The sequence below is a fragment of the Coregonus lavaretus genome (assembly GCF_964263955.1).
Source record: "Coregonus lavaretus genome assembly, chromosome: 10".
Lineage (NCBI taxonomy): Eukaryota > Metazoa > Chordata > Actinopteri > Salmoniformes > Salmonidae > Coregonus > Coregonus lavaretus.
The window spans coordinates 12,382,260-12,454,348 of record NC_139997.1 but is presented as its reverse complement, the minus strand read 5'-3'; the positions used below and the strand labels follow the sequence as shown (position 1 = coordinate 12,454,348).

The following is a 72,089-nucleotide window of genomic DNA, read 5'->3' as shown; positions in this document are numbered from 1 at the left end:
GAACAGAATCAGAATCGAGAACAAAAGTGATCTATACTGTTCCGGAACAGAGCTGTTATTTTAGATGCGTGGGAACCGGTTAATAACGTTATTTTACATTCTGGGCATTTATTTCCAGTCCCACAAAAAACGCAACAAAGTACCTATGCAAAGCCCTCACTCTGTCACTCAGAAACTTACTCCAGTGTCTGCCTGTCTGCCAACTGAAAATATTTTCCAGCTTGTGTGCGTAGGCTACCAGCCCCTCCCCCACCAAAGCATATGACATGTTCAAAACAACTCGGAACTCTGAAATCTCCAACTTCCGACTTCAGTGTTTCAAGACAACTGGGTACTCTGGGAAAAAACAAGCTCTGACTGCGAAAAATCTTTTTGAACAGTTATCCAACTCAGAATTCCAAGTCGTAAACTCTGGCATCGTTCTAGAGCTCCGACTTTCCGACCTGAAGATCACTGACATCATAATTTGACCTCATTATTTTCCTAGTTCCCAGTTGTCTTGAAAGCACTATTAGTTTACTGTAGCCTACTGACGTTATAAGTGTGATTCAGAAATTAGGGAGAGAGATATTTCATTAGAGAAAAATGGATGAACCTTTCAATGCTAGTTAAGGATACTATAGCTATCACATTTCACATTGGATATATTAACTACAAAAAGGTAAGACGTGTTTTTATTTGAATTATGTTGCCGTTCTGCACACACAAGCTTGTTACAGTGAGGGAAAAAAGTATTTGATCCCCTGCTGATTTTGTACGTTTGCCCACTGACAAAGACATGATCAGTCTATAATTGTAATGGTAGGTTTATTTGAACAAAAAAATCCAGAAAAACACTTGTCAAAAATGTTAAAAATTGATTTGCATTTTAATGAGGGAAATAAGTATTTGACCCCTCTGCAAAACATGACTTAGTACTTGGTGGCAAAACCCTTGTTGGCAATCACAGAGGTCAGACGTTTCTTGTAGTTGGCCACCAGGTTTGCACACATCTCAGGAGGGATTTTGTCCCACTCCTCTTTGCAGATCTTCTCCAAGTCATTTAGGTTTCGAGGCTGACGTTTGGCAACTCGAACCTTCAGCTCCCTCCACAGATTTTCCATGGGATTAAGGTCTGGAGACTGGCTAGGCCACTCCAGGACCTTAATGTGCTTCTTCTTGAGCCACTCCTTTGTTGCCTTGGCCGTGTGTTTTGGGTCATTGTCATGCTGGAATACCCATCTACGACCCATTTTCAATGCCCTGGCTGAGGGAAGGAGGTTCTCACCCAAGATTTGATGGTACATGGCCCCGTCCATCGTCCCTTTGATGCGGTGAAGTTGTCCTGTGCCCTTAGCAGAAAAACACCCCCAAAGCATGGTGTTTCCACCTCCATGTTTGACGGTGGGGATGGTGTTCTTGGAGTCATAGGCAGCATTCCTCCTCCTCCAAACACAAGTTGATGCCAAAGAGCTCCATTTTGGTCTCATCTGACCACAACACTTTCACCCAGTTCTCCTCTGAATCATTCAGATGTTCATTGGCAAACTTCAGACGGGCATGTATATGTGCTTTCTTGAGCAGGGGGACCTTGCGGGCGCTGCAGGATTTCAGTCCTTCACGGCGTAGTGTGTTACCAATTGTTTTCTTGGTGACTATGGTCCCAGCTGCCTTGAGATCATTGACAAGATCCTCCCATGTAGTTCTGGGCTGATTCCTCACCGTTCTCATGATCATTGCAACTCCACGAGGTGAGATCTTGCATGGAGCCCCAAGCCGAGGGAGATTGACAGTTATTTTGTGTTTCTTCCATTTGCGAATAATCGCACCAACTGTTGTCACCTTCTCACCAAGCTGCTTGGCGATGGTCTTGTAGCCCATTCCAGCCTTGTGTAGGTCTACAATCTTGTCCCTGACATCCTTGGAGAGCTCTTTGGTCTTGGCCATGGTGGAGAGTTTGGAATCTGATTGATTGATTGCTTCTGTGGAGAGGTGTCTTTTATACAGGTAACAAACTGAGATTAGGAGCACTCCCTTTAAGAGTGTGCTCCTAATCTCAGCTCGTTACCTGTATAAAAGACACCTGGGAGCCAGAAATCTTTCTGATTGAGAGGGGGTCAAATACTTATTTCCCTCATTACATTTACATTTACGTCATTTAGCAGACGCTCTTATCCAGAGCGACTTATAAATTGGTGCATTCAACTTATGATAGCCAGTGGGACAACCACTTTTTTAGAAGGATTAGTTTTATACTATTCCAGGTATTCCTTTTAAAATGCAAATCAATTTATAACATTTTTGACATGCGTTTTTCTGGATTTTTTTGTTGTTATTCTGTCTCTCACTGTTCAAATAAACCTACCATTAAAATTGTAGACTGATCACTTCTTTGTCAGTGGGCAAACGTACAAAATCAGCAGGGGATAAAATACTTTTTTCCCTCACTGTAGCTAGCTAGCTCTGGTCCAACGTTAGTTAAGCCAACTCTCTGAAGTTCAAAGACATTAAAAGTCCCTCCATAGAAGTCGCTCCTCCATAGATAATTCTGTGGGCCTAATTCAGATAATGCATGTCATAACAACAAGATGCCCAACGCTTCAAGCCAAACCTCCTCCTCCTCCACCCTCTTTTGCTCTCCCCCCACCCACAAATTGTCGGTCGCATCTCGTGCCCTACACTCGTCTGCCCAATGCCTGTAAATAGCTTGCCCGCTCCATAGCAAGCTGCTCCATCTGCACTGATTGGTGAAGTCATTTAATGTTGACCTAAATATATATAAAAATACATATTTCAGAGGTTTAAAAAGGAACAGAAAGGAACAATATAAACTTTTTTTTTTTTTTTTTTTACCGGTTCAGAACTTTATTTTGCTGATCGGAACAGTGGAACGGAACAACAAAAAAGAATGGTTCTGTTCAGAACAAAACAATTGGAAAATAATTTCGGTTTTACACCCTGGACGGTTGACAGCCCAAGTAGAACCTAGTCTGATGTAATCCATATCTTGCCATCTGCCCAAGATTGTTGAACAACTTTATGGAAGCCCATTTTCACTAGAGTAGCTATTTCCTGAGCATGGGCAAGTACTAACCAAACTTTTCTTGTCTGGGGTGCCATCACGTGTTACAGTTTTTCTCAATTGTTTACACACTGGTACTTGAGACACAATGACCACAACATGTAACTCATGCACCAACCCCCTGAACCAATTCTGCTAAACTACAAGCACAATTCCTGCTTTACACTCAAATTGCAGTTCTACAACACACTTTTTTCAAAACACTACACACAAATCTTTGCATTTGGCACAATTTTCATGCAGAAAATCTCTTGTTTTCACAATGAACACACTTCCATTCAAATATGCACACTGACTCATCACATGGGCAAACACCCATCACACAGTTTTACAATTAGCAATCAGAGCTAATCGCTGCACACATTGTGATGTTCCCTCCGCGCTGGCCAGGGACTTGAACAATGGCACGCTGGCCGATGATATTCCTTCCCCTCTTTCGTCTTTTTGTGAGGTTGAATCCAACCTCATCAATGAAGATGAACTGGTGCTCCACTGCAGCCACCTCTAGCTCAAGGACTCTCTGAAACACACATGACAATATCAGAAATAGACATGGAGTGGTCACTATTGTGAAGCACAATCATTATGATTACAATACTGAAATATGTATAATTTATACAGTGTTGAGAGTATGCATCAATTGTGGGATTGTATAGGACTCACTTGCCCATAGTTATATCGCAATTCTTTGACTCTTTCTGAATTGCGTTCAAATGGCGCCCTGCAGACCTGCTTCATCCTGAGATTATTTCTGCGCAAGACACGGTCCAGTGTTGATAAGCTTACCCTATCAATATTTTGAAATATCTCATTGTTTTCTATTATTTTTCTTTGTATTTGCCGTAATGTTATGCCGTTATTTTCTAGGACCATGTTCATGACTTCAGTTTCCTGTTCAGGAGACAGAACACATTCCCGACCACCTTGTGTTGGTAATCTTTCAGTTCTGCCAAACAAATAGTAAAATGCTGTAAATACAAAGTAGAAATACATTACCCAAATACTTGAAACATACTTTATTTTTACAGTCCTACAGAACAGTCCACAGGCAATACTGTACTACTGTACTCATTGAGTACTGTATTGATATGCAGTACTGAAATGTTCTAGTGAGAGTAGATTTCTTACCTATTCTCATTTCGGAATGTCCGGATGATGGATGCTACAGTGTACCTGCTCAAATTTGGCTGTACTCTTTGCCCAGCCTCCCTCATTGTTAGACCATGGTTGACCACATGATCAACCAAAGTGGCTCGGATCTCATCAGAGATTACGGTCCTTGGCCTTCCTCGTCCTCGTCCTTGTCCTCCCCGTCCTCCTCCTCTTACTCTCACTCCTCTGGCTCTGCCTCTATTTCCAATGTTGGCATCCATTGCTCCAAAACAAAAGAGCTCACCTGTTGCCCTTTTATGCTAAAGCTCTGATTGCTAATTGTAAAACTGTGTGATGGGTGTTTGCCCATGTGATGAGTCAGTGTGCATATTTGAATGGCAGTGTGTTCATTGTGAAAACAATATATTTTCTGCATGAAAATTGTGCCAAATGCAAAGATTTGTGTGTAGTGTTTTGAAAAAAGTGTGTTGAACTGCAGGAATTGTGCTTGTAGTTTAGCAGAATTGGTTCAGGGAGTTGGTGCATGAGTTACATGTTGTGGTCATTGTGTCTCAAGTACCAGTATTTGTGTGTAAACAATTGAGAAAAACTGTAAATTCTTCTGTTTTGTATGTAGACCACTGTATGTGCAACTTTGTGTTGGTTGGGAATGGGATGTACACTGTGTACATTGTTTTTGTGGGAAAAATGAAATATATTTGTTACCGTGTATTTGTGTGTTCTGAGTATAAAAACAATATTCTCAAATATTTTACAACACACTTATGTATGTACTGTCTGTAGTAATGGCAACACTGAACCAAAAAAAGGACTAAGTCATTATGATGAATGGAGAAGAAGTGTTTTCCATTCATCATAGTGTTTTACATTGAGCACATCAGTGTTCAACTGGTTCTTATAAATGTCTATTCATATGATGGTTTGTGTGTGTCATTTGAAAACAAAATACCATTTTGATAAGAAATAACATTGTTTTGAATGTAAAGTTTCATTTTGCTGTAGAATTGAGGGGTTTTGCCCATTGTGTGTGTTTTTTTATTTGTGTGTAGAGTTCTGAGAATATGAGGTATGCTTTCAGAAAATGTGTGTAAACAATTGAGAAAAACTGTAATAGGAAAAAGGGAGCATGAATTGTTGAAACAACTGTAATACAAATGCAGCCTTCATTTATTTACCTGTTGTGATGGACTCAGATTCCAAACACTGTTTTGGAAGAGACTGACTTTATGACCAAAATTATCCTTATTGATTTTGACACGAGAATAAATGTTTCTGACTCAAATCGATGCCACCTAGGCCGTTTCAAACTGATTAGTTGGGTTTTAGGGTTAGTCGCTCTTTAACCCTTACCTTTTAAATTTCAACTTCAAAGGGGTGAAGTCAGAGTTGGGACATCCCAAGGATCACGTTTAGACTTTCCCCATCCCTGAGGTCCTCCTCCCTACTCCCTCCAATGAAAGCCCCGGACATACAGGCCTACATGGGGTTTACAAGGGCACCCCATAGGCATGGACTGTGTATGTGCCTGAGTGTGTGTGTGTGTGTGTGTGCATGCGTGCGTGCTGGGGGAGCCATGCAGGCTGGCAGGTCCATTATAAATGCAGTGCTGGGGAGCAGGCCAGGGATTCACAGTAATTAGATGACAAAACGGTGTCGGCTGGAGATGAGAGAGAGAGGGTCACACACACAAACACACACACACACAAACACACACACACACACACTGCCTCCAACGCAGGGCAATCTGTAAGTGTCAATCACCAGACTACCATGGGGAAAAGAGAGGGAGGGAGGGCAAGAGATGGGGGAGGGAGGGAGGTCAAGAGAGGGGGGAGGGAGGCAGAGAAAAAGAAAGAAAGCGAGAAGGAGGGAAGAGAGCAGGGGTGAAAGAGAGGGAAAGAGGGGGAGGGAGGGAGGGAAGAGAGCAAGGGTGAAAGAGAGGGAAAGAGGGGGAGGGAGGGAAGAGAGCAGGGGTGAAAGAAAGGGAAAGAGGGGGAGGGAGGGAGGGAGGGAGGGAAGAGAGCAGGGGTGAAAGAGAGGGAGGGAGGGAGGGTTACTTATTGGTTACTTGCTCAACTTATCTAACAGTTCTAGGCAAATTTTAGATCATGTGATTAACTTTTTCCAAATATATATATAAAAATATTTAAAGATAAATGTTCGATCAGGTGAGTGAGTCTTCTCCTCAATAACACAGAAAAACAAACTCAATAACACAGAAAAACAACCACATGGAATGGGCCTACCAAATGTATAGTTTGTGATCTGAACTTGACCCTGACCCAACAAAGTTCACCTACATGTCCATCCAGCACTAACACCAGATGATTGAATGAAGAGATTCCTTGTTGCCATAGAAGGAGAGGCCCAGAAGTTGTAGTCTGTCTTCTAGCACAGCTAGACGTTGTAGTCCGTCCACTAGGGCAGCTAGACGTTGTAGGAGGTCAAGAGGTCTTAGCATGTTCTTTGAGCATCAGCTGCCCTGCCAGTCTCAGACCATGGATGGTGGCCCATTTTTGCTTGATGGTATGCTCTTCTGGGGGGGAAGGCAATCACTGTGCATAGGAGCAATAATGAGCAAAGCCAAGCTGGCTGGGGAAGGCCTTCCTGTGAATATTGAAATGCTGATAGAGGAACGTTTCCACAGTTTTTAATACATTTTACATTTTAGCAGACGCTCTTATCCCTGTGGAAAACGAACCCACAACCCTGGCGTTGCAAGCGCCATGCTCCACCAACTGAGCTACAGGGGACTGGAGATGAATGGCAATACCCACAGGGCAGCCGGCTAGGGCCATTATTGTTTTCTGTTTTTACTAATGACCTTCCACTGACCTTGAATAAAGCCTGTGTGTCTATGTAAGCTGACGACTCAACAGTATACACGTCGGCTATGATAGTAAAATAAATAACTGACACCCTTAACATAGAGCTCCAGTCAATTTTAGAATGGGTAACTAGCAATAGGCTGGTGCTAAATATAAAAAAAACTAAAAGCATACCTTTTGGGACAAATCACTCGCTCAACCCTAAACTTCATCTGGATTTATTATTGAATAATGTGGCAATTGCGCAAGTTGAGGAGACTAAACTGCTGGGTGTAACCCTAGATAGCAAGCTGTCATGGTCAAAACATATAGACTCAATGGTTGATAAAATGGCAAGATGTCTATCTATAATAGGGCGTTGCTCTGCTTTCTTGACATCTCAGTCGCCCAGACAGGTCCTACAGGCCCTAGTTTTGTCGCACCTGGACTACTGTCCAGTTGTGTGATCATGTGCGGCAAAGAGGGACATAGGTAAATTGCAGTTGGTCCAGAACAAAGAAGCACGTATTGGACTTAGAAAGTTGAGGAGAGATTGACTGCATCACTGTTGGTCTTTGTGAGAGGTGTTGATGTGTTGAAGGTACCGAACTGTCTGTTCAAGCAGTTGGCACACAGTTCGGACATTCATCAGTACCACACAAGACATGCAATCAGAAGTCTCTTCACAGTCCCAGGTCCAGAATAGAGGCTGGGAAACGCACTGTATTAAATAAAGCCATGAGTACATGGAACTCTCTGCCACCCCAGGTAACTCAAGATAGCAGTAAAACCAGATTTAAAAACCAGATAAAAGAACAACTTATGGTACAATGGGGACTGTGAAGAGACACAGCCATTTTTATATATTCTGTATTGTATTTTGCATTGTATTATGTATTGTATTATGTGGGTAAGTGGCCTTGCACGAGTCTTGGCTTGTGCGAGCCGGAACGGCTCATAGGGCAGGAGCCATCTCCTGTTTTCCTAAGCGTGAGGCAGAAACAGGAGATTATGTAGTATTATGTAGTATTATGTATATAACGTACACTGAGTGTACAAAACACTCCTAATATTGAGTTGCACCCTCTTTTGTCTTCAGAATTGCCTCAATTCATTGGGGCATGGACTCTACAAGGTGTCGAACACGTTCCACAAGGATGCTGGCCCATATTGACTAATGCTTCCCACAGTGGTGTCAATTTGGCTGGATGTCCTTTGGGTGGTGGACCATTCTTGATACACATGGGAAACTGTTAAGCGTGAAAAACCCAGCAGCTTTGCAGTTCTTGACACACTGAAACCGGTGTGCCTGGCACCTACTACCATACCCCATTCAAAGGCACTTAAATATTTTGTCTTGCCCATTCACCCTATGAATGGCACACATACACAATCCCTGTCTCAATTGTCTCAAGGCTTAAAAATTATTGTTTAATTGGATTTAACAGCTGACATCAATAAGAGATCATAGCTTTCACCTGGATTCACCTGGTCAGTCTGTCATTGAAAGAGCAGGTGTTCTTAATGTTTTGTATATATGATATTATATACAGTGGGGAGAACAAGTATTTGATACACTGCCGATTTTGCAGGTTTTCCTACTTACAAAGCATGTAGAGGTCTGTAATTTTTATCATAGGTACACTACAAAAAAATCCAGAAAATCACATTGTATGATTTTTAAGTAATTAATTTGCATTTTATTGCATGACATAAGTATTTGATACATCAGAAAAACAGAAGTTAACATTTGGTACAGAAACCTTTGTTTGCAATTACAAAGATCATACGTTTCCTGTAGGTCTTGACCAGGTTTGCACACACTGCAGCAGGGATTTTGGCCCACTCCTCCATACAGACCATCTCCAGATCCTTCAGGTTTCGGGGCTGTCGCTGGGCAATACAGACTTTCAGCTCCCTCCAAAGATGTTCTATTGGGTTCAGGTCTGGAGACTGGCTAGGCCACTCCAGGACCTTGAGATGCTTCTTACGGAGCCACTCCTTAGTTGCCCTGGCTGTGTGTTTCAGGTCGTTGTCATGCTGGAAGACCCAGCCACGACCCATCTTCAATGCTCTTACTGAGGGAAGGAGGTTGTTGGCCAAGATCTCGCGATACATGGCCCCATCCATCCTCCCCTCAATACGGTACAGTCGTCCTGTCCCCTTTGCAGAATAGCATCCACAAAGAATGATGTTTCCACCTCCATGCTTCACGGTTGGGATGGTGTTCTTGGGGTTGTACTCATCCTTCTTCTTCCTCCAAACACGGCTAGTGGAGTTTAGACCAAAAAGCTATATTTTTGTCTCATCAGACCACATGACCTTCTCCCATTCCTCCTCTGGATCATCCAGATGGTCATTGGCAAACTTCAGACGGGCCTGGACATGTGCTGGCTTGAGCAGGGGGATCTTGCGTGCGCTGCAGGATTTTAATCCATGACGGCGTAGTGTGTTACTAATGGTTTTCTTTGAGACTGTGGTCCCAGTTCTCTTCAGGTCATTGACCAGGTCCTGCCGTGTAGTTCTGGGCTGATCCCTCACCTTCCTCATGATCATTGATGCCCCACGAGGTGAGATCTTGCATGGAGCCCCAGACCGAGGGTGATTGACCGTCATCTTGAACTTCTTCCATTTTCTAATAATTGCGCCAACAGTTGTTGCCTTCTCACCAAGCTGCTTGCCTATTGTCCTGTAGCCCATCCCAGCCTTGTGCAGGTCTACAATTGTATCCCTAATGTCCTTACACAGCTCTCTGGTCTTGGCCATTGTGGAGAGGTTGGTGTCTGTTTGATTGAGTGTGTAGACAGGTGTCTTTTATACAGGTAACAAATTCAAACAGGTGCAGTTAATACAGGTAATGAGTGGAGAACAGGAGGGCTTCTTAAAGAAAAACAGGTCTGTGAGAGCCGGAATTCTTACTGGTTGGTAGGTGATCAAATACATGTCATGCAATAAAATGCAAATAAATTAATTACTTAAAAATCATACAATGTGATTTTCTGGATTTTTGTTTTAGATTCCGTCTCTCACAGTTGAAGTGTACCTATGATAAAAATTACAGACCTCTACATGCTTTGTAAGTAGGAAAACCTGCAAAATCGGCAGTGTATCAAATATTTGTTCTCCCCACTGTATATTATATATTTTAGTTGTTATGTTTTGTTTCCTGTTTGGATCCCAGGAAGTGTAGCCGCTGCCTTGGCAGAGGATAATTGTTGATCTTAATAAAATACTAAATACCAATTAGACTTATGTGAAATAAATCAGCAGGAATGTGCAAACAGTCTGAGTCTATTGGCTATTCAGTATCCACACAGAGTGTAGACTGTAGAACCTGTATCTAGGCTTGTGGTCTGGGGCTGCGTCTGAACTTTAGGGCGGCAGGTAGCCTAGCGGTTAAAGCATTGAGCCAATAACCGAAAGGTCGCTGGTTCAAATACCCGAGCTGATAAGGTGCAAAATCTATAGATGTGCCCTTGAGCAAGGCACTTAACCCTAATTTGTTCCAGGGACACCGTACTACTATGGCTGACCCTGTAAAACAATACATTTCACTACACCTATCCGGTGTAGTTAATAATAATGGCACCCCTACATAGTGCCCCATAGGATCTGATCCAAGTAGTGCATTATATAGGGGATAGCATGCCATTGACACAGTCTGGGTCTTAGTACTACATTACCACCTGTTGAAAATTTGTCTTAACTGGAAGTTAGGATTTTCCCCAGAGTGATGTACCATGGGAGGAGGCTGATACTGTAGGGGGCCTGATGGGTGGACCAACCCCATCTCTAACAGTTTCAGTTTATTATTCTGTGTTTGTGAGGAAAACAGTTACCTGATCTACTGTTTGTCTTCAACATTTTAATTTGCTGAAAATGTGAAATAATCAAAAGACATATAGTGTATATTGATTCCCAAAGCAGCGACTCTGTGTTGGTCTGGGTGTGTTTCTGCATGTCTGTCTCTGTATCTCTCTCTGGTAGATCGGACTGACAGGCAGGCAGGCTTGTGTGTGTGTGTGTGTGTGTGTCTCCTCTGTCCTATTCAGAGTGGGCACAATGGGGAGCTCTGTTGGCATATCTCCAGCAAGCAGTGTGTGTGTGTGTGTAGGGACATGAGTCCAGACAATGGGTGAGCAGAGCTGCCCTGTGTGTAGAGCACAGACCAACACACACATAACATAACCCTCTTCATGTACTGTTATACACACTGACATAACATAACCCTCTTCATGTACTGTTATACACACTGACAGGAGCTCAGGACAGGGACATAATGCACACTGTATTCTGCAAGAGGATATGATCCTGACAGAACACACACACACACACACAGTGGTGGTTAATTTGTGTGTCATAAAGAAGAAAGCGGATTATAGAAATGAACCATGAAACCAAGGAATTTAAAGGGTCCACAAGTTGACCCTCTACTGCAGGTGTAGTCATTTAAAAAAACGTAACTTAAAGTGTGTCTGTGTCTGTCTGTGGATGTGTGTCTGTATGTCTGTGGGTGTGTGTCTGTGGATGTGTGTGTGTCTGTGGATGTGTGTGTGTGTGTGTGTGTGTGTGTAGCTGAAAGTAATTAAAGCTCACACAAGGCCTGTTTTCTGAAAAAGGTGAATTGATACAATCACACTCACGTAATTGAAGTGAAACATGGAGAAAACATGCGCGCACACAACCATCTTTTGAAACATTTTAATTGGCAGATGATAAAATTCTACTCACTATTCCACCTTCCACATACAGAGTAATCCACAAAGAAACAGCTCATAAACCTTCATTGAGGTGTGTGTGTGTGTGTGTGTGTGTGTGTGTGTGTGTGTAAGTTAACAGCCCGCCACGCAGCAGGGGTCTCAGTACATGTGAACTCTGTTTATACCACAGCTGCCGACAGCAGACGGAACCAACAGCTTCCTGCTAATAAAGAGAATAAATAAATAACGTGTAAAATGGCGTGCTTACCACGCCAGACGCCGTTTATCCTCGCTCATCGATCCAAAGCTGCAAATGAGCTCCAATTTAGCTGACGAGGATACAGAGTGAGTCACCCCAAAATCACACAAGGGTCATTCGAGGCTCAGTACTGCATTAGCCCAAGGTTTCCGGATTAGCAGTAGTTTATTCATTACTATCATATTATCCATAAATAATTGATAGTTATCAATAAGTCTATAGACTCTAAAAAGCATTCTCTCATTAGATCATGTATGGGGGTGGGGGGGGTTAGAGGCGAAGATGAGAAATCAGAGAGAGAGAGAGGAGGATGAGGGATGGGTGGTGGGTTTGGATGAGAGCGGGCCAGAGAGGGTAAGAGAGAGAGAGAGAGAGAGAGAGAGAGAGAGAGTGAAGATAGAGACATGGAGATGTGTGGTGGGGGGAGGGGGGGGGGGGGGGGGGGGGGGCAGAAAGGAGAGGAGGTCAGGAGATGGAGAGAGACTGCCTGCACATACTGTCAAGACAGTTAATGTAAACATTAACCAAATCAGCCATTTCAGCGTGCGAGCCTGAACTGCCAGTCACAATGAGAGACAGCGCAACAATCAGCACTCACTCACTGATAAGAGCTCTACTTGGCACGTGCAGGAAGCAGCCAATCTACTGGCTGCCTGGCAAGGAGGGCGTTAGAGAGGGGAAGGAGGGCGTTAGAGAGGGGAAGGAGGGCGTTAGAGAGTGAGAGAGAGAGAGAGAGAGAGAGAGAGAGAGAGAGAGAGAGAGAGAGAGAGAGAGAGAGAGAGAGAGAGAGAGAGAGAGAGAGAGAGAGAGAGAGAGAGAGAGAGAAAAAAAACCTACAGAGAAGATGTGGACAAAGAATAAACAGCACAGTGGTGAGAACAATACCAGGGAGGGAGAGGGAGAGAGCAAGCGAGGATGGTAAAGAGAGAAGGCAAAAAAAATATATCCACCAGAGACAGAAGAGAGAAAGTAGGTGATGGGGGTAAAACAGGAGTGGTGTGATAGCAGCTCTTAAAATAGTGCCTCTGCCTAGTCTCTCTGTCACCTGGGAACAGTTAGGAGAGAGACAGCGTACGAGAGAAAGAGCATGTGTGTGCACAGACATTAATGATCCTAGTTTTGACTCACTCATTCTCCAAAGCTCTGTTTCCTTGTCTCACACAATAGCATAATTGTATTGCCTCAATTGATTAATGGTGCAGGCACGTGTGTGTCCTAGGCCAGAGAAATCCACACAAAACAAAATAAAAACATTGATTGCCAGAGTGGATGCCTGAGGGAAGCCAAGCTAAGTAACCAATGGGCTGTGTTGTGGGACATTGGAACTATACTGGCCCCTTCTGGTCAGAGCAGGAACTACAGCTGAGACCCTCACAGCGGGTTGGGAAACACCGCTAGTCATTTACCTTTGTCAGACACAGACTCAGTCGAGCAAAACAGTAGGCAATAGCTAACGCTGCCTTGCTAAAACTATCGGTGTTCCCTTCGAGTCAGAAAGAGTGGGGGGCCTCTATATTTTTCTGTCCACTGATAACAGTATTAGTAATCAACACATTGATGTCACTACCATCATGGGTGCCTGTGTATGTGTGTGTGTGTGTGAGTGAGTATATGTGTGTATATACTGTGTGTATACGTCTGGGTATGTGTGTGTGTACAGAGTGGTAGGTGAAAGGGTTAAGTCCCCTCCCTGGCTGCATGCAGCTTTCCCTTGCTGTGTCAAGCCCCATTAAACCAGCTACACCACAGCAATATGGTACCATCAATTATACACACCACACCATCAATGGAGAGAGAGAGGCTGGGAGAGAGGGAAGAGGGGTAGAGGATAGGCGAGGCGAGGCAGGAACACATAAACAGAACAAACGGCTACATAGAAGACCTGCAGCCTGGCTCGCGCACACACACGCACATCCCTCTCGTTGCGGCACTCTAGACAGCTGACGATAAGGCTCTGCTGGGCTTATCTGATGGCAAACACACACAGACAGAAGGCTATTCTCCAATGGGGAATATGACAGGCTGTGTGGAGAGGCAGCGGAGTTGAGATCACCTAGAGAGATGTCCCTGTAGCGTTGGAGGCACAAGGCAGATCTGGAGCCGCCACACACAGATTTGTACACACGCGCGCCTTTCTACAAGGTTTACTTGATATACAGATATAATAAAATCAGTGGAAGGAGGTGGGAGGAGCTATAGGATGATGGGCTCAGTGTAATGGCTGAGATGGAATAAATGGAACGGAGTCAAACAGATCAAACATATGGAAACCAACGTTTGACTCGGTTCCATTAATTCCATTCCAGCCATTACACTGATATAATAAAATAAGCTAAAAAAGTAAGGAGGAAGGGGGAAAGGTAAGGCTGAGGTCCACTCAGGCTGCTAGATACACACCAAATAAATACAAAAGTGTAATCTCAGAAAAAAATACGTTTTTTTATTAACTACAAGGAAATCGTAGATTGAAAGATAAGATATATTAATAATAAGATAAACAGTAGTCCATACTAAAACAGCTGAGAAACCAATAGTAATGGCCCAGTAACATCACAAGAGGCAGATTATGTCAAAGTGACAAGATGCAGGAATTAGTTTAAATCTAAATTAGTTTAAAAATAAAACTCACTGGAGAAAAAGGTCCCTTGCATAGACAGGGATCATTCAAAAAAGCACACATTTTTCTTTCTTTTGAAATCATAGGAAAATAAACATTCCATTCATAATTTCATTTCGATTCTTCTCCTGAATTGACTGATTTTAAACCGAATCAGTCCCTGATTTTTTCAAATGTTTAGTAATTTAGCAGACGCTGTTATCTGTTATCCAGAGCAACTTACAGTTAGTGAGTGCATAAGTTCTCATACTGAATCAGACCCTGATACGAAACCACTCCCATAGCAGACGTGACTAACATTGGTGTCAACACAAACTGTCCATCTCTCCAACCACAAACTGATCACTGAAAACATTCAACAGAACAAACATAAGTGTATCCTAAATGGCACCCTGTTCCCTTTATAGTGCACTATATAGGGAATAATTTTCCATTTGGAACACAGCCAGACTAAAGCCTGCCATATTCTGGCTATTGGTTGTGAATGAGGTCAATAAGATTTAGAGTATAAGGGTACGTTCAGGAAGATGCCACATTCTGAACATTGCAGACAGGCGTGTCTTATACCCAGCTAACATAATATCTTTCCATCTTAACCTTCTGTAACATCGCACCCCACTGAACACAGCCCTGGGGTAAGCCAGCCTTAGTTTTCAGCTCGCCCCAGCACAAACCCACTCAGGCAGATATCTAGGAAGCCTGTATAAAACCACCATAGACACAGAAGACCGTGGGACCACAGCAGCCAACTGAGGCAGAATGTGAGCACCACCAAGATCTGAAAAACGGTAATCCAGGCCATACTATACTAAATGCAGCTCAATGACTCCTCCTCTGGCTCCCTCTGCTGTTTCCTTATATCCAGAACACATTCAAACAGAAAACAACCAGAACTAACATGGCTGTGTAACATTCCATATATCTGAGTTAAGACATCATAATAAGCCTTTATTCACATTTAGGGGGACCAGGGTCAGAGTATCAGCAGGTAGATGATAGCAATATACGTAAAGGAATCAACCCACAAGTGTAGTAGTGGTTGAAACAACTGGTATTTACACAATCAACACATGGGGTGCATCTCAACAGTCTAGAGTGGCATCCTCTTCTCGTCTCCTTCCTTCACCTGCACTGATCTGGAAAATCCCCAGGTAGGTTTCTGCCATATTGCTTTAACTTATCCCTAGTTTTCAGATCAGTGCAGATGAAGGAGAGGAAACCCCTGTAGACTATTGAGATCCACCAGGTGTTTTACGATGTAGCTTCTTTTTAGTATTTTACATGACCTGCCTGGACACAGCTATAGCTAACAAACAGCAGTCATACTAATAGAGATATACTTTGCCTTTTACAAATATGTTATACAGGCAATAGACTAACAATGGATAAATAGTGGCAGCTTTACTGATATTGGGTAGTAGGGAGACACCCAACTCATCCACTAAAAACACCATCTGTGAAAGAGTTTGTCATTCTGAAATCAAGGAAGTTTACATCATAGAAATATAATTTATAGAAAGGGGAATCCCTATATTCTATTTCTATGGATAACATCCAACAGTTGCATTGACACGATCTGCCAAATCTATAACAGGTTTCCTTCCATACAGAGGAAAGCACCTTTACAGTCAATGCAACTGGCTAGAACCATCTCAAACACTGGGGAATGCCATCCCTCAACACCGGTCATATTCATCACTGCACACTGTCGCAAAACGTTTTGTAAAGGAAAACAAAAACCACTTTAAGGTAGTCGCTCCCTGTTTAAGGTTGTTTTCTTCCGTTTGGTGCTTATTGAATACGGCCCAAGTGTACGTTCTATATATTGACCCATATCCATGGTACATCAACAGCCCATTGATGGATTCTGCTTCACATCTTTGCTCAATGTATCATCTACTAGTGAACCGACATTGTCAATGACAGCATCAAATTCACGCGGGAAATAACTAAACTTGGGTAGCAAATGTTCGTTTCTAAACAGTGATTGTTGTGCCATTATACAACTGTGTATATAAAAAATATCACTGGTATATAGAGTCACATTCACTTAAGAATTCTGCTATCATCTAGTTATTGTAATATACATCTTTTATGCTTATATCCAATACACTTGCAATTAAACATGCTATTAATTATAAGATAAAGTATAAATTATAATCTTGAATTATACTTGGGCAAGATTAATAATGACCAAATCTATTTTTCCTATTCAAAATTCAGTTACTGGGTATACATGTTTTTGTGTGCATGTGTGTGTGTGTCTGTGCCGTGCAAACTAAATATTATAATTGACGTTCATTCACAGCTTTTTCTAAATAAAAAGTATTTCAGCACATCCGAAAACAATACTCTCATCACTCCAAGAGATAAGACAGCTACGTGGTGTGCAACACGGAGAAAACTCCAGGTATTTTTGGAACGTTTCATTCCTTAATACAAGTTACTGGTCGTCATTAAACAGGGGGTGTAGCAAAACCTGGTCTTCGAGAGCAACTGGGTCCGCTGGCTTTCATTGGAACAGAACTTCAATTACTTTTTTATAAAATAACTCCTGCAAGAACTCCGAACTAAGAGGTGCATTTCAACCCAAACTATTTAAATAGTATAAATAGTATAAATGCAACAGTCACAGACCCAGTGTAGGACCAGGCTATAGGAGAACATGGAAATCACCTTCAAACCACCACAACAGGCCTGTGAAACTCAATCTCAGTCAGTACCTAAAGAACAAGGCAGTAAAAACAATAATAAAATCACATCTGAACATTAAAAGTCTTCACATTGACTTATTGCAACAGCGAGTTTTGAGTATTCATGTACAACAAAAAAGACCTAAAGTAAACATCTATACAACCTCGTACAGAGATAATACAAGTGAACTTTAGATGCCTTACAAACCCTAAAACCAGGTAGAAAACATCCCTTACCGCACACCTCTAAACATGTGTTTTGTGTGTGTGTGTGTGTGTGTTTATATATGCAACGCCTGCTGATGTGTGTTTATATCTTGATGCTTCGTTTCCCTTTGGCTTTCTTTGGAGTCTGGACCTGTCGGCTCTTCCTCCTCAATGCCCTCTGGTCAATCACTGGCGGCTGCTCCTCTTCCTCCTCCTCTTCCTCAGCCAAGCTCTTCTCTACAGCCCCCTCTTCCTCCTCCGTCGTTGTTGCTTTCTCCTCCTCTTCCTCCGTGACCTCCGGCTGCTCTGTGTCCTGCTCCTCGGGCTCCATGACCACTCTGCTCAGTCTCTTAGATTTACGTTTAGGGGCCGCTTGGCCACTGCCGCTACCTCTCCTCCAAAGGACCTTACCCTCGCCACCCTCGTCTGAGCTCTCACTCTCCACCTCCTCTTTCTCATCCTCTGTGGTTGAAACGTTCTCCATCTCTTCTACCTCTTTCTTTTTGTCCTCTTTGACCATGACCTCTTCCTTCGCCTCCTCCTCTCCTTCTTCCTCTGCGAGAGGCTGGTTCTCTTCTTCCTCCAGAGGCTGGTAGGACAGGGCTGCTACCCCCACCTGGACCACCGTTTCCTGGCTACTGCTGTCCACTGTGCTGGCCTCCTCCATGGATTTCTCGTCTTCCTCCACTGCTTTCTCCGCCTCCTCCTCCTTTTCTCCCTCTAGCTCCTCTCCTTCTTCCATTGGTGTAGCTGCAGCCTCCTCTGAAGGTGCTGGAGGTTCGCCCCCTGCCTCCTCACTCACCTCCCCAGAGATGGAGGACTCTGCTGAGGCTGGCTCTGCAGGCGAGGGGGCCTTCTCTGTAGCAGAGGCTGGTTCTTCTACTAACAGGAGAGGAGCCTCCTTCTCCACTTCCTTCTCCACCACAGCTTCCGTCTCAGCCAATTCCTCTGATGCCACAGAAGCTGCATCTACGGTGTCCTGCAGAGGACAAAAAGAGAGAAAAAAGTGCAGTGGTGAAAAACATATTCCCCAATTCTCTTTGACACGTACTGTAGAAACATGTCCACAGTACAAATAGGAACTTTCCAACAATTGTCTCATCTGTGACCCCCTTGCTCCAATAATGTACCCATTTAACACATTCCAACTGAGGCACTGAAACACATACTTTAGCCTCAATGGAGTCTTCCTCTTTCGCCTCCTCCCCCTCTTCTTCCTTCATTTCCACATCTTCCTCTGTTGTTCCGTTCTCCAGCACAGCATCGGGCTCCTGTAGGGCAACCTCTCCCTCCACCTCCACTCCCTCCTGCACCTCCTCTCCCTGGTCATCAGTCAGTTCTCCTTTCACCTCCTCAGCCTCCTGAGGAGAGAAAAGCCACAACCAATAGTCAACGCCTCCTTTTACTGATTAACCATACACTCTATGCAGTGGCTGTGTCTGAAATGGCACCTTATTAACTATAAAGTGCACTACTTTTGACCAGGGCCCATAAGGAATAGGGTGTGATTCCTCGCCCAACAAGTGTTAAATACGCTATGATAGTGACTGGTTATTCACTAACAGTAACCATAGTAACATAACAGAATGATGACAAGCAACCCAGAACAGCCAAATGAACTGTTGTTTTCTAATGCTGTATTCATCCTAATCACCTCCCTCATCCTCTCACCTGAGCTTTGGCCTCCTCTACAGGGGCCACAGCAGCCTCTGCCTCTCCAGACTCCTCCATCTCACCCCCCTCTCTTCCTTCCTCCTTCTCTCCTCCCTCTACAGCCGTAGTGGTGGGCTCCGCCTCCTCCAATCTGAAGACACAGTAAACCAGAGGTATTATGATTTTCAGCCAATGGGAAGCGTTCGTACTTACATTTCATTAATACTTTGATGGATGCTTCTATTTCACTGAGACTCCTTGTCTAACCTGCTCATCTTCAGAGGCAGGCTCTCCTCCTCAGAGTCTTCCATCTCTTCTCTGCCACGCTTTTTATGTCCACTACTCCTGGTACGCGTTGACAATGGTGTGCCCTCCATGGCTAGAGAGAGAGAGTAGCCATTTTTCATTCCAATGTGTATTCACACAAAAGATAGCATTTTATGTACTCAGAAACGCCAACATTTTTCTCATAGTTATCCATTTCAGGATGCCATGGAGCTCCTTAAGATTTCTCTGAGCTACTTACCTTTTATTAACTTGAGAGGCTTATTCACCACCAAAACATCCTCCTAGAAAACAAGAAGACATCAATACCATATTAACTCCTCATTACTTGATTATATTGTCCCTACACTACAGAACTTAAATCTGAGGTTTGAGGATATTCTTAAACTATAAACAACAACAAATACATCCAAATAGCTGTTTAGGAGACGAGAGACTGAGGAGACCCAACAACAGAACACAAAGCAAAGGAGGAGAGAGAACAAATGGAAAGAAAGACAAACAAGAGTGAGAGGCAAAGTTGGATAAATAGAGAGACACGGCAGACACAGAGAGAGAGAGACAGAGAGAGTCACGGCAGATACAGAGAGAGAGAGAAACAGAGAGACACGGCAGATACAGACAGAGAGACAGAGAGAGAGAGACAGAGAGACACGGCAGATACAGAGAGAGAGACACACAGAGAGACACGGCAGATACAGAGAGAGAGACAGAGAGAGTCACGGCAGATACAGAGAGAGAGAGAAACAGAGAGACACGGCAGATACAGACAGAGAGACAGAGAGAGAGAGACAGAGAGACACGGCAGATACAGAGAGAGAGACACACAGAGAGACACGGCAGATACAGAGAGAGAGACACAGAGAGAGAGACAGAGAGACACGGCAGATACAGAGAGAGAGAGAAACAGAGAGACACGGCAGATACAGAGAGAGAGAGAGAGAGAGAGAGAGACAGAGAGACACGGCAGAGACAGAGAGACACGGCAGATACAGAGAGAGAGACACACAGAGAGAGAGACAGAGAGACACGGCAGATACAGAGAGAGAGACACACAGAGAGAGAGACACGGCAGATACAGAGACAGCTAATACACACACACACACACAGAGACAGAGACAGCAGAGACACAGACAGAGAGAGAGAGAGAGAGAGAGAGAGAGAGAGAGAGAGAGAGAGAGAGAGAGAGAGCGAGAGAGCGAGAGAGCGAGAGAGCGAGAGACAGAGACATACGGTGATGTCCAGACAGTTGTCTGAGCCCTCTTCCATGTTGACGTCTGTGCTGTCCAGAGAGGCTGCTTGGTTGTCTCCATTAGCAGTCACCGCATGGAGCACCACTTTATGGGAATCAGCACAACAATCATAAGTCAATTAGCTACCAGTCATGTGAGTCTAGCCACCGTCTGTCTGATGTCACCAAGTCCCCACATCTTATTCCTCACTCTACTTTTTCCATTCAACTTTTCCCCCTGGAAACGTTAGTACCTGGATACCACCAACCGAGCCAGGCTGCAAAGAGCTCAACTCATACAACGCTCTCTATAGAACTACTAAAGGAAAATGCTTATTTCCAGCGTGTGAGTGTGACTCCAATTGTTGGCCAGTAAATGCTGCAATTGTATGTTTTGTATCCCCCACGACTACAGACACTAGGGACAGGCCTGACACAGCTCTGAGAGGCTACACTGAACACATACAGTGGGGAAAAAAAGTATTTAGTCAATCAATCAATCAATTTTATTTTATATAGCCCTTCTTACATCAGCTAATATCTCGAAGTGCTGTACAGAAACCCAGCCTAAAACCCCAAACAGCTAGTAATGCAGGTGTAGAAGCACGGTGGCTAGGAAAAACTCCCTAGAAAGGCCAAAACCTAGGAAGAAACCTAGAGAGGAACCAGGCTATGAGGGGTGGCCAGTCCTCTTCTGGCTGTGCCGGGTGGAGATTATAACAGAACCATGCCAAGATGTTCAAAAATGTTCATAAGTGACAAGCATGGTCAAATAATAATCAGGAATAAATCTCAGTTGGCTTTTCATAGCCGATCATTAAGAGTTGAAAACAGCAGGTCTGGGACAGGTAGGGGTTCCATAACCGCAGGCAGAACAGTTGAAACTGGAATAGCAGCAAGGCCAGGCGGACTGGGGACAGCAAGGAGTCACCACGGCCGGTAGTCCCGACGTATGGTCCTAGGGCTCAGGTCTCTCAGTTGGATTTTCATAGCCGATCATTAAGAGTTGAAAACAGCAGGTCTGGGACAGGTAGGGGTTTCGTAACCGCAGGCAGAACAGTTGACTGGAATAGCAGCAAGGCCAGGCGGACTGGGGACAGCAAGGTGTCATCATGCCCGGTAGTCCTGACGTATGGTCCTAGGGCTCAGGTTCTCAGAGAGAAAGAGAGAACGAGAGAATTAGAGAGAGCATACTTAAATTCACACAGGACACTGGATAAGACAGGAGAAGTACTCCAGGTATAACCAACTAACCCCAGCCCCCCGACACATAAACTACTGCAGCATAAATACTGGAGGCTGAGACAGGAGCGGTCCGGAGACACTGTGGCCCCATCCGAAGAAACCCCCGGACAGGGCCAAACAGGAAGGATATAACCCCACCCACTCTGCCAAAGCACAGCCCCCGCACCACTAGAGGGATATCCTCAACCACCAACTTACAATCCTGAGACAAGGCCGAGTATAGCCCACAGAGGTCTCCACCACAGCACAAACCAAGGGGGGGCGCCAACCCAGACAGGAAGATCACGTCAGTAACTCAACCCACTCAAGTGACGCACCCCTCCTAGGGACGGCATGAAAGAGCACCAGCAAGCCAGTGACTCAGCCCCTGTAACAGGGTTAGAGGCAGAGAACCCCAGTGGAGAGAGGGGAACCGGCCTGGCAGAGACAGCAAGGGCTGTTCGTTGCTCCAGAGCCTTTCCGTTCACCTTCACACTCCTGGGCCAGACTACACTCAATCATATGACCTACTGAAGAGATAAGTCTTCAGTAAAGACTTAAAGGTTGAGACCGAGTCTGCGTCTCTCACATGGGTAGGCAGACTGTTCCATAAAAATGGAGATCTATAGGAGAAAGCCCTGCCTCCCGCTGTTTGCTTAGAAATTCTAGGGACAATTAGGAGGCCTGCGTCTTGTGACCGTAGCGTACGTATTGGTATGTACGGCAGGACCAACTCGGAAAGATAGGTAGGAGCAAGCCCATGTAACGCTTTATAGGTTAACAGTAAAACCTTGAAATCAGCCCTTGCCTTAACAGGAAGCCAGTGTAGGGAAGCTAGCACTGGAGTAATATGATCAAATTTCTTGGTTCTAGTCAGGATTCTAGCAGCCGTATTTAGCACTAACTGAAGTTTATTTAGTGCTTTATCCGGGTAGCCGGAAAGTAGAGCATTGCAGTAGTCTAACCTAGAAGTAACAAATGCATGGATTAATTTTTCTGCATCATTTTTGGACAGAAAATTTCTGATTTTTGCAATGTTACGTAGATGGAAAAAAGCTGTCCTTGAAACAGTCTTGATATGTTCGTCAAAAGAGAGATCAGGGTCAAGAGTAACGCCGAGGTCCTTCACAGTTTTATTTGAGACGACTTTACAACCATCAAGATGAATTGTCAGATTTAACAGAAGATCTCTTTGTTTCTTGGGACCTAGAACAAGCATCTCTGTTTTGTCCGAGTTTAAAAGTAGAAAGTTTTCAGCCATCCACTTCCTTATGTCTGAAACACAGGCTTCTAGCGAGGGCAATTTTGGGGCTTCACCATGTTTCATTGAAATGTACAGCTGAGGGGATTGGAGGGACGCCATGTGCGACTGACGTGTTTTCCGTTTGCTCCCGTGGTATTTTTAAAGTTTATGTGAATTTTGCAGCAAAACCGTATTTATTTTCATATATTATTTTGGTGATCCCTTCCCGTAAAAACCAAGACTACTTTACTTCCAAATATCAGCATGTCGACGAAACATAAGGCCAAAAGCATGACTTTGAGAAAACCCGGCCTACAAGACACACTCTCATCACCGCCCTCCCCTGAGCCTGACGACCCGGGGACTGATACTCTACCCGGGGGGGCGGCTTGGCCTGGCGGCGCTGAAGTGAACATTCTCGAGGCCATCAAACTACTACGCTCTGAGATAGTTGAAATGAAAACGGAGGTGGTTGCTACGATTGAGGCCCGAATAAAGGAGGTTTCTGATACTTTAAAAGCAGATCTAACCATCCTGCGGAACGAGACAGTGCCGGCAATCGCATCACTCAAAACAACAATGGAGTCGCACACTACAACGATTGCAGCACTGGAGACCTTCGCTACAAATGTCTCCGACTTAACTACATCCCTGGAGGCTGACGTGAAACGCCTAGCTGCGGACTTGAAAAAGGTGAAGGAGAGCTGTGTAAGTTTGGAGGGATTCTCTCGCCGCAATAACCTGAGACTTGTATCAGTCCCAGAGTCAGCGGAAATGCCTCGCGCCACAGATTTCGTTTCTGGGCTGCTGAAGGATGTTCTAGCCTTGGATGAAAAGCCCCTGATTGATCGTGCCCACCGGTCGCTGCGCCCAAAGCCCAGGGATGGGGAGAGGCCCCGTGACATAATTCTTCGAGTGCACTTTTTCCATGAGAAGATGGAGATTCTCCGACGAGCCCGCAATACCACTCTGAGCTTTCAAGGACAGAACTTCTCCATCTACCAGGACTACTCCCCCACTGTTTCCAGGCAGCGCGCAGCTTTCGGACAGGCCAAACGACTACTTCGGGACCATCCAGGTGTGAAGTACGGACTGCGATTCCCGGCCCGTTTATGGCTATCTCATGATGGTAAAGACTACACATTTGAATCTCCGGATGAGGCTCTCTCTCACATTCAACGTCACATCAAGAAGTCTTGAACTTGCTCATAGCTCAGCAACTGTTGCTAGCGAACGGTGGATAGTAAGTAACCCACCTGTGGTACAACTATGTTTAGCTACAACATGCTAATTTTGTATAGTTTGGGGGTTGGCGTACCCATTCAGGCTTATTTGATGTGATCTAATGTTTTGATCATCTAGTGTGCTTGCCTTACAAGCATTCAGTCATTTTAATCTCACTGTATTGCGGTTTTACTATACTCCTGTGTTTTCTAGGCTGTCTTGCTCACCTATTCAGTTTGTTTACATAGTGTCTCAGTGACTCAAAATATTCTTGGTTATTTGCTTACTGCATCCTTTGCATTGACCCAGTAAACAGTAAATGCTTCCTGAGGCGACACGTTTTTTTGGGGTCTTCACTTAAATTTTAAGGCTCAGAGCGTCATTTATGCCCAGCAAGCGTTAAACGTTGCGCACACGTAGTTTTTTTGGTCTTGGTTGTAAGCTGTCTCAGCATTCAACTAGACAACTATTATAATAATAATTATTATTATCATTTTTGATTGTCTTACTACAATTTCCTTACTTCAAATTAGGTTTTCGGCTAAGAGCCATTACACATTCTATTTATTTTCTTTATTTTCTCTCTCAAATGCCTGTTATAAGACTGGGAATATAATTATATACATCTACAAGTGGTGCTTTTGTAATTTCGTCTGCACAAGGGATTCACCTTAATTTCTTTTATTTAAAAAATGATTATCTCTTTTTGCTGTTTGATCCACTAACAAAACACGACTTTAAAGAGCGGGACTGTGGGTTTAGGTTTAAGACCGCACTCTCACAGACATACTGTGCGAAGAGAACATGCTCTATTTAGGCTTGTACCTCGTTTGGGGAGGTACTGTCTGGGATGGGGGGAGGGGGTGGGGGGAGGGGTTGAATTGTTCAGTTCTAATGTTGTCATTCTGTCTTTTTTGTTTTTTTTTCGGTACTTTTTCTCAACATCTACCACCGTACATTATTACTCTGAGACAAGTTATTCTGGGGTTTCTGGGCGCTCATTGCTTTTCCATTCTATGCTCTAATGACGGGGTTGTATAACGGGAATGCCCAGAGGGGCCGAAACAATGCGATCAAATACATTTCGTGGAACACCAAAGGGGTTAATAACCCAGTGAAACGTAAGAGGGTGTTGACACACTTAAAGGGTTTGAATGCAAATGTTGCATTTCTACAAGAGACTCACTTGAGGACTGGTGAGCACTTTAGGATGCGTAGGGACTGGGTTGGTCAAGTGTTCCACTCTAACTTTCATAGTAAATCAAGAGGGGCTGCCATTTTGGTGGATAAAGTCACTCCCTTTGTAGCTTCTGAGGTTATCGCTGATCCTAAGGGACGATACATCATAGTAACCGGTAAACTGTTTTCTACCCCTCTTGTTTTGGCTAGTGTTTATGCTCCCAATTGGGATGACACAAGTTTCATTTCTTCCTTTTTGTCTGCTATACCCAATTTAGATTCTCATTTATTGATTTTAGGGGGGGATTTCAACTGCAAAATGTCCCCAGTTCTTGACAAGTCCTCACGAACAACTACAGGCCCATCTAAATGTGCCCTACTTATTCAAGCCTTTCTTCAGAAATATGCCATGTTTGAGGCCTGGCGTTTCCTACATCCTACAGATAGACAGTATTCCTTTTATTCTCATGTTCATCAAACATACTCCCGGATTGATTACTTCTTTTTGGACAAAAAACTTTTGCCTAACCTTCGGCAGTGTACTTACAAGAGTATTGTTATTTCGGACCATTCACCATTAGTGCTTGAACTAGAGTTTCCCCAGCGACCTCCTATGTGTTATCAATGGCGTCTTAACCCCATTTTACTCTCAGATAAGGAGTTTGTCAATTTCATTTCTTCTGAAATCACCTTATTCCTAGAAACTAATTCAACACCAGGTATGTCCTGCTCTACCATATGGGAGTCTCTCAAAGCATACCTACGTGGCCAAATTATTTCTTATACAGCCAACCAAAACAGAGTTCGTTCTCAGCGACTTCGGGACCTGAGCGAATCCATAGCCACATTGGATGAGAAGTATGCCACGGTTCCTTCCTCTGATCTGCATAAAGAGCGCCAACTGCTCCAATCTGAATTTGATGAGCTTTCTACCAGGCAAGCTGAACAGCTACTCTTGCGAGCTCGGTACAGAGTGTATGAACAAGGCGACAAGGCCAGTAAACTCCTTGCACATCAGATCCGTAAATCTGAGGCCTCACGTTTAATCCCACAAATAAGGACCCCGTCTGGTGCCACCACAGTTATACATAAAGAGATCAATGATCAATTCAAACAATTTTATTCTGCGCTATACACCTCTGAATCCCCTCAAGACCCTTTGCTGATTGATTCCTTCTTTAATGGCCTGAATATGCCTTCAATTGATACAGACACCCATGACTATCTAGAAGAAGAATTTACACCTGAGGAGATTGCAACAGCAGTGTCCGCAATGAAAAGCGGTAAATCACCGGGTCCGGATGGTTTTCCAACCGAATTTTACAGGACGTTTTCTGGTCTGCTTTGCCCATTCTTGTCTCGACTATTTGCAGAGTGCCTTAATACCTCAAAGCTACCGCCTAGTCTTTATCAAGCTTCAATTTCATTACTATTAAAGAAAAACAAAGACCCTCTGGAATGTGGATCCTTTCGCCCAATCTCGCTTTTAAACTGTGATTACAAAATCCTAGCCAAGCTTTTAGCCATCCGTATGGAAGGCTCGCTGCATCAAGTAATACACTCTGACCAGACTGGCTTTATGAGAAATAGGCATTTGTTTTTCAATATTAGGCGCCTTATGAATATACTGTACTCCCCTGCGTTGGAGGACCCAGAGGTGGTGGTCTCACTTGATGCAGAAAAAGCGTTTGACCGCGTTGAGTGGGATTACCTAACAGCCACCCTTTATAGATTTGGCTTTGGCCCCAAATTCATTGCGTGGATAAAGATTCTTTATTTTTCCCCCATGGCTTCGGTACGGACTAACAACTTGTCCTCTGACTATTTTCCCTTGCACCGCGGATCCAGACAGGGCTGTCCACTCTCCCCCTTGTTGTTTGCTTTGGCAATCGAACCTCTCGCCATTGCATTACGCTCTAATGATGCCATTCAAGGAATAATCCGGACGGGCTCAGAGCAGAAAGTCTCGCTATATGCGGATGACCTCCTTTTGTTTATCTCTAACCCTGATACCTCATTGCCACGTGCCTTATCTGTTCTTAAAAGGTTTGGATCAATCTCAGGGTACAAGCTGAATCTAGGCAAGAGTGAGCTTTTTCCTGTAAACAAGGCTGCTTTAAAGTGCTCTTTTACAAGCTCTCAGTTTAGGATTGTCCGGGATCAATTCACCTACTTGGGAGTCAAAGTGACAAGGAAATATTCAAATCTGTTTCAGGAAAACTTGGTTGCTCTAGCAGACAGTTTGAAACAATCTTTTGCTTTTTGGAATGCGCTACCTCTTTCTCTTATCGGAAGGATTAATGTCATTAAAATGAGTGTGTTGCCCAAATTTCTATATTTATTTCAATGTCTACCCATTTTTATTCCAAAATCTTTTTTTATTTCACTGGATCAAACATTCATGCATTTTATTTGGGATGGCAAGGTACCACGGATTGGTAGAAAACATTTACAGAAGCCTAAGTCATTGGGGGGTTTAGCTCTACCAAATTTTCAGACATACTATTGGGCTGCAAATTTCAGAGCCCTTCTGTACTGGCTGCAGACTGATCCTACTGGCCCTAGACCAATCTGGGTACAGATGGAGTCTGAATCGTGTAAACCTGCTGCACTTTCTTCTGTGTTGTGCTCGTCTCTCCCAGTGTCCCTAGGCAAAAGGTGTGTCAACCCAATTGTAAAGCAGTCTCTTAAAATTTGGAATCAGTTCCGCTCAGCCTTTGGCCTCCGAGGCTTTTCTCTATCAGGCCCAATCAATCAGAACATTTTATTTCCTCCATCTTTGAATGATGGGGCTTTTGACATCTGGCACTCACTAGGCCTCTCCTCACTAGCCCAATTATTCTTTGATGATACATTTGCCTCTTTTGCTCAGCTACAGGAAAGGTTCAACCTCCCCCAATCCCACTTTTTCCGCTATCTCCAGACTAGGAACTTTGTCAGAGCTAACACACCTGAATTTCCCCATAGGCCTGTGAATACAGCTATAGAGAGCATCCTGGAGCTGAACAAGCTTCCTAGGGGCGCAATTTCAGATGTATATGCAATCATTCATGACTTACAGAACCCTTCTTTGGTGCCTTTAAAGACTCGATGGGAAAAGGATTTGGGGGAGGAACTTGGGGAAGACACCTGGGAATCTGTGCTGCGCAGGGTGCATTCGTCCTCTTTTAGCACTAGACACAGCCTCATTCAATTCAAGGTGGTTCACCGTATCCACTGGTCTGGGGCCAGACTTGGAAGAATATTCTCTGATTTTGATCTACCTGTGTCAGATGTAAAATTGAACCGGCCACACTGTTGCATATGTTCTGGGGCTGTCATAAACTGTCAGGTTTCTGGGAATTAATATTTAAATGTTTCTCTGATATATATAACACTGTTATAGATCCCTCTCCCCTTACAGCCCTTTTTGGGGTACTGCCCATAAGCACCCCCCTGTCAAGAATCCAGTCGGACACTGTTGCTTATACAACTCTTTTAGCTAGACGGCTAATACTACAGAACTGGAAGATGGCAGCTCCCCCATCTTATAAATATTGGGTGAGAGATGTGTTGTGCTCTCTGAAACTAGAAAAAATTAAATTCAATTCACGTGGGAACCCCAAACTGTTTAATGAGGCTTGGGCTCCATTCCGGTCTTACTTTAAACAGTCCATCCTCTGATAGCATTCCTATTAAAACCAAAATAAGTCTGTATTTGACCCCCCTGTGACTTAGGGGTTGGATGAGCATTTCTCTGTGTTTTTTTTCTGGGGTGGGGGTGGGGGGCATTAAGGCTGATGTGCTTATTGATTGTGACCTGCGGATGCCCTGTTCATCTCGCCCGGGCAGAGACTAAGGTGTGAGCTTGTTTTTCCCAGATATTTTTATTTTTTTAATTCTGTTCACGCCTACATAAAATTATCAATATTCATTTTTTATTTTAAAGCATTGTAACTTTTTATTTTTGGTCCAGTGGATCATTGGTCTGTGGCCTTGACTGTCTGTGAGTGGTTGCATTTCTCCACCCCATCCCTTAACTGTTTACAGGAACAATGGTGAGGTATTTGCTCTGTCCCTATACTATAGATTGCCCTTTAACCTTTTGTAGCCTTCTGCCTGGTGTGTTTAACTTGTCCAAAGTAAGGTATCTTTAAAGTAATTTTTTTTATTTTTTATTCTTTATTATTTTTTTTATATGTATTATTTGTATTTTTGTCTAGTTTAGTATATTATTTATATTGCTTTGTCTTGTCTGTGTGTGTGTAAAACTTAATAAACAGAGTTCTCAAAAAAAAAAAAAATGTACAGCTGTGTGTCATCCGCATAGCAGTGAAAGTTAACATTATGTTTTCGAATAACATCCCCAAGAGGTAAAATATATAGTGAAAACAATAGTGGTCCTAAAACGGAACCTTGAGGAACACCGAAATGTACAGTTGATTTGTCGGAGGACAGACCATTCACAGAGACAAACTGATATCTTTCCGACAGGTAAGATCTAAACCAGGCCAGAACTTGTCCGTGTAGACCAATTTGGGTTTCCAGTCTCTCCAAAAGAATGTGGTGATCGATGGTGTCAAAGGCAGCACTAAGGTCTAGTAGCACGAGGACAGATGCAGAGCCTCGGTCTGATGCCATTAAAAGGTCATTTACCACCTTCACAAGTGCAGTCTCAGTGCTATGATGGGGTCTAAAACCAGACTGAAGCATTTCGTATACATTGTTTGTCTTCAGAAAGGCAGTGAGTTGCTGCGCAACAGCTTTTTCTAAAATTTTTGAGAGGAATGGAAGATTCGATATAGGCCGATAGTTTTTTATATTTTCCGGGTCAAGGTTTGGCTTTTTCAAGAGAGGCTTTATCACTGCCACTTTTAGTGAGTTTGGTACACATCCGGTGGATAGAGAGCTGTTTATTATGTTCAACATAGGAGGGCCAAGCACAGGAAGCAGCTCCTTCAGCAGTTTAGTAGGAATAGGATCCAGTATGCAGCTTGAAGGTTTAGAGGCCATGATTATTTTCATCATTGTGTCAAGAGATATAGTACTAAAACACTTAAGTGTCTCTCCCGATCCCAGGCCCTCGCAGAGCTGTGCAGATCCAGGACAGCTAAGCCCTGGAGGAATACGCAGATTCAAAGAGGAGTCCGTAATTTGCTTTCTAATGGTCATGATCTTTTCCTCAAAGAAGTTCATGAATTTATTACTGCTGAAGTGAAAGCCATCCTCTCTTGGGGAATGCTGCTTTTTAGTTAGCTTTGCAACAGTATCAAAAAGAAATTTTGGATTGTTCTTATTTTCCTCGATTAAGTTGGAAAAGTAGGATGATCGAGCAGCAGTGAGGGCTCTTCGGTACTGCACGGTACTGTCTTTCCAAGCTAGTCGGAAGACTTCCAGTTTGGTGTGGCGCCATTTCCGTTCCAATTTCCTGGAAGCTTGCTTCAAAGCTCGGGTATTTTCTGTATACCAGGGAGCTAGTTTCTTATGACAAATGTTTTTCGTTTTTAGGGGTGCAACTGCATCTAGGGTATTGCGCAAGGTTAAATTGAGTTCCTCAGTTAAGTGGTTAACTGATTTTTGTCCTCTGACGTCCTTGGGTAGGCAGAAGGAGTCTGGAAGGGCATCAAGGAATTTTTGTGTTGTCTGAGAATTTATAGCACGACTTTTGATGCTCCTTGGTTGGGGTCTGAGCAGATTATTTGTTGCGATTGCAAACGTAATAAAATGGTGGTCCGATAGTCCAGGATTTTGTGGAAAAACATTAAGATCTACAACATTTATTCCATGGGACAAAACTAGGTCCAGAGTATGACTGTGGCAGTGAGTAGGTCCAGAGACATGTTGGACAAAACCCACTGAGTCGATGATGGCTCCGAAAGACTTTTGGAGTGGGTCTGTGGACTTCTCCATGTGAATATTAAAATCACCAAAAATTAGAATATGATCTGCTATGACTACAAGGTCTGATAGGAATTCAGGAAACTCAGAGAGGAACGCTGTATATGGCCCAGGAGGCCTGTAAACAGTAGCTATAAAAAGTGATTGAGTAGGCTGCATAGATTTCATGACTAGAAGCTCAAAAGATGAAAACGCCATTTTTTTTTTTGTAAATTGAAATTTGCTATCGTAAATGTTAGCAACACCTCCGCCTTTGCGGGATGCACGGGGAATATGGTCACTAGTGTAACCAGGAGGTGAGGCCTCATTTAATACAGCAAATTCATCAGGCTTAAGCCATGTTTCAGTCAGGCCAATCACATCAAGATTATGATCAGTGATTAGTTCATTGACTATGACTGCCTTTGAAGTGAGGGATCTAACATTAAGTAACCCTATTTTGAGATGTGAGGTATCACGATCTCTTTCAATAATGGCAGGAATGGAGGAGGTCTTTATCCTAATAAGATTGCTAGGGTGAACACCGCCATGTTTAGTTTTGCCCAACCTAGGTCGAGGCACAGACACAGTCTCAATGGGTATGGCTGAGCTGACTACACTGACTGTGCTATTGGCAGACTCCACTAAGCTGGCAGGTTGGCTAACAGCCTGCTGCCTGGCCTGCACCCTATTTCACTGTGGGGCTAGAGGAGTTAGAGCCCTATCTATGTTGGTAGATAAGAGGAGAGCACCCCTCCAGCTAGGATGGAGTCCGTCACTCCTCAGCAGGTCAGGCTTGATCCTGTTTGTGGGTGAGTCCCAGAAAGAGGGCCAATTATCCACAAATTCTATCTTTTGGGAGGGGCAGAAAACAGTTTTCAACCAGCGATTGAGTGCTGAGACTCTGCTGTAGAGCTCGTCACTTCCCCTAACTGGGAGGGGGCCAGAGACAATTACTCGATGCCGACACATCTTTCTAGCTGATTTACACGCTGAAGCTATGTTGCACTTGGTGACCTCTGACTGTTTCATCCTAACATCGTTGGTGCCGACGTGGATAACAATATCTCTATACTCTCTACACTCGCCAGTTTTAGCTTTAGCCAGCACCATCTTTAGATTAGCCTTAACGTCGGTAGCCCTGCCCCCTGGTAAACAGTGTATGATCGCTGGGTGATTCGTTTTAAGTCTAATACTGCGGGTAATGGAGTCGCCAATGACTAGGGTTTTCAATTTGTCAGAGCTAATGGTGGGAGCCTTCGGCGTCTCAGACCCCGTAACGGGAGGAGTAGAGACAAGAGAAGACTCAGACTCAGACTCCGACTCGCTACATAATGGGGAAAACCGGTTGAAAGTTTCTGTCGGCTGAATGAGCGACACCGGTTGAGCATTCCAACAGTATTTCCCTCCAGAAGCCATGAGAAAGTTGTCCGGCTGCGGGGACTGTGCGTGGGGATTTATACTAACGTTACTATCTGTACTTACTGGTGGCACAGACGCTGTTTCTTCCTTTCCTACACTGAAATTACCCTTGCCTAACGATTGCGTCTGAAGCTGGGCTTGTAGCACAGCTATTCTCGCCGTAAGGCGATCGTTCTCCTGTATATTATGAGTACAGCGACTGCAATTAGAAGACATCATGTTAATGTTACTACTTAGCTTCGGCTGTTGAAGATGTTGACGAACCATGTCCAGATAAAGCGTCCGGAGTGAAAAAGTTGAATAAGGGAAAAAAGTTGCGATGGAAAAAAGGAAAATAAAGTGAGGTTGGCAGCAAAAACGCACAGGAAAATGACTCTTCTGTATCGGGATAAAACGTCCGGGGTGAAAAAGTTTAACGAAAAAAGATGAGTGAGGACAAAACTAAAAAGTTGGTAAATTTGTTGAACACAGAGATTGATTAAACGTTTATTAAAAGTAAAACGTGAATAGTTTGGCAGGTAGCCCAGTAGCAACAAACAGCACAGCAGCACGGAGACAATGCGGAAGCGAGACGGAAGTTCTCCTCTGAATCATTCAGATGTCGGTAGATACGGTAGATACGTTGGCTACCAAAGTCAGCCACCAATTGTGCAAGTTCTCCCACTTAAAAAGATGAGAGAGGCCTGTAATTTTCATCATAGGTACACGTCAACTATGACAGACAAAATGAGGAAAAAAAAATCCTGAAAATCACATTGTAGGATTTTTTATGAATTTATTTGCAAATTATGGTGGAAATGTTTGTTCCCTTGGACTGTCGGCGTACAGCAGTGAAAACTCATTCGAATCTGCTGGGGACTCGCAAGCTATTAAATGTATAATATGCTAAATGTTCGTCGTTGTCACGGGAAAAGGTCAGATGGATACCTTCATTTGTGAAAAATGTATTGAACTCGATGCAGCTAAAGAAAGGATTATTACTCTTCATGAAGAAATGAAAAAATTTGACCATGCGCCTTGAACTGAATAAGGATTCTGAGACATATTTAAATGCTTCCTATCAAAACATCCAAGAGGATCATAATGGGACCTTCCTGGACTATGATACATTTCCGCCACTGCACCCCTCTACCAGCTTGAACCAGAAAATGGCTGCTCACTGTTCGACACCAGGTGAGCGTAAATGGATGCGTGTCGGAACCAGAAAGAAGTAGAATAATCGTTCTTGGCGCGCCTGCCTTCTTCCCCCGCGACCGGACTTAAGACTTTCAAATCGCATTGATCCCCTGTACCAGCTGTCTTCTGCCGGGGGCTTGGCTGTTCCCTCCATGGCTGTGGATGACCCTCCAGCTACCTCTCCCTGTCCTAGTCAATCAACTGCCTGGGCACAGCCTGGACCAACGCGGCCCCCCTCCGCTGGGCAGTGCTCTCTGGATCAGAGCTCTGTCCCTTTGGCGGTTGTGGCCTGCACGCAGCTGGCGTCACAGCAGCACTCTTCTCAGGTGAGTTCTGTGGTTCTGGCCTCGCAATCTGCTTCGAGACACGGGAGGCATATATCTGTACCTGGGGCAAAGACTTTGTGTTTTCCTGGGGCAAAAGTTCAGGATATCACCAGGTTGCTTCCCGAGGCTGTGCGTCAGTCACCAGGGGCTGATACTGTCATGGTTCATATGTGGGGTCAAATTACATTATGAAGGAAAGTGTTGTGGTCAGATGAGACCAAAATGGAGCTCTTTGGCATCAACTCAACTCGCCGTGTTTGGAGGAGGAGGAATGCTGCCTATGACCCCAAGAACACCATCCCCACCGTCGAACATGGAGGTGGCTTTGGGGGTGTTTTTCTGCTAAGGGGACAGGACAACTTCACCGCATCAAAGGGATGATGGACGGGGCCATGTACCGTCAAATCTAGGGTGAGAACCTCCTTCCCTCAGCCAGGGCATTGAAAATGGGTCGTGGATGGTTATTCCAGCATGACAATGACCCAAAACACACGGCCAAGGCAACAAAGGAGTGGCTCAAGAAGAAGCACAGTAAGGTCCTGGAGTGGCCTAGCCAGTCTCCAGACCTTAATCCCATAGAAAATCTGTGGAGCGAGCTGAAGGTTCGAGTTGCCAAACATCAGCCTCGAAACCTTAATGACTTGGAGAAGATCTGCAAAGAGGAGTGGTCAAAATCCCTCCTGAGATGTGTGCAAACCTGGTGGCCAACTACAAGAAACGTCTGACCTCTGTGATTACCAACAAGGGTTTTGCCACCAAGTACTAAGTCATGTTTTGCAGAGGGGCCAAATACGTATTTCCCTCATTAAAATGCAAATCAATTTATAACATTTTTGACATGCGTTTTTCTGGATTATTTTGTTGTTATTCTGTCTCTCACTGTTCAAATAAACCTACCATTGAAATTATAGACTGGTCATTTCTTTGTCAGTGGGCAAACGTACAAAATCAGCAGGGGATCAAATACTTTTTTCCCTCACTGTATATAATCCCTTTGATGATACAGTGGTAGCAATACAAGGTTATAACATTTACAGAAAAGACAAATGCCAACGGGGGCAGTGTTGCGGTCTATATTCAGAACCACATTCCTGTAAAGCTTAGAGAGGATCTCATGTTAAATACTGTTGAAGTAATATGGCTACAGGTTCACCTGCCTCACCTAAAGCCCATTCTGGTGAGAAGCTGCTATAGACCACCAAGTGCTAACAGTCAGTATCTGGATAACGTGTGAAATGCTTGATAATATATGTGATATCAATAGAGAGGTATACTTTCTGGGTGATTTAAATATCGACTGGCTTTCATCAGGCAGCCCACTCAAGAGAAAGCTTCAGGTTATCAATCAACCTACCAGGGTAGTTACAAACAGTACAGGAACGAAATCGTCAACATGTATTGATCATATCTTTACTAATGCTGCAGAAATTAATTTGAAAGCAGTATCCAAATCCATCGTATGTAGTGACCACAATATATTAGCCATTTCTAGGAAAATCAAAGTTCCAAAGGCTGGGCCTAATATTGTGTATAAGAGGTCACACAATAAGTTTTGTAGTGATTCCTATGTTTTTGATGTGAAGAATATTTGTTGGTCTGTGGTGTGTAATGACGAGCAACCAGACGCTGCACTTGACACATTTATGAAATTGCTTATCCCAGTTACTAATAAGCATGCACCCATTAAGAAAATGACTGTAAAAACTGTTAAATCCCTGTGGATTGATGAGGAATTGAAAAATGGTATGGTTGAGAGGGATGAGGCAAAAGAGATGGCAAATAGGTCTGGCTGAACAACCGATTGGCAAACGTACTGCAAATTAAGAAATCATGTGACTAAACTGAATGAAAAGAAGGAGAAACTACACTATGAAACAAAGATAAATGACAAAGAATGATAGTAAAAAGCTTTGGAGCACCTTAAATGAAATTTTGGGCAAAAAGGCAAACTCCGCTCCATCATTCATTGAATCAGATGGCTCATTCATCACAAAACTCACTGATATTGCCAACTACTTTAATGATTTTTTCATTGGCAAGATTAGCAAATGTAGGCATGACATGCCAGCAACAAACGCTGACACTACACATCCAAGTATATCTGACCAAATTATGAAAGACATGCATTGTAATTTTGAATTCCGTAAAGTAAATGTGGAAGAGTTGAAAATATTACTATTGTCGATCAACAATGACAAGCCACCGGGGTCTGACAACTTGGATGGAAAATGACTGAGGATAATAGCGGACCAGATTGCCAGTCCTATTTGCCATATCGTCAATTTAAGCCTACTAGAAAGTGTGTGCCCTCAGGCCTGGAGGGAAGCAAAAGTTAATCCCCTACCTATGAATAGTAACGCCCCCTTAACAGGCTCAAATAGCCAACCAATCAGCCTGTTACCAACCCTTAGTAAACTTTTGGGGAAACAATAGTTTGACCAGATACAATGCTATTTTATAGTAAACAAATTAACAACAGACTTTCAGCAAACTTATAGGGAAGGGCTTTCAACAAGCACAGCACTTACACAAATGACTGATGATTGGCTGAGAGAAATTGATGATAAAAAGATTGTGGGGGCTGTTTTGTTAGACTTCAGTGCGGCTTTTGACATTATCGATCATAGTCTGTTGCTGGAAAAACGTATGTGTTATGGCTTTACACCCCTTGCTATATTGTGGATAAAGAGTTACCTGTCTAACAGAACATAGAGGGTGTTCTTTAATGGAAGATTCTCCAACAAAATCCAGGTAGAATCAGGAATTCTCCAGGGCAGCTGTCTAGGCCCCTTACTTTTTTCAATCTTTACTAATGACATGCCACTGGCACTGAGTAAAGCCAGTGTGCCTATGTATGCGGATGACTCAACACTACACGTCAGCTACCACAGCAACTGAAATGACAGCAACACTTAACAAAGAGCTGCAGTTCGTTTCAGAATGGCTGGTAAGGAATACGTTAGCCCTAAATGTAGCCTGTGTAGCTCAGTTGGGCCCCGTGTAGCTCAGTTGGTAGAGCATGGCATTTGCAACGCCAGGGTTGTGGGTTCGATTCCCACGGGGGGCCAGTATGAAAACATTTATGCACTCACTAACTGTAAGTCGCTCTGGATAAGAGCGTCTGCTAAATGACTAAAAAAAATTTTTTTTTAAAGTAAATATTTCAAAAACTAACAGCATTGTATTTGGGACAAATAATTTACTAAACCTCAACTAAATCTTGTAATGAATAATGTGGGAATTTAGCAAGTTGAGGAGACTAAATTGCTTGGAGTAACCCTGGATTGTAAACTGTCATGGTCAAAACATATTGATACAACAGTATCTAGGATGGGGAGAAGTCTATAATAAAGCGCTGCTCTGCATTCTTAACAGCACTATCAACAAGGCAGGTCCTACATGCCCTAGTTTTGTCGCACCTGGACTACTGTTCAGTCGTGTGGTCAAGTGCCACAAAGAGGGAGTTAGGAAAATTGCAATTGGCTCAGAAAAGGGCAGCACAGCTGTCCCTTGGATGTACACAGAGAGCTAACATTAATAGTATGCATGTCAATCTCTCCTGGCTCAAAGTGGAGGAGAGATTGACTTCATCACTACTTGTATTTGTGAGAGGTATTGACATGTTGAATGCACCGAGCTGTCTGTTTGAACTACTGGCACACAGCTCGGACACCCATGCATACCCCACATGACATGCCACCAGAGGTCTCTTCACAGTCCCCAAGTCAAGAACAGACTATGGGAGGCGCACAGTACTACATAGAGCCATGACTACATGGAACTCTATTCAACATCAAGTAACTGATGCAAGTAGTAAAAAAACAGATAAAAATACTCCTTATGGAACAGTGGAAGCAACACAAACATAGACACATGCATACAAACACACGATAGCATACGTAATATACACACGTACACATGGATTTTGTGTTATAGATATGTGGTAGTAGAGTAGAGGCCTGAGGGCTTAATATGTTGTGAAATCTGTTATGAATGTATTGTAATGTTTTTAAAATGTATAACTGCCTTCATTTTGCTGGACCCCTGGAAGAGCCTTGGCAGCAGCTAATGGGGATCCATAATAAATACAAATACAAATACAGCAGAGCTAATCGGGACTGCTATCATCCTGCTAAGGTCCCGATGGATCAGTTGGGTTCCAGAGCGATAGAAATGTAATGAATAGAGCTGTTGTCGCAATTCACTATTCTTCATGACAGACAATTATATAGGTTCTACATAACACATTTCTATCTGAAGGTCCTATAACGTCACATCCTCCTTGACAGGCCCTTGGGTGTTAGATCATGGTGATGGGAGTTCATCGCTGTATATCTCCAGCTACTGTGTCCGTACCTTTCAGTGCTTTGATCTTGCTGGCCATACTCTCTCTCTGGTAGGGTCCTCCCACTCCCTCTACCACCCACAGCAGGTCCTGGTCAGCTGGGTACCGACACAGATACTGGCCACACACTGCAGTTCAGAGAGAGATGGTACACTTTGATTGACCGATTTATTTATTTATGGGTTGCAAAGTTGTATAGTTATAGACTACGGTAGAGATGAGTAGAGAGAGGGTACTACTAACCTTTATACATGGTTAGAGAGAGAGGGTACTACTACTAACCTTTATACATGGTTAGAGAGAGAGGGTACTACTACTAACCTTTATACATGGTTAGAGAGAGAGGGTACTACTACTAACCTTTATACATGGTTAGAGAGAGAGGGTACTACTACTAACCTTTATACATGGTTAGAGAGAGAGGGTACTACTAACCTTTATACATGGTTAGAGAGAGAGGATACTTCAGGCCGAGCTGGTCATCTTTGAAAGAGTCCACAAAGTCCTCCAGCATCTGCAGGCCATGACTGTTTCCACGATGACACTTCCTGACAAAGATGGAGTCCATGACAGGCAGCTGGTAGCGTTGGGTCACAAAGCCATTACACAAGCTGTCTGGAGAGAGAGGAAGAGATTTACTGTTAGTTCATGTCTTGAAGGTATGCTATAATTGATTGATACATGATTGATTAATGCTATATGAACACAGGATAATCAAACTCAAGATACGTTGCGAGAAATCAAATCTGAAGTCCGGATTCAAAACTTAAGTCTGGATTCATAATACATTGCTGGAACATTTCCCCGATTTGAGAACATTTCAAAGTCAAACAAAAATTTGGTAAAACATTCTGGTGATCTGCCCGTCTCAATGTGGATCTAATAAAAACAGATTAAATGAACTGTTGTACACTGACCACCTTCCAGAGACACTTGAAACCCTACCTCTTTAAGGAATACCTGGAATAGTATAACAGTAATCCGTCTACCCCCCCCTCCCCCCCAAAAGATGACCGCTCAACTTGACAGTTTGACCAGACAAAGACCGCTCACCTTTGGGTTTGACAGAGTAGAAACCGATGGCGTGTCCATCCTTCCAGAGGAGCTTGGCGAAGTGGTTCTGTCCGTGGCACAGGAAGGGCACCTCAGGTTTGTCCATCTCACCCACGCGGTACACGATACGGTTCAGAATGTACAGGACGATCCGCTCACCAAGACTCCTCACCTGGGACACACGCAGATACAGACTGTCACTTAACTAAATGTTAAGTTAACACACACACACACACACACCTCTCCTCAGAAGTTCTTACCTGAAACACACACTTTCCTTTCTGTTCAATCTACATGTGCTGTAGTAGGACACACACAAATCAGAAGTGCCTTGGCTCAGTACATGGCATAAGTAGTCTTTCTCCTCCCACTAAAATGTTGAAGTGAGTGTTTTTACAGCTCTGTAGCTCTGCCAAACAGAACAGTACTGACGTTTAACTGTGGGTTTGGATCATGGCCCTGAACACCGCTCCTAGTTTTATACCACCGTAACACACTTCCTAACAGTGTGTGTGTGTGTGAGTGTGTACATGTGCACGCTGTGTGTTTCTCTATTGTTCCATGCTAATCAGAACCAGTTGCAGGGCAAACTGACACACACACACACACACTGTACACACACACACACCAGACATGCAGAGCTTGAAATTCTGTTCAGAACAATGTCATTATGCATTTCATGGGGTAGATAAACATGGCAGGGTAGTGTGTGTCTGTGTGTGTTAGTATGATCTCAGTCATGTTGATCCTGTGCGTCCTCCCTTATATCCCGTCAGACTCAGCCTCTCCTCACACCAGACAGACAAACCCAATATCCTACCTCTACAGAGTCGCTTTGTGACACCTTGTGTTTGTGTGTTTCAATGTGCTAGCTTTATGTTTCTCCATGTGTCAACTCAACAATCATCTTGTGTTGAATGTGTTGCAGTGTGTGAACCTTGAGGAGGCCGGTTCTGGAGGGGTCGGAGGTTCTGAGGATGTCCTCTACAGACCACCACTGACCCGCCAGAAACAGAGCTACCGCTGGAGGGAGGAGGGAGAGGGAGGAGGGAGGAGAGAGAGTTAGATGAGTATGATGTCTGGTTAGAATCCAAACAAGAGGCTAGGCTAGAGACTCGTTTTCTGTGCTGAGGGAGGGATGTGTTGTACCTGTGAGCTGGTCCTCTGGGGCGAACAGGGCCAGAATCTTGTGCTTCAGGTCTCCTCCATAGATGGGAACAAAACCAACATTACACAGACTGATATGGATCTGAGGGAGAGCGAGAGAGACATGGGGTTAGAGTCGACTAAACGAACAGTGCATGTAGTACTGTAGGTGTCTACCATTCTGTGGCTGGGCAGGGTAAAGCTCTCGGCCTTGTCGGGGCTGACGTATCGTAGCTCGGTCATGTAGCCCTCTGCTGCCTGCTCCTCCTCCTCATGTCTCACTGACCCCAACACGTCCACAGGGAACTCCATCCCTACAGGGCAAAGGTCAGGGGTCACATGTCAGAGGTCAGGGTCACTCATCATGCCAAAAAGAATATACAGTGGGGAGAACAAGTATTTGATACACTGCCGATTTTGCAGGTTTTCCTACTTACAAAGCATGTAGAGGTCTGTAATTTTTATCATAGGTACACTTCAACTGTGAGAGACGGAATCTAAAACAAAAATCCAGAAAATCACATTGTATGATTTTTAAGTAATTCATTTGCATTTTATTGCATGACATATGTATTTGATCGCCTACCAACCAGTAAGAATTCCGGCTCTCACAGACCTGTTTTTCTTTAAGAAGCCCTCCTGTTCTCCACTCATTACCTGTATTAACTGCACCTGTTTGAACTCATTACCTGTATAAAATACACCTGTCCACACACTCAATCAAACAGACTCCAACCTCTCCACAATGGCCAAGACCAGAGAGCTGTGTAAGGACATCAGGGATACAATTGTAGACCTGCACAAGGCTGGGATGGGCTACAGGACAATAGGCAAGCAGCTTGGTGAGAAGGCAACAACTGTTGGCGCAATTATTAGAAAATGGAAGAAGTTCAAGATGACGGTCAATCAACCTCGGTCTGGGGCTCCATGCAAGATCTCACCTCGTGGGGCATCAATGATCATGAGGAAGGTGAGGGATCAGCCCAGAACTACAAGGCAGGACCTGGTCAATGACCTGAAGAGAGCTGGGACCACAGTCTCAAAGAAAACCACTAGTAACACACTACACCGTCATGGATTAAAATCCTGCAGCGCACGCAAGGTCCCCCTGCTCAAGCCAGCGCATGTCCAGGCCCGTCTGAAGTTTGCCAATGACCATCTGGATGATCCAGAGGAGGAATGGGAGAAGGTCATGTGGTCTGATGAGACAAAAATAGAGCTTTTTGGTCTAAACTCCACTCGCCGTGTTTGGAGGAAGAAGAAGGATGAGTACAACCCCAAGAACACCATCCCAACCGTGAAACATGGAGGTGGAAACATCATTCTTTGGGGATGCTTTTCTGCAAAGGGGACAGGACGACTGCACCGTATTGAGGGGAGGATGGAGGGGGACATGTATCGCGAGATCTTGGCCAACAACCTCCTTCCCTCAGTAAGAGCATTGAAGATGGGTCGTGGCTGGGTCTTCCAGCATGACAACGACCCGAAACACACAGCCAGGGCAACTAAGGAGTGGCTCCGTAAGAAGCATCTCAAGGTCCTGGAGTGGCCTAGCCAGTCTCCAGACCTGAACCCAATAGAACATCTTTGGAGGGAGCTGAAAGTCCGTATTGCCCAGCGGCAGCCCCGAAACCTGAAGGATCTGGAGAAGGTCTGTATAGAGGAGTGGGCCAAAATCCCTGCTGCAGTGTGTGCAAACCTGGTCAAGACCTACAGGAAACATATGATCTCTGTAATTGCAAACAAAGGTTTCTGTACCAAATATTAACTTCTGCTTTTCTGATGTATCAAATACTTATGTCATGCAATAAAATGCAAATTAATTACTTAAAAATCATACAAATGTGATTTTCTGGATTTTTGTTTTAGATTCCGTCTCTCACAGTTGAAGTGTACCTATGATAAAAATTACAGACCTCTACATGCTTTGTAAGTAGGAAAACCTGCAAAATCGGCAGTGTATCAAATACTTGTTCTCCCCACTGTACATGTCTATACGTTTCCATTGATGAACACACCGGGAAAGGATTCCTTTACACAAGCCAAACTTTGTACCTGTATTCTGTTTTCCTCTAGGTCCAATGCAAGACCTCTGCATCCTTGTCCTCTCCATACCCAAAATAAACCCAATCAATCAATCAAATCCAAATGGAGTCACACAATGTCCAAAGTAACTGATATTTTACCAACTCTATGACTCAGTCATCAAACAAGGCCTGCACAATAAAAGCCATGCTATTCTGATGTTACCATGAAATCAACACTTCAGTGACACACTTCCAATGCTGCCCTCCCTTGAAGAAACAAACAGACCTATAGAACACCTATGGGTCTGTTTGTGAATTCATGCTGTGCCAGAGTGCGCTCAGAGCGTTGTCAGATTGTCCCATTTGTCAATTCAGAGCGGTTTACTGTTGGAGCGTTCAGAGGAGTTGGGTTGATCAGAGCGTTCTGACCTCACAACGACAGTCAAGCACCCAAGCTAACTGGCTAGCTTGCTAGCTACTTCCAGACACAAATGAGAGAACACCTCACTGACCATTTTACTCTCTGTAGCAGAGCTAGTTGGGATGTTTTCATGTTATCTAGAGCATTGGTGACTGTAACTGTGCTGCTGGCCGATGTTTACTGCTGGCTGACGTTTTGTCCGACGTTTTGCCAACGTTTACTGACACCAGTCCTATTCAACGGGTGTTGCGCGTTCGTAAATCCATCAGTTATTCTGCGCTCTGGCACACTCAGACGAGTGCTCTGAAATCAGAGTAGATAGCCAGAGTGAATTTACAAACACACCCTATGTATAGAACCCTCAACATGGACTTCAATAGAACCCTCAACATGGACTACAATAGGACATGCCACTTCCATCCGTGGTCCTCTGTAGCTCAGTTGGTAGAGCATGGCACTTGTGGGTTCGATACCTGGGACCACCCATATGTAAAAGATGTATGCACGCATGACTAAGTAAGTCGCTTTGGATAAAAGCGTCTGCTGAATGTCATATACAGTGCATTCGGAAAGTATTCAGAACTCTTGACTTTTTCCACATTTCATTGCGTTAGCCACTGTGTACTTGGGGACCTTCAATGCTGCAGACATTTTTTGGTACCCTTCCCCAGATCTGTGACTCGACACAATCCTGTCTTGGAGCTCTACGGACAATTCCTGTCACCTCATGGCTTAGTTTTTGCTCTGACATGCACTCTCATCTGTGGGACCTTATATAGACAGGTGTGTGCCTTTCCAAATCATGTCCAATCAATTGAATTTACCACAGGTGCACTCCAATCAAGTTGTAGAAACAAGGATAATCAATGGAAACAGGATGCACCTGAGCTCTCTTAGCAAAGCGTCTGAATACTTATGTAAATAAGGTATCTGTTTTTATTTTTAATACATTTGCAAACATTTCTAAACACCTGTTTTCACTTTGTCATTATGGGGTATTGTGTGTAGATTGATGAGGATTTTTTATTTATTTAATCAATTTTAGAATAAGGCTGTAACGTAACAAAATGTTGAGAGAAAAAAATCAAGGGGTCTGATTACTTTCCGAATGCACTGTATATGGTAGCGACCCTGGGTTTAAGCATGGATATTGACTCTGCCACTGGAGCATGCTTTTGTGGCATAGTCGATGGCGCGCTGGGCTTCGAGCCGGAAGGTTGAGGGTTCGAGCCGCACTCTCTGCCTGTTTCATTCCATTGGTGTCAGAGGTGGGATTAAACAGGCTGGGAGTCCTGCTCGAAACCTCAGGCCATTTAAGAGTGGCTGGCCCAGTGCTCCAGTTGTCTTGAGCAATGTGGAGGGTCAACACCTTTAGTTGGCTCTCCCTATTTGATTTCTAGAAACACATTCCTGTTTTCGTTTTGCGCCACCATTTTGGTTTGCTTCCTGTCTAAGTTTGGTGTGGGTTTTTATTTTGTTTGCCTCTTCTTGGGCAAATATAGTGGGCGCTCATGGTGGGTGTCTTTTAGGTTCCAGTTGTTGTTCCTAGTGAACTTTCAGTGGACACCCCCTTGAGTGTCTTTCTGAACCCCTACCAACACCCCACCGTTTCGTTTTGGTTGTTGTCAGTGACTTTGTTAGTTCCCCCTTATGTTTGAGTGACAATTTTGGTTTTCTTGCTGGGGAATGTAACAGGATTGATATGTAAAAACATTGATTGTATGTGCCGGAAGATAAACAGTAGTTAATTAAATATGGTACTTAAACTTACATGGTTAAGTACTTTTCACTTGTTAGTCTACAATCATCTGTTGTAGCTAAGTACTGATGTTCTTACCTTTGACCTGTTTAAAACTGCCAGTATCAAATGTCTGCCAGTGTTGAATGTTATGGTTACAGTTTGACGCCAGACTGAGCAGAGGGCACACTGATAATGTATCTGTGACACTGTGATTCTCAGCTTATGTTATTTCCTACAAGCCTCCCATGCTGGTGTTTACAGAACATTCGGTGCTGTGTGATCAATATACACTGAGTGTACAAAACATTAGGAAAACCTTAATATTCCCTTTTGCCCTCAGAACAGCCTCAATTTGTCGGGGCATGGACTCTACAAGGTGTCGAAAGCGTTCCACAGGGATGCTGGCCCATTTGACTCCAATGCTTCCCACAGTTGTGTTAAGTTGGCTGGATGTCCTTTGGGTGGTGGACCATTCTTGATACACACGGGAAACTGATGAGCATGAAAATCCCAGCACATTGCAGTTCTTGACACTCAAACCGGTGCGCCTGGCACCTACTACCATACCCCGTTCAAAAGGTACTTAAATATTTTGTCTTGCCCATTCACCCTCTGAAATGGCATACACACAGTAGCCAGGTTTCCATATAACCTCTTCATGAGAGTAAAGTACGTTGGATAAAACATTTGACGATAGGCCTGATGGAAACAGCAAATGTTTGTGTCGGTAAAATTAATTATGTGAGAAATTGCGGTGGAAACGCTTTTATGCAGTCCTCCCACTACGACTCGGGAAAGCATAAGTTATGATTAACCTCACAGCGTGGTGAAAGTGCAAGGTGATGAGCTTGATATTCCTTTCCAATAAATATCGAGGGTCTTATTCTGGTGACATGATGATCGATGCTTGGCTGACGTTTGACAAATTAAAATAAATCTATTTTGTCCACAATGATCTCATCATGTAGGCTATAACCACACTGTATCTGCGAGCAGTTGGCTAGAGCACACGCCACTTGCCAAAGACCAGAGTAGGCACATTCAATATATAATGCAACATTTTTTGTGACAAATACCATCAGTAGAGTTAAAAATGTGATGGAAACCTATTTAACAGTACATGGGAATTCAACCACAAAAGTTATTTTTATGTGCACTATGTCATCACGCACAGCCTTTAATCCACAACAAGTCAATTTGATGGAAACATCTTTGGCGGAAAAATTTGCATATTTTATTTAAGAGGATTTTAGAATATTCATATGAAAATCTTTCGCCAATTGGATGGAAACCTAGCTAATGTCTCAAGGCTTAAAAATCCTTCTTTAACCTGTCTCCTCCCCTTCATCTACACTGATTGAAGAGGATTTAACAGGTGACATCAATAAGGGATCATAGCTTTCACCTGGATTCACCTGGTCAGTCTATGTCATGGAAAGAGCAGGTGTTCCTAATGTTTCGTTCACTCAGTGTATAAGGGCCTTCTCAGAGAAGGCCAGTTAGACATTTTCTCTGCTTCTGTTCTGTATGCATCTCCCTGTTGTAACATGGAATAAACCGGATTGATTTTCTGATTGATATGACTGATCTACTTTTGGGTCACCTGGAAATTCCCATTACAATGAGCAAAAAGAGAGAGCTTTCCACCATCGCTGTTTCACCTGTTTCCTATTTAAGCAATAAGGCACGAGGGGGTGTGGTATATGGCCAATATAACACGGCTAAGGGCTGTTCTTAAGCACGACACAACGCGGAGTGCCTGGATACAGCCCTTATTCATGGTATATTGGCCATATACCACAAACCCCCGAGGTGCCTTATTATAAACTGGTTCGAAATGTAATTACAACAGGAGAAATACATGTTTTGTCATACCCGTGATATACGGACTGATATACCACGGCTTTCAGCCAATCAGCACTCGAACAACCCAGTTTATAATAGACAGTATGGGGGCCATGTCCACCGGAGGAGACTTTACAGTACGGCTCAGGGCCTGTTCTGTGAACCCAAGCATACACACGCACACACCTCAGAGCTTATGAAAGCGGTCACCTCTTCTGTGAAGCGGGCCTGTTGCACCCAGATCTCTATCTCTCTCTCTCTCTCACACACACGCACTCACACACACAGCTCTGTGTTACGGTCACAACTATCAGACCTGAAGACTCAAACACATATACGCCACAGACACACCACATTCTTTCAAGGTGTGCAAACACAGCTACACAAATTCACCACACATTTGTATACAGGCAAACACACACTCTTCCGGATGCAAATACACACACACAAACCCCTGTCCCAGACAGATGGCAGCAGTCCCAGCTGTCCTGAGATGTTCTGTGGCTGTCTGTCTCCCCTAATCTGGGTTAGCCTCACACTACCAGGACAACAAAGACACAGAGAAATTACAGAACAAGACCGAGAGAGCGAGCGAGCGAGAGAAAAGAGAGACAGAAGTGAAGACGAGTCATGTAAGGAAGAGTCACGTAGCAGTCAGGCAGCCAACGGGCTACTATAACCCCTTTCAGAATAACCCCCATTCAGACAGATGGATACTACAGAGGATACACTAGTAGTAGTGATGATAACTGCACATTTAGCCCAGGGGAAATAGACGATTACAATCTGAATTCTCACACAATCAATAGGAGTCTTATGTTAAACTGTGGTGGTTACACTTCCAAAGTCTGCCGACAGACCAAACCACTACGAGCTGTAACTGAGGAACTACAGTATGTTATAATTTCCCCTATCCCATAATAACCATGACTCTGACATTATACAGTACATTCGGAAAGTATTCAGACCCCTTGACTTTTACCAAATTTTGTTACATTACACCCTTATTCTAAAATGGATTAAATAGTTTTTTTCCCCCTCATCAATCTACACACAATACCCATAATGACAAAGCAAAAACAGGTTTTTAGAATTTTTAGCAAATGTATTAAAAATAACGGAATTATCACATTTACATAAGTATTCAGACCCTTTACTCATATCAAATCAAATGTATTGGTCACATACACATGGTTAGCAGATGTTATTGCGAGTGTAGCGAAATGCTTGTGCTTCTAGTTCCGACAGTGCAGTAATATCTAGCAAGTAATATCTAACAGTTCCACAACAAATATCTAACACACACAAATCTAAGTAAAGGAATGGAATAAGAATATATAAATATATGGATGAGCAATGTCATTGTCAGAGCGGCATAGGCTAAGATGCAATAGATAGTATAGAATACAGTATATACATATGAGACGAGTAATGCAAGATATGTAAACATTATTAAAGTAGCATTATTAAAGTGACTAGTGTTCCATTTATTAAAGTGGCCAATGACTTTCAAGTCTGTATGTAGGCAGCAGCCTCTCTGTGCTAGTGATGGCTGTTTAACAGTCTGATGGCCTTGAGATAGAAGCTGTTTTTCAGTCTCTCGGTCCCAGCTTTGATGCACCTGTCATTGATGTGGATTTTTACATTAATATGGATTTTTATCTCTGTTGCTATGCAATAACTTAATTGGTTCCTCTCACTGGGTTTGAGTGTGTGTGAAATGGGGATCTGACCTCGGGTCGAATTCCTCACTCTTACCTAATCCACGGCTGTCCTACCTTATCAGGGACTGAAATCAGACTGTTGCCTTTTGCCTCTCTCCTCAGACAAAGTCCTGAAAACGGAGCCAGAGTTGAACAAAGTTCAGACTAAACATGATTAATTGCAGCATGACGGGAGGGGAGAGAGGAGTTGGGCTTGGGTATGTTTGAGAGATCGAGTGTGGACCTGCCATGTCCAACAATCAATCTCCAGGTCAAGCCAGGGTGAGCCAGGGTTGAACAGAGTTCAAACTGAACATGACAGGGCTGTTATTTGTGTATACATAGGAGGGAAGTCAGATTTTGCCACTATCATAGACTAAGGAAGTGGGCGGAGAGGTCAAGAGGGGGAAACTGGAGAACGTGGTGGGAGAACCCAAGAGGGAGGGGTTAAGCTAAAATATATGTGAAAATGACTATATAAACAGAGCAGGGAGGTAAAAGGGAGACGCTTTGCAAACCACCTCGGCTCTATTGCTGATGTAATAAAGTCTATCTTAATTCAACAAAAACTCTGAAATACTTTGTTTCTTTGATCAGTATAAGGACAAATTTGCCACATCATACTGACCTCGCCTTCTGGATGATAGCGGGGTGAACAGGCAGTGGCTCGGGTGGTAGTTGTCCTTTTTGGTCTTCCTGTGACATCGGGTGCTGTAGGTGTCCTTGAGGGCAGGTAGTTTGCCCCTGGTGATGCGTTGTGCAGACCTCTGGAGAGCCCTGCGGTTCTGGGTGTTGCAGTTGCCATACCAGGCGGTGATACAGCCTGACAGAATGCTCTCAATTGTGCATCTGTAAAAGTTTGTGAGGGTTTTAGGTGACACATTTCTTCAGCCTCCTGAGGTTGAAGAGACAGTGTTGCACCTTCTTCACCACACTGTCTGTGTGGGTGGACCATTTCAGTACTTTGTTGAAGCACCTATGGCAGTGATTAGTCTCAAGTCTTCTTGGGTATGACGCTACAAGCTTGGCACACTTGTATTTGGAGAGTTTCTCCCATTCTTCTGTGCAGGTCCTCTCAAGCTCTGTCAGGTTGGATGGGGAGCGTCGCTGCATTTTCAGGTCTTTCCAGAGATGTTCGATCGGGTTCAAGTCCGGGCTCTGGCTGGCCCACTCAGAGATTCAGAGACTTGTCCCGAAACCACTCCTGCGTTGTCTTGGCTGTGTGCTTAGGGTTGTTGTCCTGTTGGAAGGTGAACCTTCGCCCCAGTCTGAGCGCTCTGGAGAAGGTTTTCATCAAGGATCTCTCTGTACTTTGCTCCGTTCATCTTTGCCTCGATCCTGACTAGTCTCCTAGTCCCTGCTGCTGAAAAACATCCCCACAACATGATGCTGCCACCACCATGCTTCACCGAAGGGATGGTGCCAGGTTTTCTCCAGAATTGACGCTTGGCATTCAGGCCAAAGAGTTCAATCTTGGTTTCATCAGACCAGAGAATCTTGTTTCTCATGGTCTGAGAGTCCTTTAGGTGCCTTTTGGCAAACTCCAAGCGGGCTGTCATGTGCCTTTTACTGAGGAGTGGCTTCCGTCTGGCCACTCTACCATAAAAGGCCTGATTTGTGGAGTGCTTCAGAGATGGTTGTCCTTCTGGAAGGTTTTTCCATCCCCACAGAGGAACTCTGTCAGAGTTCCTCTGTGACCATCACCTCCCTGACCAAGGCCCTTCTCCCCCGATTGCTCAGTTTTCACTTTGTCATTATGGGGTATTGTGTGTAGATTGATGAGGATTATTTTTTTTTTTAAATCAATTTTAGAATAAGGCTGTAACGTAACAAAATGTTGAAAAAGTCAAGGGGTCTGAATACTTTCCGAATGCACTGATATATCTTCACTAAAGTACTGTGACAGTACATCAGCAGTAGGCTTAAAGCTGCAATGTGTAACTTTCTGGGCGACTCGACCAAATTCACATAGACATTTTCATTATAGACATGTCATTTTTCATTGAAAGCAAGTCTAAGAAGCGGTAGAAATATTCTATGTGGGCAATTTCTATGCTTCCTGTTCTTAAATTTAGTTTTTTGCGTGTTTTACTTTCGATTTTGTACACCAGCTTCAAACAGCTGAAAATACAATATTTTTGGTTATGGAAAACATATTTAACAGTGGTTTAGATGGCACAATGATTATGTACACTATACTTGCTTGTTTTGTCACATAACCTGAAATTTGACAAACTATTAGAATTTTTGCAACTGGGAAATGGCGGAGCGATTTCTGCATAGTGCATCTTTAACTACAAAGTAGCCTATGCTTACCTGGCAGAATGATATCATGATTATTTGCATCAGTCCAGGGGGTATTTGTTTTGCAAACACTACCATCACCTGTGCACTACAAAAACACTGCTAGACAACAGCCTCTTGCTGGTGCACACTGGAATTAAAGAGTTACTACATCCAAAAATCTAAATTTCTAAAATGTTCTCCTGATGTGGCTTAAAGGGATACTTCGGTATTTTGGGTAATTTTCTACTTACCCAGAGTCAGACGAACTCATGGATACCATTTTTATGCCTCCTCGTTCAGTTTGAAGGAAGTTGAAGGTAGCATATTGTTCTCTTAGCTGGAAGTCTATGGGTATCTACTAGCCAGCTCCTCTCAAAAGCAGGGAAATAGACCTTCTAACTACTCCAAAGCTGGGTGGTTAGAGCTTGGTACTCTAAGTATTCTTTACAAGTATATATGAAATTATAATATTTGGATTATAGTTGTTTGAAAAACATTTATTTTTGGAACTTTTTTCTCAGAACTAAGCATTTCATTCATCCGATGTTATAGGCTGTGTGCGAGTGTCAACACAGCTGGACAGTTTTGAACGAGTTTTCTAGATTTCAAGTAAGCAAAGTGTGAGAAGAGTACATCAACGATAAACCCCACAGAAGAAGAAGAGAACATCAACGATAAACCCCACAGAAGTAGAGTAAACTGCCATTGCTTGTTGAAAGCGATATTTATACCTTGCAGCCGTGACTGTGAAGATTGTTGACACTGACGGAAGTATTTTCAAACTATTAGCTAGCTTATGTTAGCAAGTAGCTAGCTAGCCCACGTAGCTAAGTGTGGTTACAGACTTGTGTTACATCGACGGACTACAATCACTTGTCCAATATCAAATATGGTTTATGGGTGTGCTGTAAAAACGTGTAATCTTTCACAAACTTCAATTGAATGATGTGGAACAATTGAAACTATGGCTAGTTGCCCTGAATATAGATAACACTGACCAAGGACCTCAGAAAGTTAGTATACTGAACAAAAATAAACGCAAAGTGTTGGTCCCATGTTTCATTAGCTGAAATAAAAGATCCCAGAAACACTCCATATGCACAAAAAGCTTCTCACATTGTGTGCACACATTTGTTTACATCCCTGTTAGTGAGCATTTCTCCTTTGCCAAGATAATCCATCCACCTGACAGGTGTGGCATATCAAGAAGCTGATTAAATAGCATGATTATTACACAGGTGCACATTGTGCTGGGGACAATTTGTAACATAATACCACAGATGTCTCAAGTTAAGGGAGCGTGTAATTGGCATGCTGACTGCAGGAATGTCCACCAGAGCTGTTGCCAGAGAATTGAATGTTCATTTCACTACCATAAGCCGCCTCCAACCTAGTTTTAGAGAATTTGGCAGTACGTCCAACCGGCCTCACAACCGCAGACCATGTGTAACCACGCCAGCCCAGGACCTCCACATCTGGCTTCTTCACGTGTGAGATCGTCTGAAACCAGCCACCCGGACAACTGATGAAACTGTGGGTTTGCACAACTGAAGGATTTCTGTACAAACTGTCAGAAACCGTCTCAGGGAAGCTCATCTGCGTGCTCGTCGTTCTCACCAGGGTCTTGACCTGACTGTAGTTCGGCATCGTAACCGACTTCAGTGGTAAAAATGCTCACTTTCGATGGCCACTGGCATGCTGGAGAAGTGTAATCTTCACAGATGAATCCTGGTTTCAACTGTACCGGGCAGCTGGCAGACAGCGTGTATGGCGTCATGTGGGCGAGCGGGTTGCTGATGTCAACGTTGTGAACAGAGTGCCCCATGGTGGCGGTGGGGTTATGGTATGGGTAAGCATAAGCTACGGACAACAAACAAAATTGCATTTTATCGATGGCAATTTAAATGCACAAAGATACCGTGACGAGATCCTGAGGCCCATTGTCGTGCCATTCATCCGCCTTCACCACCTCATGTTTCAGCATGATAATGCACGGCCCCATATCGCAAGGATTGGTACACAATTCCTGGAAGCTGAAAATGTCCCAGTTCTTCCATGGCCTGCATATTCACCAGACATGTCACCTATTGAGCATGTTTGGGATGCTCTGGATCGATGTGAACTACAACGTGTTCCAGTTCACGCAAATATCCAGCAACTTCGCAAAGCCATTGAAGAGGAGTCGGACAACATTCCACAGGCCACACTCAATAGCCTGATCAACTCTATGCGAAGGAGATGTGTCGCGCTGCATGAGGCAAATGGCGCTCACACCAGATAATGACTGGTATTCTGTTCCACGCCCCTTCTTTTTGTTAAGGTATCTGTGACCAACAAATGCATATCTGTATTGCCAGTCATGTGAAATCCATAGATTAGGGCCTAATGAATTTATTTCAATTGACTGATTTACTTATATGAACTGTAACTCAGTAAAATCTTTGAAATTGTTGCATTTATATATTTTTTCAGTGTAGACTATTATGAGAGGATAGAATTGAGCCAAGATGGGACGTTTCCTGAGGGATACAGCGGTCCCATCAGTGGGCATTCGACACACGCCAGCACAAAGTGGAATGGGGGTAAGATGATAATAACATTATCTGATTGATTGAATTGTAGTTAGCTGTTCTCATGATTAAATGTGATAGGCCTGTACATTTTCTCGTGGATAGGCTGTCATCCATTACATCTTTTTGAATGCCCTCCTCAAATCTAAAGAATAGCAGAGTACAACAAAACAACTAACAATGCTCTAAACTATGTGCTGTCCTTTTTTCATTATTCAAAATTGAGTGGTGCCATTATTTGTCTTCATTCAACTTGATCCAAGTACTTTCCAACTAATTGTACAATTTCCACATGCTTGAGAAACTAATCAATTGACTTTATAGTGTTAGCCATGTAATAGATGACAGCATGCCACAAAAACAGAAAAGCTATTATGGCCTTCAAGTGTGTTCTCCTTTGTTTATTTCAAATGAATAAACATTTCCTGGTCCCTTTTCCTTTATTTCTCACTTGGGTTGAGATGGGAGAGGTGCCTGCTGTCGAAAAAAAAATCCATTGGCTTTGCCGGTTCATCGATTGTCACGTCATTACATAGGTCTACACTATGTTTAGTTGGCTTTTACCAATTTACCTTCAGTATTCAAATGTTACTGATACATTGATCTGACTGCTGTACAAAATACACAACACAATCTCATGTGGCATACTGTAATACATCACTTATAGTAGATAAACAGAAATACCTTATTTACATAAGTATTCAGACCCTTTGCTATGAGACTCGAAATTGAGCTCAGGTGCATCCTGTTTCCATTGATCATCCTTGAGCTGTTTCTAAAACTTGGGAGTCCAACTGTGGTAAATTCAATTCATTGGACATGATTTGGAAAGACACACACCTGTCTATATAAGGTCCCACAGTTGACATGAAAGTCAGAGCAAAAACCAAGCCATGAGATCGACGGAATTGTCCGTAGAGCTCCGAGACAGGATTGTGTCGAGGCACAGATCTGGGGAAGACTACCAAAAAATATCTGCAGCATTGAAGGTCCCCAAGAACACCGTGGCATCCATCATTCTTAAATGGAAGTAATTTGGAACCACCAAGACTCTTCCTAGAGCCGGCCAAACTGATAAATCGGGGGATAAGGGCCTTGGTCAGGGAGGTGACCAAGAACCCGATGGTCACTCTGACAAAGCTCCAGAGTTCCTCTGTGGAGATGGGAGAACCTTCCAGAAGGACAACCATCTCTGCAGTACTCCACAAATCAGGCCCTTATGGTAGAGTGGCCAGACGGAAGGCACTCCTCAGTAAAATGCACATGACAGCCCGCTTGGAGTTTGCCAAAAGTCACCTAAAGGACTCTCAGACCATGAGAAACAAGATTTTCTGGTCTCATGAAACCAAGATTGAACTCTGGCCTGAATGCCAAGCGTCACATCTGCAGGAAACCTGACACCATCCCTACGGTGAAGCACGGTGGTGGCAGCATCATGCTGTGGGGATGTTGTTCAGTGGCAGGGACTGGGATCGAGGGAAAGATGAACGGAGCAAAGTAGAGAGATCCTTGATGTAAACCTGCTCCAGAGCGCTCAGGACCTCAGACTGGGCCGAAGGTTCACCTTCCAACAGGACAACAACCCTAAGCACACAGTCAAGACAACGCAGGAGTGGCTTCGGGACAAGTCTCTGAATGTCCTTGAGTGGCCCAGCCAGAGCCCGGACTTGAACCCGATCAAATCTCTGGAGAGACCTGAAAATAGCTGTGCAGTGACGCTCCCCATCCAACCGGACAGAGCTTGAGACGATCTGCAGAGAAGAATGGGAGAAACTCCAAATACAGGTGTGGCTGTAATCGCTGCCAAAGGTGCTTCAACAAAGTACTGAATAAAGGGTCTGAATACTTATGTAAATGTGATATTTCCGTTTTTAATTTTTAATACATTTGCAAACATTTCTAAAAACCTGTTTTTGCTTTGTCATCATGGGGTATTGTGTGTAGATGAGGGGAAAAAACAATTTAATCAATTTTAGAATAAGGCGGTAAATAACAAGATAATTTGTTATTCGTGGGTAGCTAGATACAAATAATCGAATAACAAGAAACTATTTGATCAGAGTGCAATTATAATCACTAAATTATCTTCTTTATATTTTGTTACTGTGTGTGGGGACAAGCAAGAATAATGTCACATACTCGATAGACAGCTGTCCATTCGGTCCAGCAGGTATGGGCTGCTTCTTCCAGTTTATTTTTGGGACATGGAAGAATGTCTCTATTACGCCAGGATTGATGAGCACAGAAAAGTAATCGGAGTTTGTTACACAGTCTCTGGGTGCGCTGCTTTCTACGCTGTAGATATCAAGCCCCCCAATCGATGGCAGTAAAAAGTCCCACTCCGCGCAGCACAACCACTCATCGTCATTTGCCTTTGGTTGACATGCCCCACAGTTGCACCATCAGTCCCCCTCAGACCTGGCTCTCGCCACCGCTCCTGTTAGCTCATTTACAAACTCCGCTGATTCAGCCTCCCTCCATGCTCGCTCAGCGTCCAACTGCACAAGTTCCTCTTCAGTCAATTCTCGCATAAATAAATATGGCTCTGAATAAAAAAGTTATTTCGATATGCTACCTTCAAACTGCACGCAGAGACATACAAATTGCATCCATGTGTTCGTCTGACTCTGGGTATGTAGGAAATTACCCCAAATACCTAAGTATCCCTTTAAGCATTGTTGTGGGAATCAGGTAAAACATTTAAGATTTTATAGGGTCCTACCTTTCCTACTTCTACTATTCTGTGCTCTATCCCCCCCAGCCCTTTTCTTGATCAGAATGATTTGGTTCCAACCGGTTTGAGCTGAACATGTTGGGGTTGGGCTGGCACGTGTCACTACTGCCTATAGCCTCGGGGGGCTCAGCGCCCCGCCTATATGATCCAGGTTTGGGGTAGAAATGTAGATCTTTCACACGCACACACAAACAACCCAACCCCAACATCAGAAACATAAACAACCCCACACTCTCTCTCTGAACAGCACCCCACCCACAGAACTTTACCATGGCATTCCAGCCTGGGAATTCCAGAGCTTTGCTGTGTGTTCAGTTAGGCTGGGGTGTTAAAACCTGCCCTGTGTTCCGTTAGAACAGGGTGGGGGTGTGGTGTTAAAACCTGCCCTGTGTTCCGTTAGAACAGGGTGGGGGTGTGGTGTTAAAACCTGCCCTGTGTTCCGTTAGAACAGGGTGGGGGTGTGGTGTTAAAACCTGCCCTGTGTTCCGTTAGAACAGGGTGGGGGTGTGGTGTTAAAACCTGCCCTGTGTTCCGTTAGAACAGGGTGGGGGTGTGGTGTTAAAACCTGCCCTGTGTTCCGTTAGAACAGGGTGGGGGTGTGGTGTTAAAACCTGCCCTGTGTTCCGTTAGAACAGGGTGGGGGTGTGGTGTTAAAACCTGCCCTGTGTTCCGTTAGAACAGGGTGGGGGTGTGGTGTTAAAACCTGCCCTGTGTTCCGTTAGAACAGGGTGGGGGTGTGGTGTTAAAACCTGCCCTGTGTTCCGTTAGAACAGGGTGGGGGTGTGGTGTTAAAACCTGCCCTGTGTTCCGTTAGAACAGGGTGGGGGTGTGGTGTTAAAACCTGCCCTGTGTTCCGTTAGAACAGGGTGGGGGTGTGGTGTTAAAACCTGCCCTGTGTTCCGTTAGAACAGGGTGGGGGTGTGGTGTTAAAACCTGCCCTGTGTTCCGTTAGAACAGGGTGGGGGTGTGGTGTTAAAACCTGCCCTGTGTTCCGTTAGAACAGGGTGGGGGTGTGGTGTTAAAACCTGCCCTGTGTTCCGTTAGAACAGGGTGGGGGTGTGGTGTTAAAACCTGCCCTGTGTTCCGTTAGGCGTCCCCATGCTTCACATCTGAAACAGTTTGTGCATATATTATGACAACATTTTGTGACGTTTTTGTTCGTTTTGGTCTTCGGCAAGGGTTTTTTCGGCTGTTCGTGCACACAATATTTTTTCTCAAGGCAAACCGAATTTCGGTAACTGAAGTCTAATTCCCTTCATCGTTCAACAGTACTTCAATTAAGTGTTTGTTGTCATTCAGTATGAAAAATGTATGCACTCACTAACTGTATGTCGCTCTGGATAAGAGCGTCTGCTAAATGACTAAAATGTAAAATGTAAATTCAACGATAGACGACTCATTTTCATGCAAATGTTTTCACTTGAGAAATACTGCACCAAACATCTTAGTTTGATGTAAAATTGCATGACTATGCTATGCTCGTCAAAAACGTCAAAATGAATGGACAGATTTCTTGAGTTATCTTTGATTAATTCTGACAATTTTGAGGAAGTATATACTGGCTACGGCGTCTCAAGACGGACAAACGGTACTATTGCGGGTTTTTTCAAGCTAAGGTCTTTTAAGGGAGTATGCGTTCGGTTCAGCTAGCAGAGTTCGGCTAGGCTTCAGCCGAACCGAAGCATGCGGAAGCCTTTAGGCCAGGGTGGGGGTGTGGTGTTAACATGCTGACATGTTGTGTTGCTCCCATGTTACACACTACTGTCACACTGGCAAAATGGGAGTTAACAAGAGGGGTATAAGAAGAGGGATATAAACTCTGCCTAACTATAGTAGGTTCTTCTTTTCTCAATAGTTTGAGGAAAAACTAGTTGTTCTTGCTTGGAACTGGAGGCCAAAATGGGGAAGTCTGTGTGTAAGTGAGTATGCACAGTGTAGTATGTGAATTCACATATTATTATTTTTTTTAGTCATTTAGCAGACGCTCTTATCCAGAGCGACTTACAGTTAGTGAGTGCATACATTTTTTTTCATACTGATCCAGGTTTGGGGTAGAAATGTAGATCTTTCACACGCACACACAAACAACCCAACGCCAACATCAAAAACACAAACAACCCCACACTCTCTCTCTGAACAGCACCCCACCCACAGAACTTTACCATGGCATTCCAGCCTGGGAATTCCAGAGCTTTGCTGTGTGTTCAGTTAGGCTGGGGTGTTACACATGAGACTTTCATCTCCATATCAGCAGAGACCAAAACAAGACCACACTAACTGCACTAAAACAGCCAATCCAAATTGGCCATCACGAACATCCAAATAGAAATAAAAGCCCAGCGTATACCTATCCAATGCACACACTGTACATACCTGCTGTAGTTAACCCTTGGCTCACACTATGTTTGTGTGTGTGTCCGGCTGTACACGTGTGTGTGTGTGTGTGTAGCATATGTTACATAATGCTGGTCTATAGGGGCAAAGCAGGAAACAGACACCCAGTCGGGGCCTCAGAGCTGGCTCCTACATACGTATAGAATGTGTGATGTCACACAGCAGATGTAGGATTACCCACCACGCACACACAGTAAATAGTGTGTGTGCACTCTCAGACAAAGACACATTTGGAAGTGCAAAAGCATGGCGCAATTTAGCTTGTTTTAATGCACACGTTGTTATAGAAAAAATATGCAAAACACAGCATTGTTTTGCTTGCTGTAACATAATGGATTGCTTTCCATACATATTCTCACACACACCCTCTCTGGGAGATTGATATAACACACACACACACACACGGTTGTCTGTAACCTATCACTCATGTCTGATGAAGCACAATATTCCTCATCCAAACCCTTACCCTCAACTCCCCCGCTGGTCTCCCCTTTACCCCACATACACCCTCCTCTGGCTGGGTAGAGGTAGGGCCAGCTCAGCGCCATATGGTTCTTCCCTCCCACCCATAGACTCTGGGCTATATGTGAAAGGATTGCATACAGTTGAAGTGGGAAGTTTCCATATACCTTAGCCAAATACAGCCAATTCTGTTTTTCACAATTCCTGACATTTAATCCTAGTAAAAATGGGTCAAACGTTTCGGGTAGCCTTCCACAAGCTTCCCACAATAAGTTGGGTGAATTTTGGCCCATTCCTCCTGACAGAGCTGGTGTAACTGAGTCAGGTTTGTAGGCCTCGTTGCTCACACACACTTTTCAGTTCTGCCCACACATTTTCTATAGGATTGAGGTCAGGGCTTTGTGATGGCCACGCCAATGCCTTGACTTTGTTGTCCTTAAGCCATTTTGCCACAACTTTGGAAGTATGCTTGGGGTCATTGTCCATTTGGAAGACCCATTTGCGACCAAGCTTTAATCTTCCTGACCGATGTCTTGAGATGTTGCTTCAATATATCCACATAATTTTCCTTCCTCATGATGCCATCTATTTTGTGAAGTGCACCAGTCCCTCCTGCAGCAAAGCACCCCCACAGCATGATGCTACCACCCCTGTGCTTCACGGTTGGGATGGTGTTCTTCGGCTTGCAAGCTGCCCCCTTTTTCCTCCAAACATAATGATGGTCATTATGGCCAAACATATCTATTTTTGTTTAATCAGACCAGAGGACATTTCTCCAAAAAGTACGATCTTTGTCCCCATGTGCAGTTGCAAACCGTAGTCTGGCTTTTTTATGGCGGTTTTGGAGCAGTGGCTTCTTCCTTGCCGAGCGGCCTTTCAGGTTATGTCGATATAGGACTCGTTTTACTGTGGATATAGATACTTTTGTACCTGTTTCCTCCAGCATCTTCACAAGGTCCTTTGCTGTTGTTCTGGGATTGATTTGCACTTTTCGCACCAAAGTATGTTCATCTCTAGGAGACAGAACGCGTCTCCTTCCTGAGTGGTATGACGGCTGCGTGGTCCCATGGTGTTTATACTTGTGTACTATTGTTTGTACAGATGAATGTGGTACCTTCAGTCAACTGGAAATTGCTCCCAAGGATGAACCAGACTTGTGGAGGTCTACAATTTTTTTTCTGAGGTCTTGGCTGATTTCTTTAGATTTTCCCATGATGTCAAGCAAAGAGGCACTGAGTTTGAAGGTAGGCCTTGAAATACATCCACAGGTACACCTCCAATTGACTCAAATGATGTCAATTAGCCTATCAGAAGCTTCTAAAGCCATGACATCATTTTCTGGAATTTTCCAAGATGTTTAAAGGCACAGTCAACTTCTGACCCACTGGAATTGTGATACAGTGAATTATAAGTGAAATAATCTGTCTGTAAACAATTGTTGGAAAAATTACTTGTGTCATGCACAAAGTAGATGTCCTAACCGACTTTCCAAAACGATAGTTTGCTAACAAGAAATGAGTGAAGTGGTTGAGAAATTAGCTTTAACGACTCCAACCTAAGTGTATGTAAACTTCCCACTTCAACTGTAGCTATAAGCAACATACTAGCGTGTTTGTCTGTTCTGACCTGCCAGTAGACAGGTTTGATTTAAACAGGACATTCACTGCCTACCTCATGTCAGAAGCATGATGGCCCCATCTGCCCTCAAACACACACCCAAACACTAAACACCACCCATCAGACAGCATCACCAGCGGTGCGGAAGGCGCATCACCAGCGATGTGGAAGGCGCATCACCAGCGATGTGGAAGGCACAGTGCTTTTGGAAACCCACAAAAACATTTAGTCTGTTCACTTTCCGTCTCTCTTCACTGACAAATACCCAGACAACACTACCTGTATCCCATTAAACAAACGATACAAACAACTAAAATATTCCTCTCTGACCTCTAACCTGTAAACACAGAACAGAGGATGAGTGATGTCATGGCTTTCTGTGTTATTCCTGTTTAGAGGGGTGATGATCAGAGGGGTGCCTTTAATCCAATTAAAAGACCCAGTGTTCTGTGTAAATGACACCTGAGGTGATTGAGAGGGGGCTCGATTGGGAGGCTTCAGAGTTCCTCCTCTAAGATTAGCAGTATTTCAATAAAACTTTTACACTATAATTATATTTCACAGCACACTAATGCCTTGTTGCCTATACATAACGAATTCCAGCATGGAGCTGACCCCATTATGTAACTGCTATGCAGGTTCTCTGTGTTGAAGTTTCCAAGTATAGCTGACTGCAATATTGTGAAAGGTCAGAAGATGGCCTTGATGAAAGACAAGAGTACATCGGATACATGGGGGGGGGGGGGGGGGGGGGGGGGGTGTTACACCCCTGTAACCTATTGTGAACAACCGCAAACAGTGCCACAAAGTAAAGAAGATATTAATGTCAACAAATATGATGGTCTTCTCGAAGTTCAACCTAATAATGCACACACACATTAACTTTATGATCTCTAATAAAGTTGGTGTTAGATGTTATTTACCATTCGGCCATCAGATTTGCCACCAAAGCTCCTTATAGGACACATCACTGCACTCTATACTCCTCTGTAAATTGGTCATCTCTGTATACACGTCGCAAGACCCACTGGTTCTGTTAAAGGTCCCCAAAGCACACACATCCCTGGGTCGCTCCTCTTTTCAGTTTGCTGCAGCTAGCGACTGGAACAAGCTGAAAAAAACACTTAAACTGGACAGTTTTATCTCCAGCTCTTCATTCAAAGACTCAATCATGAACATTCTTACTGACAGTTGTGGCTGCTTCGCGTGATGTATTGTTGTCTCTACCTTCTTGGCCTTTGTGCTGTTGTCTGTGCCCAATAATGTTAGTACCATGTTTTGTACTGCTACCATGTTGTTGTCATGTTGCTACCATGCTATGTTATTGTCTTATGTCTCTCTTTATGCAGTGTTGTCTATTTTTTCGTGATGTGTGTTTTGTCCTATATTTGTATTTTTTTTTTTTTTTTTTTATCCCAGCCCCCGTCCCCGCAGGAGGCCTTTTTGCAGGCCATCATTGTAAATAAGAATTTGTTCTTAACTGACTTGCCTAGTTAAATAAAGGTTAAATAAAATAATAACATAAAAATGTATGCGCAAGAGTAGGAGGGGGCGTGGCGGTATAGGGCAGACTCAGCAAAAACGTGCCACTATGTATCGAAGTTCATCAAGCAAACACTATGCGAAATGCAATATGGCCTAGTAACCCAGGTGAAGTAAACAATAACTTTGTAGCAAATGTTCAGAGAATCCTCATTTCCCACAGCACACCTCACCCTGATATTCAAGATTCCATTCCCAAATTCCTGACCGTGCTCTTGGATGCCGCCGCTAGTGAAAACACAGGCCCTATCCAAACATATCTGTCCAACAAATATTTTTTAACAGACACAACCCCTACATGTATTTGAAAGCGAATGTAATCTGTTTTTAGCGAGCCATCCTGTAATCCTGTCCAAAGTGATGCTTACTCATCAGCAGGGCCGAACCAGCGCCCGCACCGACCATCCCATCCCACGCAGCGTGTTTCAGGGCTCCAAACACTCCAGTAATCTCAATATAAAATACGCTGTGCTCGTGAAGTGATCGGAAACTCACCTAATCCTGTTGATGACACGTAGGCTGTTTCTTTTACTTCTTATGCACAAACTATAGGGTTTATTTCTTGAATGTTTTGAAAACCACAAACGCCTCCGTTGCTAGCTTGTACTAGCCTGTTAACACTACGCACGCTCTCCGTGATGTGAGCATTGCCTGCTGGGACAGAGAGAATGTGCAAGGCAAACATTCCACCAACACAACCAACCAGGGACGACAGTAAGACATAGGCCTACTTCAAATATTTATTTACAACATTATGAGAGCAAAGTGCATGCTTATATTTATTTATAGTGGCATATATCTATTTTTCTAAGTTATAACTTGATTTGCGCTCTCTGATATCCTAAAAGCATTTATTTGAAGTAATCCTAGGCTATCCTACATATCAATCTATTCACAATACGTGTGTGTTATACTAGTGCTTTACAATTCCACAAAGCATTGAACAATAGATGGAGTCAAAGCGTTAAGAAACATTCTGTCTTTAGTTTTCAGACCAGCAACAATAGTAGCCTATAGGCTAGGCTACAACGTATGGAGCTCTACATCTAAGCGGTCTGTCCTGAGCCCCATATGCAGGGTTGAGGAGTACAGTTACATGGTTGCATACACATATTTTGTAGTTGTTATCGCGAGTGTAGCGAAATACTTATGTCCCTAGCTCCAAGAGTGCAGTAATACCTAACAACACAAAACAATACACGCAAATACAAAAATTAAGAAAAATATATATACAGTACCAGTCAAAAGTTTGGACACACCTACTCATTCAAGGGTTTTTCTTTATTTTTTATTATTTTCTACATTGTATAATAATAGTGAAGACATCATAAATTTGAAATAACACATATGGAATCATGTAGTAACCAAAAAAGTGTTAAACAAATCAAAATATATTTTATATTTGAGATTCATCAAATACCAACCCTTTGCCTTGATGACAGTTTGCACACTCTTGGCATTCTCTCAACCAGCTTCATGAGGTAGTCACCTGGAATGCATTTCAATTAACAGGTGTGCCTTCTTAAAAATTAATTTGTGGAATTGATTTCCTTCTGGTAAGTTTGAGCCAATCAGTTGTGTTGTGACAAGGTAGGGGTGGTATACAGAAGATAGCCCTATTTGGTAAAAGACCAAGTCCATATTATGGCAAGAACAGCTCAAATAAGCAAAGAGAAATGACAGTCCATCATTACTTTAAGTCATGAAGGTCAGCCAATCTGGAAAATTTCAAGAACTTTTAAAGTTTCTTCAAGTGCAGTCTCAAAAACCATCAAGCGCTATGATGAAACTGGCTCTCATGAGGACTGCCACAGGAAAGGAAGACCCAGAGTTACCTCTGCTGCAGAGGATAAGTTCATTAGAGTTACCAGCCTCAGAAATTGCAGCCCAAATAAATGCTTCACAGAGTTCAAGTAACAGACACATCTCAACATCAACTGTTCAGAGGAGACTGTGTGAATCAGGCCTTCATGGTCGAATTGCTGCAAAGAAACCACTACTAAAGGACACCAATAAGAAGAAGCAAATTGCTTGTTCCAAGAAACACGAGCAATGGACATTAGACCGGTGTAAATCTGTCCTTTGGTCTGATGAGTCCAAATTTGAGATTTTTGGTTCCAACCATTTACATTTTAGTCATTTAGCAGACGCTCTTATCCAGAGCGACTTACAGGAGCAATTAGGGTTAAGTGCCTTGCTCAAGGGCACATCGACAGATTTGTCACCTAGTCGGCTCGGGGATTAGAACCAGCGACCTTTCGATTACTGGCACAACGCTCTTAACCACTAAGCTACCTGCCGCCCCAACCGCTGTGTCTTTGTGAGACGCAGAGTAGGTGAACGGATGATCTCTGCATGTGTGGTTCCCACCGTGAAGCATGGAGGAGCAGGTGTGATGGTGTGGGGGTGCTTTGCTGGTGACACTGTCAGTGATTTATTTAGAATTCAAGGCACACTTAACCAGCATGGCTACCACAGCATTCTGCAGCGATACGCCATCCCATCTGGTTTGTACTTAGTGGGACTATCATTTGTTTTTCAACAGGACAATGACCCAACACACCTCCAGGCTGTGTAAGGGCCATTTGACCAAGAAGGAGAGTGATGGAGTGCTGCATCAGATGACCTGGCCTCCACAATCACCCAACCTCAACCCAATTGAGATGGTTTGGGATGAGTTGGACCGCAGAGTGAAGGAAAAGCAGCCAACAAGTGCTCAGCATATGTGGGAACTCCTTCAAGACTCTGTTGGAAAAGCATTCCAGGTGAAGCTGGTTGAGAGAATGCCAAGAGTGTGCAAAGCTGTCATCAAGGCAAAGCGTGGCTACTTTGAAGAATTTCAAATATAAAATATATTTTGATTTGTTGAACACTTTTTTGGGTACTACATGATTCCATATGTGTTATTTCATAGTTTTGATGTCTTCACTATTATTCAACAATGTAGAAAATAGTAAAAACAAAGACAAACCCTTGAATGAGTAGGTGTGTTTGAACTTTTGACTGGTACTGTATATACACTACCAGTCAAAAGTTTGGACACACCTACTCATTCAAGGGAAGCTGTCCCATTTGACTCCAATGCTTCCCACAGTGTTGTCAAGTTGGCTGGATATCCTTTGGATGGTAGATCATTCTTGATACACACAGGAAACTGTTGAGCGTGAAAAACCCAGTAGAGTTGCAGTTCTTGACACACTCAAACCGGTGCACCTGGCACCTGCTACCATACCACATTTAAAGGCACTTAAATATTTTGTCTTGCCCATTCACCCTCTGAATAGCACATACACAATCCATGTCTCAATTGCCTCAAGGCTTAAAAATCCTTCTTTAACCTGTCTCCTCCCCTTCATCTACACTGATTGAAGTGAACATCAATAAGGGATCATAGCTTTCACCTGAATTCACCTGGTCAGTTTATGTCATGGAAAGAGCAGTTCTTAATGTTTTTTTTTATACCACAGCATTGTTGAATACTCATTTCTGATTGGCTAGAAGGGCATTATTCTAAAGTGGGCATTAAAACCAGATAACGGGACAGTTGAAAAAGATATCGGGACACCTTGCAATCATGACACAATAAGTGACTACACATGCAGACCGTACTTGCTACAAAGTTACAGAAAGCTAAACCAACAACTACACAAACTGAAATTAGATACATTGTAAACGCAAGTCAAACGAGGAAAAAACTTAGCTAGATTTTTTTTGGAGCATCTGATGATGACCTAAAGTGGTCAGTGATGAACATGAATTTATCTGGGTATTTAACAAAGTATTGAGAAACTTTTGTTATTGACCAAATACTTATTTTCCACCATAATTTGCAAATAAATTCATTAAAAATCCTACAATGTGATTTTCTGGATTTTTTTTTCTCATTTTGTACCTATGATGAAAATTACAGGCCTCTCTCATCTTTTTAAGTGGGAGAACTTGCACAATTGGTGGCTGACTTAAATACTTTTGAGTTGTATAGGGTAAGTGGGCTAAGTGTGACTGGCCATTTATATAAATATCCTTAAGCCTTTCTCTGTATGTTTGCTGTCATGGGGGCAATTGGTTCAACTACAGCTATGGTTTCAACCAGTGGAGGCTGGTGGGAGGAGCTATAGGAAGACGGGCTCATTGTAATGCCTGAAATGAAATATATGGAACGGAGTCAAACATGTGGTTTCTATATGTTTAATGTGTTTGATACAATTCTATTACAATGAGCCTGTCCTCCTATAGCTCCTCCCACCAGCCTCCACTGTGTTCAACTGCAGCGTGTATGCTTCCTCAAAATGGACACTCACAGATATTGGGCACGTTCAAGTTCGTCTACAGTGGCTAATGCAGCCAACTGTAGACGAAAGTCGATGAGTGAAGTAGGGGGAGGTGCATTTGCGATAGCTGAAAGTCAGACATTGTTACTACAGCAAGAAACATAGTTTATAAAAAAGTTTTTCTTTATAATAAACATGTCTCTTACCCCTGTATCACACACAAACTGAATTCACAATCATGTGTACATTGTAGCCTAATCAATTGGTGAGAGAGGTCTCAAATATTACATTCATTTGCACACAGTATACCCTATACATGAGTCACGGAAAAGTTTGTTCCTGTTTCAGTCGTGGGTCAAACAAAACACCCTAATGATTAGTTGACAATAGCCTCCCACGATGCAGGCAATAGCTGCAGATCGAAGTTGGTGAGAAGCAAGTTCATACAGTGGACATGAATGTGCAAGTCTGACAACTTTTATCCCCATAATGCAACACAGTTTTGAAAGGTGATGACCAACATGTTCACCGAATTGACAAAACTGATCTGCTCAAACGCACCCACTATCCACATATTTCTTGCTCTCTCTCTCTCTTGCTCTCTCTCAAACACACACACACTGTTTTGGCACCTGTTAACATTTTACATTTTACATTTTAGTCATTTAGCAGACGCTCTTATCCAGAGCGACTTACAGGAGCAATTAGGGTTAAGTGCCTTGCTCAAGGGCACATTTACGTCATTTAGCAGACGCTCTTATCCAGAGCGACTACAAATTGGTGCATTCACCCTATAGCCAGTGGGATAACCACTTTACAATTATACTTTTTTTTTTTTTTTGGGGGGGGGTAAAATGATTACTTTATCCTATCCCAGGTGTTCCTTAAAGAGGTGGGGTTTCAAATGTCTCCGGAAGGTGGTGAGTGACTCCGCTGTCCTGGCGTCGTGAGGGAGCTTGTTCCACCATTGGGGTGCCAGAGCAGCGAACAGTTTTGACTGGGCTGAGCGGGAACTATGCTTCCGCAGAGGAAGGGGAGCCAGCAGGCCAGAGGTGGATGAACGCAATGCCCTCGCCTGGGTGTAGGGACTGATCAGAGCCTGAAGGTACGGAGGTGCCGTTCCCCTCACTGCTCCATAGGCAAGCACCATGGTCTTGTAACGGATGCGAGCTTCAACTGGAAGCCAGTGGAGTGTGCGGAGGAGGGGGGTGACGTGAGAGAACTTGGGCAGGTTGAACACCAGACGGGCTGCGGCATTCTGGATGAGTTGTAGGGGTTTAATGGCACAGGCAGGGAGCCCAGCCAACAGCGAGTTGCAGTAATCCAGACGGGAGATGACAAGTGCCTGGATTAGGACCTGTGCCGCTTCCTGTGTAAGGCAGGGTCGTACTCTCCGAATGTTGTAGAGCATGAACCTGCAGGATCGGGTCACCGCCTTGATGTTAGCGGAGAACGACAGGGTGTTGTCCAGGGTCACGCCAAGGCTCTTCGCACTCTGGGAGGAGGACACAACGGAGTTGTCAACCGTGATGGCGAGATCATGGAACGGGCAGTCCTTCCCCGGGAGGAAGAGCAGCTCCGTCTTGCCAGGGTTCAGCTTGAGGTGGTGATCCGTCATCCATACTGATATGTCGGCCAGACATGCAGAGATGCGATTCGCCACCTGGTTATCAGAAGGGGGAAAGGAGAAGATTAGTTGTGTATCGTCAGCGTAGCAATGATAGGAGAGGCCATGTGAGGATATGACAGAGCCAAGTGACTTGGTGTATAGGGAGAAAAGGAGAGGGCCTAGAACTGAGCCCTGGGGGACACCAGTGGTGAGAGCACGTGGTGCGGAGACAGCTTCTCGCCACGCCACTTGGTAGGAGCGACCGGTCAGGTAGGACGCAATCCAGGAGTGAGCCGCGCCAGAGATGCCCAGCTCGGAGAGGGTGGAGAGGAGGATCTGATGGTTCACTGTATCAAAGGCAGCAGACAGGTCTAGAAGGACAAGAGCAGAGGAGAGAGAGTTAGCTTTAGCAGTGCGGAGAGCCTCCGTGACACAGAGAAGAGCAGTCTCAGTTGAATGACCAGTCCTGAAACCTGACTGGTTTGGATCAAGAAGGTCATTCTGAGAGAGATAGCAAGAGAGTTGGCTAAAGACGGCACGCTCAATAGTTTTGGAAAGAAAAGAGAGAAGGGATACTGGTCTGTAGTTGTTGACATCAGTGGGATCGAGTGTTGGTTTTTTGAGAAGGGGTGCAACTCTCGCTCTCTTGAAGACGGAAGGGACATGGCCAGCGGTCAAGGATGAGTTGATCAGCGAGGTGAGGTAGGGGAGAAGGTCACCGGAGATGGTCTGGAGAAGAGAGGAGGGGATGGGGTCAAGCGGGCAGGTTGTTGGGCGGCCTGCAGTCACTAGTCGCAAGATTTTATCTGGAGAGAGAGGGGAGAAAGAAGTCAAAGCATAGGGTAGGGCAGTGTGAGCAGGACCAGCAGTGTCATTAGACTTAACAAACGAGGATCGGATGTCGTCAACCTTCTTTTCAAAGTGGTTGACAAAGTCATCCACAGAGAGGGAGGAGGGGGGGGGAGGATTCAGCAGTGAGGAGAATGTGGCAAAGAGCTTCCTAGGGTTAGAGGCAGATGCTTGGAATTTAGAGTGGTAGAAAGTGGCCTTAGCAGCAGAAACAGATGAAGAAAATGTAGAGAGGAGGGAGTGAAAAGATGCCAGGTCGGCAGGGAGTTTAGTTTTCTTCCATTTCCGCTCAGCTGCCCGGAGCTCTGTTCTGTGAGCTCGCAATGAGTCATCAAGCCACAGAGCTGGAGGGGAGGACCGAGCCGGCCGGGAGGATAGGGGACACAGGGAGTCAAAGGATGCAGAAAGGGAGGAGAGGAGGGTTGAGGAGGCAGAATCAGGAGATTGGAGGGAGAAGGATTGAGCAGAGGGAAGAGATGATAGGATGGAAGAGGAGAGAGTAGTGGGAGAGAGAGAGCGAAGGTTGCGGCGGCGCGTTACCATCTGTGTAGGGGCAGAGTGAGTAGTGTTGGAGGAGAGCGAGAGAGAAAAGGATACAAAGTAGTGGTCGGAGACATGGAGGGGAGTTGCAGTGAGATTAGTAGAAGAGCAACATCTAGTAAAGATGAAGTCAAGCGTATTGCCTGCCTTGTGAGTGGGGGGGGGGGGGGGGGGTGAGAGGGTGAGGTCAAAAGAGGAGAGGAGTGGAAAGAAGGAGGCAGAGAGAAATGAGTCAAATGTAGACGTGGGGAGGTTGAAATCCCCCAAAACTGTGAAGGGTGAGCCATCCTCAGGAAAGGAACTTATCAAGGCGTCAAGCTCATTGATGAACTCTCCAAGGGAACCTGGAGGGCGATAGATGACAAGGATATTAAGCTTAAATGGGCTAGTGACTGTGACAGCGTGGAATTCAAATGAGGAGATAGACAGATGGGTTAGGGGAAAAATTGAGAATGACCACTTGGGAGAGATGAGGATTCCTGTGCCACCACCCCTCTGACCAGATGCTCTCGGGGTATGCGAGAACACATGGTCAGACGAGGAGAGAGCAGTAGGAGTAGCAGTGTTTTCAGTGGTAATCCATGTTTCCGTCAGCGCCAGGAAGTCGAGGGACTGGAGGGTAGCATAGGCTGGGATGAAGTCAGCCTTGTTGGCGGCAGAACGGCAGTTCCAGAGGCTGCCTGAGACCTGGAACTCCAGGTGTGTGGTGCGTGCAGGGACCACCAGGTTAGAGAGGCAGCAGCCACGCGGTGTGAGGCGTTTGAGTAGCCTGTGCGGAGAGGAGAGAACAGGGATAGGCAGAGGCATAGTTGACAGGCTGCAGCAGATGGCTACAATAATGCAGAGGAGATCGGAATGAAATGAACTAAACATCAGGGAAAGGAGAGAGCAGGCCTCCCTCACCAAAAAAAAAATAATATATATATAACTCTCCCAACTTCCACCTCAGAAACTATAATTGTTTCACTGAACCACCCGAGTAAAACTCTCCCAACTTCCACTTTAGAAATTAGAATTGTTGTAAACTACAGCAGACTGTTATCAGTAGCTGTAATTAAGTACAGCAGCTACCAACCACCTAACGTTAATGCCTCGGATGAGGTTAGAAAAACAGCTGAATGGTAGCAGCTAGCTGGCTCAATCACAGGTACTCTTAAGCATGAAATAACATTGGAAACAATTAACCACAGTTGCAAAAAGTTACCAGTAGCTACCCGCTAGCTAGCTAGCTAGCTAGCTTTGTTGGTCCAAGTAGTGGGTAAGCTAGCCTCGTGCTTCGCCAGGGTCCGCCGAATACAGTCCTTACCTACAATAATTACCTACAATAACCTTCAATAACTACCTGAGTAAGCTACCTATAATACCAAACTACAATACCTACCTACAATCTAAATACATGGTTTAAGCTTTACTCAACACCATATAAGAAGCCAAGCTTACCTTTCATAACGCAGCAATGATTAAACGTTGGGTAGCTAGCACAAAGATATTGTATTTAGCTACTACAGTACAGCCAGCTGGTAGTGTTGGCTAGCTAGCAATGGCTGCTGTGTTGACTTTGTTTGAAAAACGTCGTCGCTGCGAACGAATGTAGCTGGCTAAAAGGATATTGTTTTTAGTTGCAACCGTTGCTAATAGCTACTCGCCAGCTAATCCAGGAGGTGAGTTAGCTAGCTAGCTTCGTGCTACACCCGGCACCGCCGAATACAAAAGTAACCTACAATAACTACACAACAGCTACCCACAACAGCCCACGATGCCTACCTATACTACTTAATAATATACAGCCCACGATGCCTACCTATAATACCTAACTACAATCTAAATACATAGTTTAAGCCTTACTCGACAAAGCCCAAGCTATGTATAAAGCCAAACTGGCAGACTGCAATCAGTAGCCGAAATTAAGTACAGCAGCTACCAACCACCTAACGTAAGTGTTGTACTTCCTAACAGCCAATAGATGGGGTTCTTTAACAAATATTCATACAGTCTGCTCTCAGGTGTGTGAATAACCCTCAGAGGATGCATGGTATGGGTTTAGCTGACTCAAACTGAACAGTGAAATGCTTTACATAACTTTATTTCTATGTTTCACTGTTTATTATGAAATACCAGTTGTGGTTTAGGATGAAAGACATAAACACATGCGCACACACACAGTCTAGTTTTATTAACCTTGTGGGGACACCCAATTGATTCCCATTCAAAATCCAATTTTCCCTAACTCTTAACCTAATCCTAAGCCTAACCCTAACCTTAACCCCAAAACGTAACCCTAACAGTAACCCTAAACCTAACCTTTAACCCCTAACCCTAATTCTAACCTTAACACTAACCCTAACTCCCCTAGAAATAGCCTTTTTCCTTGTGGAGACCGGCAAAATGTCCCCAGTTGGTCAAATGTTTGTTCATTGACTATTCCATAAAGTAGTAAAAGATGCAAAGCCTTATGTTGTACTATGGCATGACCGTAGATTCCTGAGAAGATGCAAAACATGTTAAGTAACACAGGTGTAGTGTAACCCATCATACATGCACTGGGTCAGGGGTTGTTGTGGGTCAAGTTCTCAATAACTATTAGTGCACTAATAACCAGTATGAGGTGCTGAGGACTGACACATACTGTATGTGAATATAATATACCAAATTCTATGC

General features: G+C 43.9%; 1 protein-coding gene across 1 annotated transcript; it reads right to left on the bottom strand.

Moving 5' to 3' along the window:
- Nucleotides 1-17,560: 17,560 nt before the first annotated feature.
- On the bottom strand, nt 17,561-62,826 carry LOC311135632 (uncharacterized protein; the record flags this gene model as incomplete). Its single annotated transcript, XM_084169660.1, has 13 exons — nt 62,658-62,826; nt 40,998-41,134; nt 40,824-40,923; nt 40,612-40,697; nt 39,675-39,846; nt 39,057-39,236; nt 38,633-38,749; nt 20,629-20,732; nt 19,637-19,679; nt 19,378-19,489; nt 19,129-19,261; nt 18,627-18,818; nt 17,561-18,436 (listed from the first exon to the last, which is right to left on the bottom strand). Exons 2-13 carry the CDS (start codon nt 41,130-41,132, stop codon nt 17,561-17,563), a joined length of 2,250 nt encoding a protein of 749 aa, XP_084025786.1. The 5' UTR covers nt 41,133-41,134; nt 62,658-62,826.
- Nucleotides 62,827-72,089: the final 9,263 nt, after the last annotated feature.